Source organism: Littorina saxatilis, linkage group LG9, assembly GCF_037325665.1.
Source record: "Littorina saxatilis isolate snail1 linkage group LG9, US_GU_Lsax_2.0, whole genome shotgun sequence".
NCBI classification, from domain to species: Eukaryota; Metazoa; Mollusca; class Gastropoda; order Littorinimorpha; family Littorinidae; genus Littorina; species Littorina saxatilis.
In genome coordinates, this window is record NC_090253.1 from 48677045 (window position 1) to 48738279 (window position 61235).

Sequence of the window (61235 nt, forward strand, 5' to 3'; positions counted from 1 at the left end):
CATTGATGTTGATGTCGTCGATGTAATCAGGTTAAATTATGGTAACAGTGTTTTGCCTTTGAATCCTAAACCATGCAATGTGGTGCCGAGACAGATCATGTTTCCGTCTTTGTGTCATAATCAACAGGGGCAATACACAGTGCATTGTTTTCATCGCGTGCGCCGTCACTTGATTGCTGCAACTAACGAAAAGCCTGATCGTTGTGTGTTTGCACGTTGTCTGTTTATTACCCTGTACATTTTCCTCCGTTTTAAACCTCTCTCCGTTTTAAAACGTGATTATTTCAGATTTGTGAAGGTCTAAAACAGAAGCTCCACTGTATTCGCATGATACGCTGCGCTAACAAACACAATCTGATGTCGCACGCTGCGCTAACAAACACAATCTGATGTCGCACATTCCTCGTACCTTGTCGAAAAAGGAAAACTTCTTCTCCTTCTTTCTGTGTACGTTCTCGCCATGCTGCTGTGAAACCCAACTCCTGTGATATGAGAGGGTAAATTTACATAGTGCAATATTATATTTGATTGTGATAGTCTTACAGACGTTTGACCTTATTTACATTTTATCTGTACATTTATTCAATTTAAAGATGGCACGGAGACCCAGCTAGCAAGCTTTCGTCGGCCGACTGACGATTTCAGTCGGGTGACGTCGTCAAATGTCGTGTGTCGACGTCCGTTGTCGCGCCGATATCGTTTTGACTGTGTGTAAAACTCAGCAAATGTACGTAATAAACCCCGACATCGGCCCGACGCAATGTTGCTGTCGATAAAAATATGCAGAGTTACGGGAGATAACAACTTGAATTTATTATCATTATTTTAGCATTTGTTACGTCCCCTGTTCAAGCGTCGGGAACGGCGTGACATGACTCTGCAAATGCGAAACTAAATTATTCATATTTGTTGACTTTTTCACATAGGAGTAGGATAATTAATTGTAAGTTTTGTTTGTATATTTGCAATCAAATACAGCATGAGCTCAAACCATGAGTTTTACATTTTAAAAATACGCCATCATATATACTTGAAATACTCTAATAGCTTTCCTTACGGTACAAACAAGATTGAGTGTGAACATGGCCGGCTAGCTGCTACTTTCCCGCGTGAGCGAAGTTTATTTGTTTTCTTAGTTCAAGTTAATATCGAAAGAAGAGACATTCTTGCGAATGTTGGACAGCACATTGATGATATGTTATCCGAGACGAATGTCGCCTCGGGATCTCAATCTGAGTGCTGGTCCCAGTGCCACGTGGTGGCGGTGATAGTTGACAAGTTAAAATTGTGGAGCCAAGGACGGATGGAAACCTACAGGTGTGTTCAAGCTGTTAACGTCAACTCGAGGACAACCGACGGATCCAGCGAGTAAGTGATTTTGGTTTTTTTTTCTTTAATGTTAGTTTTGCTGTTATACAGTGGGGGGGGGGGGGGGGGGGGAGTACATACTGCTGTATCTGTAGATGTAGGTGTTTTGTCCTGTACAGTGGGGGGGGGGGGGGGGTGGAGTACATACTCATGATACTGCTGAATCTGTAGCTTTAAGTGTGGTTTGCACTGTTACACTTGGGGGGTGGGGTGTATGTATACTGATGTATCTGTAGCTGTAGGTGTGTGTATTGCATTGTAACACTTGGGGGGGGGGGGGGGGGGGGGTACATACTGATCTATCTGTAGCTGGTGGTGTGTTTTGCACTGATGCACACCAATCTTACATGGTCCAATCTTACATGGTCCAACCTTACATGGTCCAAACCTACATGGTCCAATCTTACATGGTCCAATCTTACATGGTCCAACCTTACATGGTCCAATCTTGCATGGTCCAATCTTGCATGGTCCAATCTTACATGGTCCAACCTTACATGGTCCAACCTTACATGGTCCAATCTTACATGGTCCAACCTTACATGGTCCAACCTTACATGGTCCAATCTTACATGGTCCAATCTTGCATGGTCCAATCTTGCATGGTCCAACCTTACATGGTCCAACCTTACATGGTCCAACCTTACATGGTCCAATCTTACATGGTCCAACCATACATGGTCCAACCTTACATGGTCCAATCTTACATGGTCCAATCTTACATGGTCCAACCTTGCATGGTCCAATCTTACATGGTCCAATCTTACATGGTCCAATATTACATGGTCCAACCTTACATGGGCCAATCTTACATAGTCCAATATTACATGGTCCAATCTTACATGGTCCAATCTTACATGGTCCATATATATATTATTGGACCATGTAATATTGGACCATGTAATATTGGACCATGTAAGATTGGACCATGTAAGGTTGGACCATGTAATATTGGACCATGTAAGATTGGACCATGTAAGGTTGGACCATGTAATATTGGACCATGTAAGATTGGTCCAATCTTACATGGTCCAACCTTACATGGTCCAACCATACATGGTCCAATCTTACATGGTCCAACCTTACATGGTCCAACCTTACATGGTCCAACCTTACATGGTCCAATCTTACATGGTCCAACCTTACATGGTCCAACCTTACATGGTCCAATCTTACATGGTCCATATATATATTATTGGACCATGTAATATTGGACCATGTAAGATTGGACCATGTAAGGTTGGACCATGTAAGGTTGGACCATGTAAGATTGGACCATGTAAGATTGGACCATGCGTGACCCAACATGGTTTAAAATCGTCACCAAGAGTTTTCGTCACACCCAACAATTCAAAGTGTGGTGCAACACACGAACACTATCCAATGTTTTAGCCATTGGTTTGGATGAGCACGACAAACATTTCGTCTGCTTCTAAAGGTGCTACCGCCTCAGAACCGCAGGCGCGAAGAAAAGTTCGCAGGGATTTCCCGATTGCATAACCGGAAACGAAAGGGATCGCTACGAACTAAGTTTCGTTGGTCAATCTAAAGCTCGCTAATAAGCACCATTGTACTTCCTATGTCTTGAATTAACAGCTTTGTGTTGCATGACCTTGGATGACCTTGACCTTGGGTCAAGGTCACATGTATTTTGGTAGGAAAAATGTGTAAAGCAGTTCTTAGTGTATGATGTCATTGCTAGGTTTAGTTATTTGACCTTGACCCTGAAGGCCAAGGTCATGTAAAGGTCAAGGTCAAGCATGTGAGTCGTATGGGCTTTGCCCTTCTTGTTTATACTGCTGTAGCTGTACGGGGAGGGGGGGTATACTGCTGTAGCTGTTAGTGATTTTTGCACTGTTACACGGGGGGGGGGGGGGGGGGGGTGGAGTACATACTGCTGAATCTGTAGCTGTAAGTGTGGTTTGCACTGTTACACTTGGGGGGTGGGGTGTACATACTGATGTATCTGTAGCTGTAGGTATTGCATTGTAACACTTGGGGGGGGGGGGGGTGTACATACTGATCTATCTGTAGCTGTAGGCGTGTTTTGTACTGTTACACTTGGGGGGGGGGGGGGGCGGTTTGTACATACTGATGTAGCTGTAGGTGTGTTATGTACTGTTACAGTAGGCGGGGAGGGGGGGGGGTTGAACATACTGCTGTATATGTAGCTGTAGGTGTGTTTTGCACACAGGGGGTGGGGGGGGGGTGGGGGGGGGGGGGTTGTACATACTGCTGTATCTGTAGGTCTAGGTGTGTTTTGCACTCTACACGGGGGAAGGAGGTTGAGTGTTGTACATACTGCTGTATCTGAAGCTGTAGGTATGTTTGGTACTGTAACAGTGGTGGCAGCGGGGGGAGGGGGATGTACATAATTCTGAATCTGTAGCTGTAAATGAGTTTTGTACTGTTACAGTGGTGGGGGGGGGGGGGGGGGTTGGGGGTTGTACATACTGCTTTAGCTGTAGGTGTGTTTTGCACTGTTACTAAGGGGGTGGTGTACGTACTGCTGTAGCTGTAGCTGTAATTTGTGCACTGTTACACTTGGGGGGTTGTATATACTGCTGAATCTGTTGCTGTAGGTGTGTTTTATACTGTAATACTGAGGGGGGGGGGTTGTACACACTGCTGTATCTGTAGGTTTGTTTTCCACTGTAACACTGGGGGGAGGGGGGGTTATACTGCTGTAGCTGTAGCTGTAAGTGAAATTTGCACTGTTACACTTGGGGGGGGGGGGGGGGGGGTGGTGGTGGTACATACTGCTGTATCTGTAGCTGCACCCAGCCAGCAAGACATTAGCGGCCGATAGTCGGCCGAACACCCTTCAAAAAGTAGGGCAGGTGACGTCAAAAGATACGACGCGGGTGTTGGCCCGACTAACTTTTGCAAAGAGGCAACGAGGCGGCCGACAGGCGGCCGAACACCTGTACTATGGCGGCACGCATCCGGTCCGATGTTAATCGGCCCGATGGCTTGTTGGACCTGCGGCCCGACACCTTATGCCGACATCGTCCCGATGTCTTCCCGCTGAAATCGATATCTTCCCGATGTCGGCATAAGGTGTCGGACCGCAGGTCAAACAAGTCATCGGGCCGATTAACATCGGACCGGATGCGTGCCGCCATAGTGCAGGTGTTCGGCCGCCTATCGGCCGCATCGTTGCCTCTTTGCAAAAGTTAGTCGGGCCAACACCCGCGTCGTATGTTTTGACGTCACCGGCCCGACTTTTTGAAGGGTGTTCGGCCGATTATCGGCCGTTAATGTCTTGCTGGCTGGGGAGCACTCTAGGTCAGTGTTATTGGAAGTATGATAGGTGTGCTTTTTACATTTAGTCAAGTTTTGACTAAATGTTTTAACGTAGAGGGGGGAATCGAGACGAGGGTCGTGGTGTATGTGCGTGTGTGTGTGTGTGTGTGTGTGTCTGTCTGTGTGTGTGTGTGTGTGTGTGTGTGTGTGTGTGTGTGTGTGTAGAGCGATTCAGACTAAACTACTGGACCGATCTTTATGAAATTTGACATGAGAGTTCCTGGGTATGAAATCCCCGAACGTTTTTTTCGTTTTTTTGATAAATGTCTTTGATGACGTCATATCCGGCTTTTCGTGAAAGTTGAGGCGGCACTGTCACGCCCTCATTTTTCAACCAAAATAGTTGAAATTTTGGTCAAGTAATCTCCGACGAAGCCCGGACTTCGGTATTGCATTTCAGTTTGGTGGCTTAACAATTAATTGATGACTTTGGTCATTAAAAATCTGAAAATTGTAAAAATAAATAAAAATTTATAAAACGATCCAAATTTAAGTTCATCTTATTCTCCATCATTTGCTGATTCCAAAAACATATAAATATGTTATATTTGGATTAAAAACAAGCTCTGAAAATTGAATATATAAAAATTATTATCAAAATTAAATTGTCGAAATCAATTTAAAAACACTTTCATCTTATTTCTTGTCGGTTCCTGATTCCAAAAACATATAGATATGATATGTTTGGATTAAAAACACGCTCAGAAAGTTAAAACAAAGAGAGGTACAGAAAAGCGTGCTATCCTTCTTAGCGCAACTACTACCCCGCTCTTCTTGTCAATTTCACTGCCTTTGCCATGAGCGGTGGACTGACGATGCTACGAGTATACGGTCTTGCTGAAAAATGGCATTGCGTTCAGTTTCATTCTGTGAGTTCGACAGCTACTTGACTGAATGTTGTATTTTCGCCTTACGCGACTTGTTATTACATACGTGAACCTGTTTTATGTTTTATGTGTGTTGTCCTTTTGTCCGATTATTGTTATAATTGTTTACAGGCAGGCAGGGTGTGCCAAAAAACATTTTAATGGACAATAAAGTGTTGTTATTGTTATTGTTGATGAGATGAAGTTGTGAAGCCATGTTCATCTGTGGAGTGTGTTGATTTATAGTAAGGGAGGGAACTCAGTGTGGACAAATGCTGAAACTCAGTTTGAATGGCTGCTTCCCTTTGAGGCAGCACCGGAGAACGCCTGTCTGTCTTTCTTTGTCTCTCCCTATATGTCACTGTCTGTCTATCTGTCTGCCTGTCTCTGTATCTGTCTGTCTGTCTGTCTGGCTATCTCCCTCCCTCTCCCTCTCTCTCTGCCTGTCTGGCTCTGTCACTGTCTCTGTCTTTCTGATGCCCCCCCCCCCCCCGACACACACACACACGCACACACACACACACACACACACACACACACACACACACACAACCACAGACACACACAATTGAGGCAAGGCAAAACTAATGTATTTATATATATATATATATACATTCTGGTGTTACGTGAAATAGGTAAATTACAACAACAAACACAACTAAAACAGTAATAGCAATACACAGCCCATCACAGTTATCAAAGATAACTAACTCAATTAAAATTAATAGTTAGTTTTAGTTATCGTTAGATTTGACTGTGATATCAACATTTATCAGTCTGAATGTCGAGAAAGCTGAAATCATATCAGATGAAGGCGGGAGCCGATATCTGATATGATTCAGACTTTCTCGACATTCAGACTGATAATTGTTGATATCACAGTCAGATCTAACGATAACGATTTTATCGCATTCGATTTCGGAACAGTAGGAACCATTAACCCGAGTCTCAAGAAGTCGGACAAACGCAAGGGAGGCTACTGCCATGTATCTAATGTTGGAAATGTTGGATTGTCTTTTCATGCTTTCGCAACTTTGCTGCTCTTACTTTTATTTTTCAGTATCTGTTTCTTTTTCTCAGACAAAATAAGGCATTTAAAATGAAAAAAAGAACACAAATATACGGTCGAAACAGATCACAAACAAAGGCTAACAAGTTCAGTGGAGTTGTAAGGAACAGCGAAGAATGTCCCAGTTACTTCATCAGTCGTAGACTTTTTGACTGTGCGAGTTGGCAATTCTGAACAATGGCAGGAACTGAAGTGCGCCAGTCAGTAACAGTGAAGTCCTCTTGCTAATTTTCTGTGCCCAAGAAAGCTTCCAGGTATTTGTCGGTGTCGACGGACTGCATATTAATGTTGTCGAATCTCAGTCCCGCTGAGTGCAAACGACGTATCCAAAATGGCGTCCTTAGACAGCGCTGTGACTGTGTGAAAGATGCTGAGGGGTTTTCGGTTGATGTTGTATGGCTACGACTAAAAAGGGTGGACAATGGTTCATGCAGGTGCGAACTGTTTAAATCGGCTGCTCATTTCCTCCCTTTTTGTGAGTGATGTGCGCTGAAACACTGCAAGAGATCTCACAGTTGTCTGAGTACTGGTACTTTCAAGGTCAGCTTTGTTTATGGCTGTTCCACCCACCTCAGTCGGTAAGAGTGTAACATTCTTTTCTACTACTTCTCTGTTAAAGCTGTTTGTTTTTATTCATTGCACAGCTTAAACTTTCTGATGCAATTACTTTGCTTTTATAAATGTGTGATTTAAAAAAAATGGGAGACATTATTTTGTTTCCTTCAGGTGAAATGTTTTTCTTCAAAATTAAAATTGATAAACTACTTCCTGCACGATATCAAATTCACTGGGAACTTCCTGCGCGATATCAATTGTTGTCAACATTTTCACGAGTTTTCATTCACAAGCACCTGGGAAATAAATCTCATGTTCCCCATGCAATAAATCCCCGGTTACCATAGTTGCAGGAAGCAGGTTATACATGGATAATCAAAAGCAAACCCAATAGAAACGCTCGGGGATTCTTCGGCTCTTTTCATTGGCGTTTCCCCAGACCTAAACAGACGACACGACACTGCTTTGCAAAGTTCCAAAAAACGAACTGGCAAACTGGCAAAAGTAAACAAAAAACAAAACTACTTCATGAAAGGTAATAAATTCATCACAAACAAATGAAACCTACCGATATGTTTTGTCTTCTTACACAGTCATGGAGTGCGTGTATCTGTGTTTCGATACACAGACGTTCGGAGAAACACGAACGTCAAGTTCAAGTCAAACCAATTGACCCCTGACACACACATTTTGACCCGTGCACAAGACGTTGTATCGATAAACGAAGCGCAAATAAGAAATAATAATAAAAGCAAAGAAAATAGCAACAAGATATGCAAACATCTAACAAAGCCGAGCAAGCAGAATGACAGGTCTAATGAAAAACAAAGAGGCACTGAGTCGGAAACAAGATCGCGATTCTTTCCTTCGCTGCACGACGCAAATCTTCTGTGACCTTTGACTCAACGTAGCTTCCACATTCAATCACTAAGTTTAGTAAGCTGAAAGCCGAGGGGGTGGAATACCGAGATGAACCTACATAACTGTGCATCCTCAAACCTGACATATTCATCCCAACATTTTATGAACTCAAAAACACAGAAAGTTGCTTTCACACGCCAGCTTTGATTGCCAGTGGTTATCAAAACGGAACTCGTGTGGTTATCAAAACGGAACTCGTGTTTCAAAGCATGGCTCCCTGTGTTGATTGTGCACTTATTTTCTCACTACCAAAATGATGACAAAAACGATGTTTGGTGGTTTGTTGTCAGACCAGCTTTTTTGTCTCGGGGGGCATATCGACTTTTGTTTCATATTTATTGACCGCGGCCTGCGGCCTTGGTCAATAAATATGAAACAAAAGACGATATGCTCCCCCTCGGACCGACAAAAAAGCTGGTCTGTCAACAACCCATCAAACATCTTATAATATACAGTTCCTAGTTGACCAATGACAACAGCTGTTTTTGTCATGTGAACAGTAAAAATGCGATAATATACTTTTTCACAAACGTATTTACAGGACGGACACGTGTATATTAAATGTGAACAATTAATCAAAATTCAAAAACTAATTAAAATAATCAAAATTTTTTTTTTTACACACTAATTAGATTAATCAAAAATCGTTCGCAATGTACTTAATAATATACGCTCAGAGACGGATGTTCGGCTTTTGTTTAGGTAGGTATAACTAACTGTTTTTTTCAAAATCGTTGGAGGATCCTGTTCAGTCGGTATAAGTAAGCTTTTTGTTTGTGCACGTGTTTCAGTGCTCGGTGACTCCCGTAAGTATGTGCCCATTGATTTGATATCTGCGATGTATAGCCCTGACATGGCCTGCAGAGAGCTTTCGCTGACAAAACATCTTTATAAATCAGAATTCGTGGTCAGAACAACAATATGATAGCTTTTGCGTTGTTAGCATGACAATTGGGTCTGCTAGTTTGACTCAAACAAGCCTACGACTCGTCGACGTTCGACCTGTCTCGTCACAATCGCAGACCTTATCGTCACGCTGAAAACACAATAGCTTTTATGGTCTCCCATAAATTAATTTATGTTACTCAATGGTTTGTGCCAGAATCTACTACATTTAAGGGTTTGTTCACGACCTGCCGCCCCTGTCATACTCCACAAGGAATTAACCGCCTTCCATACTCATGCTATGAACAAACGCAAACACATTGATGATGACATTATTGAAAGGCACCATCTTGATGTATATCATCAGTCAAATAATATACATTTAACACATCAATTTTTGATACATAATACAACAAAGACATTTTCATAATGCACCAAAATGAATGTAAGGGCGGGCTGACTAGATAGATGGACACATGTACCCTGTTCTATCACACCCGCCCTTACACAAAACCAATGGCTGCCTTTCCACTTGTATATATGCACTATTGGAAAAATGGCAAAAGTATTTACAACAATGCACAAAACATGAAAAAGCTGTCTCGATATGCAGCGGTTGGTTAATTGTCAAACGTTCTTTCAAAATATTTACTCCAATGCAATAACAGGACAAATTGTGTTTTAACCCCAAGGGCGGTATGGTATCGATGGGACATTCGGAGTCCCGGCCATCTTTGTGCCATTTGACGTCAGAAACCGTTTGAAACTCATATGCAGGCGGCTTACCGAGATCAAAACAGAGTGCGTTCAATAGTAAAAATAAAAAGTATTTGACCAACATATGATATTTTACACAGATCTCAGTTATTTGCAACTTGAACACACTTTTGGTCTCGTACAACAATGATTGTCTAAATCAGTGTAACACGTCTTATTTGACAACATTTAAAACCAAATACCAAAAAGGTATTATATTCTAATGTATTGTAAAAACCATGTAGATTGCTTAAGAATTAACGCGCAATTATTGTGGGTAAAAAAAAATAAAAAATTCTGCTCGTATGTTTGTGATTTTGTCATAGTTAAATGAAGGGTACCCTATCTCTATTTGTTTTTAACATACGATGTTATCGAACTGATATCTCACTTCGGGCTGCTGTGTTTAGCAAACGACAATAAACGTTTGTGGTACAGTAGTATCCCTTGACCTGGCAAAGTCTATCATGCTTTTGACAAATATAAATAGAAGACACTAGTAGAGTATGTACAGTATACAAGGAGTCGATGCAGTTACCATTTTCGCAATGCCTTCTTCGCCACTGTCATTGGAAGCGCCGTCACCTGTCAAAAGGATAGTAATAACAAGCCACGTAGGAAGTTAAATGAGATTCCGTTTATATCTCCAAAAGGACTGCTCTCTGTATATGTCTTTGTCTTTATCTTTGCCAATGTCTCTGTCTCTGTATATGTGTATGTTTCTATGTCTGTCTGTCTGTCTGTCTGTCTGTCTGTCTGTCTGTCTGTCTGTATGTATGTCTGTCTGCCTGCCTGCTTGCCTGTCTACCTGCCTACCGTGTGTGAGCGCGAGTGTGGGCGCGCTTTTATGCGTATGCGTTTGTGTGTGTGGCAGAGAGAGACAGGAGGAGAGAGAGAGAGAGAGAGAGAGAGAGAGAGTGTGTGTGTGTGTGTGTGTGTGTGTGTGTGTGTGTGTGTGTGTGTGTGTGTGTGTGTGTGTGTGCTTGCAGAGATGGTTATGTTTATTTCTTCTGTAAATTGTATCCCCTTTGTCTAAAGGGCTTTTAAAGCTGAGGACAATAAACTCTCAAAGCGTCAAAAAGCGTCTCTTTTTCACCAAAAGAAATAAACATAAGGTCAGATGTTTGTCTTTAAATAAAAAGACTGGCAAAGCAAGCACACACACAAAAAACAGTAGATTTAACTTTCCTTGCCTGGCCTTGCTTTGGCTTGACAACAACAACAACAACAACAACAACAACAACAACAAGAATCAGTGGAAAACGAACAACAACAAAACAAGACAAAGAACAAGAACGAAGAAGATTAATAACCTGTTGATAGATGTGGAGAAGCTCAAAGAACACATAGCAGTCCTTGGGAACGTTGCGCGCGTAAATTCCTTGCTTCCCTCCGTCAATGTACAGATGAATACACCCGCCGGCATCGCGAACAAATCCAACACGAGTTCCTTCTTTTAGATTTCGTAGTCTGTCAGCAATACCGTGGTCTTTCTGAAAAAGTTTAAATAAATCGCACAAAGTAGATTTTCGAGACTAGAAATAAGACGTCGTCAATAAACATATCGACAGTTATCGAAAACGGAGAGTGAGGGGGAGCCTGTTAATACAACAAATGTTCGCAGCCTATACATGAATCGTGTTTGCTGGAATTGTGGACATTTTTATTGCGCTCATTAGCACGAGTCTTTTGGAAGGTCACACATTATATGGCATGGGTATGATTATAATAGAGTCATGACGTCCTCTGTCAATTTTGTGTTTTAACTGCTACTGCCTAAGAAAACAGGCACGATAAACACCAATCGGTAATGCAATACTCTCAAGGAAAGGGCTTCAACTCCACAAAACTCACGAAGACCGTGTGAGACTAGACACAATCTAAAACATAACTAGGTCGGGTCCGTATGGGTAGTAGAAGAGTGAATACCCTAGCTTGTACGGAAACAAATATAGGATGGGACAATCACTAGCGAAGGGTGTGTCTGAAACGCATGTACAGGAGCACTTGTGATTTAAATTGTCCTTGAAAAAGCAAGGATATTCACTCTTTCACACCCAATACAAACCCGACAGAGTTAATTCCGAACATCGCCTATTATGGGGTGAAAACAAGTGTTTTCTTATGCCAGGAAGTTCAAAGCCGCAGCCTTGAATTCTTGACCTTAAAAGACCCTGAGATGTGTGTAGGCGTATTGTCTTGATGAAACAACACATCCGTATGCTGGTCAGCTTTCCCTGCTGTTTAGCAACGTTCTCAATAACGTTTAGTATATCATTCTCCAGTGAGAGTCTAGCTTTTTATCCAAACAATGCAAATGTATATAGCCCTAACAATAGCCACCTGTATGCCTAGGCAACACAGTTTTAAAATAACACTGTTAATTAATCATTTCATAAAGCAAAGGTGTTTTGAGCGCCTTTACTGTACAAAAACTGTTACTAATTATTTAATTAACGTATAAATTAGATAATGTTCCGTACCTCAGAGCCAAGCTGGAAGACCGTGTAGCTAAACACAACTGCATCTGTCCATCCGTCCAGGGCGGTTATCGGTATCTTCAAAGTGTAAGGGGGCGACTTTACAACACCGCATGGAAAGAAGTCAGAAGACTTGCCCTTTGTGGTATCAATTTGAACCTGCACGAGGAATTCACACATACTCACACACACACACACACACACACACACACACACACACACACACACACACACACACACACACACACACACAAGCATAAACACATGGGCACACACACACAGACACCCACACACACACAGACACACACACAAGCACGCACACACCAACACACACACACAAGCACACACACAAGCACACACACACACACACACACACACACACACACACACACACACACACACACACACATGCACACATGTAGCAGTTGGTATCGAGACACAGGTAATCTTAAATGATATTACTGACCGAAAAAGTACTCAACAGGAAACGACGATTGCTGGTTGGTTTACGTTCCGTTTTTCGTGCAACCAAGGTTTAAACGTTTGTGATTGCCCATGTAAACTACATTTGTCAAAAAAACAAAACATGCACCTTGTTCAGTTTCGTGAACATTGGCCAGTCAGATATATAAGAAGCAGCGCGTCTTGAAGAGCATATATGGCTCTTTTCTTGTAAATCGTGTTATAAATCAGCAAAGTTCCATTCAGGCTTTTATCTGGAAAAAGGCCACTATTCCACTTGGACATATATATCACAAACAATCCAACGACTCGCCGCTTTTTTGTTAGTTAATGCAAAGTTTTGCCCAGTAGATTTGCTAAATGACACTGCTATGTAAATATGCGAAATTAATTCAGCAAAACGGAAGAAAACCAAACAAATAAGGGAACGGGTAGCTTAGTTGGTAGTGTACTGGACTTGTAATCCTGGGGGCACGGGTTCGATTTTAGGCCGAGACGGACACGTGTCAACTTTCTGTGCAGGAACAGAGACATTATCCATGTCCCATCCCCATGTCACCACAGTGGCATGTAAAAGACCTCGGTCATTCGGCTGATTACATCTAGATTTCTACTGGGAGAAAGCGACACCGAATTTCCCACCAATGGGATGATAATGTAAATGAAATGAAATGATGCACACTTCTCACCTCATAAAGCATGTTCTCTTCCATGGGTGAGCTGGACAGGACAATTGCAGTGTGTCCTCGTGCCTTCTCCGCAGTTCGGTTCTCGTTGCTGAGGACGATGTTCTCACCTTTGATAAACTGCCATGTCTTTGCCTAAATGAAATTTCAAACAAAAACTACCGGTGATATCAACATATTTAGTTAGTTAATAAGGTAGTTGGTTAGTTAGTTAGTTAGTTAGTTCGTTAGTAAGCTAGCTAGTTAGTTAGTTAGTTAGTTAGCTTCAAAAGAGCATGTCTCTTTTCTTGTAAATCGTCTTATAAATCAGCACAGTTCCAAATCGGCTTTTTACCTGGAACAAGGCCACTATTCCTCTAGGACATCCACACAAAAATCCAACCACTGGCTGCTTTTTACATTTAGTCAAGTTTTGAAAAAAATGTATTAACATAGATTGGGAATCGAAACAATAGTCGTGGTGTATGTGATTGTGTGTCTGTTTGTGTGTGTGTGTGTGTGTGTGTGCGTGTGTGTGTAGAGCGATTCAGAGAAAACTACTAGACCGATCTTCATAAAACTTTACATGAGAGTTTCTGAGTATGATATCCCCAGTCGTTTTTATATTTAGTCAAGTTTTGACTAAATATTTTAACATCGAGGGGGAATCGAAACGAGGGTCGTGGTGTATGTGCGTGTGTGTGTGTGTGTGTGTGTGTGTGTGTGTCTATGTGTGTGTGTGTGTGTGTGTGTGTGTGTGTGTAGAGCGATTCAGACTAAACTACTGGACCGATCTTTATGAAATTTGACATGAGAGTTCCTGGGTATGAAATCCCCATACGTTTTTTTCATTTTTTTGATAAATGTCTTTGATGACGTCATATCCGGCTTTTCGTGAAAGTTGAGGCGGCACTGTCACGCCCTCATTTTTCAACCAAATTGGTTGAAAGTTTGGTCAAGTAATCTTCGACGAAGCCCGGACTTCGGTATTGCATTTCACCTTGGTGACTTAAAAATTAATTAATGACTTTGGTCATTAAAAATCTGAATATTGTAAAAAAACAATAACAATTTATAAAACGATCCAAATTTACGTTTATCTTATTCTCCGTCATTTGCTGATTCCAAAAACATATAAATATGTTATATTCGGATTAAAAACAAGCTCTGAAAATTAAATATATAAAAATTATTATCAAAATTAAATTGTCCAAATCAATTTAAAAACACTTTCATCTTATTCCTTGTCGGTTCCTGATTCCAAAAACATATAGATATGATATGTTTGGATTAAAAACACGCTCAGAAAGTTAAAACAAAGAGAGGTACAGAAACGCGTGCTATCCTTCTTAGCGCAACTACTACCCCGCTCTTCTTGTCAATTTCACTGCCTTTGCCATGAGTGGTGGACTGACGATGCTACGAGTATACGGTCTTGCTGAAAAAATGGCATTGCGTTCAGTTTCATTCTGTGAGTTCGACAGCTACTTGACTAAATATTGTATTTTCGCCTTACGCGACTTGTTTTAATTTTATTTCAATAAATGGTTTTGGCTGATGACATCTTAACACGTACGCACCTTGGTGCGACTCTTATTGCTTCTATCGCTTTTTTTCTGGGAGAAAGCACACCGATTTTCCCTACAATGAAATGATAAAGTAAGTGAAATCAAATGACTTGAAAACGTGAATTCCTGTTGCACACTTCTCACCTTATAAAGCATGTTTTCAATTGCAGTGTGTCCTCGTGCCTTCTCCGCAGTTTGGTTCTCGTGAGGAATAAACTGGCAAGTCTTTGCCTAAATGAGATTTCAAACAAAAGCAACAGGTAGTATCAGCATATTTAGTTAGTTAATTAGGTAGTTCGTTGGTCAGTCAGTCAGTCACTCAGTCAGTCGGTTAGTTAGTTAGTTAGTTAGTTAGTTAACAAGTTACTTAGTCTGTCAGTGAGCCAGTCAGTTACTTAGTTACACAAATAGTTTCTTAATTAGTTCCTTTGTTTTATAGTCGAATACATTATATATATATATATATTTGATAACGTAGTTAATTAGGAAGTTATAGTCAGTTAAGCAGACAGCTTGTTGGGTTGTTTGGAATGTAGGTAGGTAAAGGTAGTTTTGTAGGTAGATATATGTAGGCAGGTAGGTATAGGTATTGGTAGGTATAGGTATTATAAAGATAAAAAGATATAAAGAGGAAAAGAGGTAGGTAGTGCTTAATTGCTTTTTCAAGAGGCATGTTGCTCTGTCATTATTTGACATAATAATAATAATTGTCAGTAAGTACTGGTGTCACATGACCAATGTGAAGAAACCGATTGGCCAATGGCAATGCGCTAAAACTGTTAGCGCACTCTTGGAGTGTTATGTACCACGCCTGAATTTCTCTATGAGATAATAAAGTATTCTTATTCTTATTCTTAATACAGACAACGCAATCTTGCGCCTGTGGTTTGAGTACCAAAAAACCCCAAATAATTCAAGTAAATCTGTCTGAGTACTTGGAGAATCATAAAGTGACACTTTTAAAAACATTATCAAATTACTACTGCAACAGTAAAGTTGCAACTAAATCAGTCAAATGAAAAAAATGCAGAAACAATGTTTAGTTACAGCGGGAGTAAAATGTAACAGCCAAAAAACAAGGTAAAGGGAAAGCACTGCGCTTACTGAAGCAGACGTCAGTGGACAGTTGTTTTCCAACTATCAGATCAAACAACCAAAAGAGATGGCCAAGAGATTTGCACACCTGACTGACGGTGAAATTGATGAAAAGAGACTGAAGCTGACAGCAGAGAACACAAAGGTAAGTGCCAAGTCAAGAGTATCAATCCATTTGACTGAAATCCAAACAACATTCATGCAGTTCCTTGAAACTAGTACTAAAAACAGCATGCATCCAGTATTTACATCAAATTTATAAGGAAACATTCTTTTTTGCTGACAGAAATCACGCAACGTAATACTTAAGAATTGATAAGAGTACACCCCTACAAATCATTGATGCAAAGACTTTTAGTGCATGTATGTGTGTGAAGGTGTTTCCTGCAAGCTTAAATAGATGTTTGCCCCTGGGTGCCACTCTCTGTGTATACATTTATAAATGTAAGTTTGTATAAGTATAACTGAGTGTATGCATAATGCATGCTTTCTGTTATAATCACAAAAATGTGTAATGCTTGTTTTGTGATACATAATTTAAGTTTTTGAGACATCACAGTGCGCTAAGACTAAGACAGTAAGGGAAATTTATAGAGCAAATCGAGAAAATTCATTATTGAACGAAGCGCTGAGCGCTGAGTTCAATAATTATTTTTCGAGAATTGCTCTATAAATCTTTTAGCGTACTGTCAGAAAATTCATTATTGAATTTTGAGAATTGCTATTTAAAAGCAATAAAACATTCAATAGACATAAAACAAGACATAATTTCAATAAATCTAAGAGACAAAAGGCCATAATCTCAATAATCATTATCAAATAATAAGGAAACACTCAATTTGTATGTTACAGAGATCGAATTTGACTGCGGCAAATGCATTCAGAGACTATCTGAGAGAAAAAGATCTGAACACAACTTTCGAGGATTTTGCACCCGACGTCCTGGACAAAAACCTTGCAAAATTCTACATGGAAGCCAGACGAGCAAACGGACAACTATACCAAGGGAGCTCCCTGCATTGTTTTCGCTATGCTATTAACAGGTATATGAAGGCCCCGCCCCACAAAAAGATGTACGACATTGTCAAGGATCCCGCCTTCACCCATTCCAATGACATGTTCAAAGTTGCCATGCAAGAATTAAAAGCCGAAGGAAAGGGGGAGGTCCATCACCACCCGCCAATACCAGAGTCTGGCCGCAAAAAGCTGTACTCATCGATGCACTTCAATCCCTACACTCCCTGTGAATTGGCAAACAAAGTCCAATTTGATGTGAGACTATATTTTTTCCGACGCGGCATGGAGAATTTGGAATCCATGACAAAAGACACATTTACAGTCAAAGAAGAGCCAAACACAGGAAGGAAGTTCGTGACAAAACAAAAAGATGAACTCACCAAGAACCACCGTGCAGATGACAAAGAGGGTCTCACAGCTGTAATGATGGCGACAGGCACCGAATACTGTCCGGAGAGCAGCTTCGAATCGTATATCAGCAAGCTAAATCCCAAATGCCAGAGGTTGTGGCAGTACCCTAGTGCCGCCTTTGCCCCGGGTGAATCTTGTTGGTTTGATGGTTTGACAACAAACCGCTGAGTGCAAATGCTCTCCGGAAGTTTATGCCCAAAATGAGCAAGCTCTGCCATCTGTCTACAGGAAACACAGCATCCGAGCGACTGGTGCCACCATACTTGCTGGGGCCAACTTTTTGCCCGTGGACATCATGGCTGTTACTGGCCACAAGAGCGTGAATTCACTGGCATCATATCAGAAGACATCGACCGACAGGAAACTTGAGATGGCAGCAACGATCTCTCAGGGGATGGAACCACACACTGGCCAGCTGATTCGGTGCGCAACGGGAGCGAAGCAACAACATGGACGCCCAACTCCAAGTTCGTCGACTGTTTCTTCCCGCACAGCCACAGTCACCGCACACGTTGCGACAGAGGAGCTAAATTTGACGACTGAAGACATTGAACGGTTCTTTTCTTTGGAACTGGAGGATGCCACACGGCGAGGAGGCCCTATCTTTTCGAATTGTTCCATCGGCACAGTGAACATCTTTTTCAAGAAATGACCGCCAGGATCACGTGACATGACTGGCTCTTCCGTCAATTGTTTTCGAACTTTTCCGAACTTTTTGTTTTGTTTTGTTCGATGTGCTTCTGATATTGTTTATTTTAAGAACTGTTTGACAATTTTAATTTCAAATGTTTCTCGACTGATTAAATGTTAAAGCATAAAACACAAGTGCGTTTTTATTTTCAAGTGTGGTGGAAATGAAGCGAGAAAGAGAAATAACTCTGGTGACCGCTTCACTCAGCAGAATACAGCAGTGCCCTCCCGCAGTGCCAAAATGTACCAGACGGAGTATCATTTGCAGGCTGGTTTAACTGACAATATCGTTATTGAAACAATCCCAGTGCGCTAAGGGATTTATAGAGCAAATCTCGAAAATAATTATTGAACTCAGCGCTATGCGCTTCGTTCAATAATGAGTTTTCTCGATTTGCTCTATAAATCCCTTAGCGCACTGGGATGTCTGAATAACTTAAATTGTCAGTAAGTACTCGTGTCACATGACTGATGTGAACCAGTTGATTGGCTAATGGCGATGCGCTAAAACTGCTAGCGCACTCTTGGAGTGCGCTAACTTTTCCACAGAGCGTATTCTTCCGCCCTTTGCCTAAGCGAGACTGTGTTCTCATCCTCAGAATTAATTAATGACATCTAGCTTATATTCTCCACAATACCAAATGACCATAAATTCCCTGCTTCTCAATTAAAGCAGAAGTGGGGTTTTTTTTCTGACAGATTGCATGTGCCAGTGCCACAGATCTAAAAATAGAAGCCGCTGTGTTTCATCTCATTTTTGCCGACTTGCATAGATTCTTCTTACACGCCGTGTTAGTGGCATGTAGCTTATCATCCACATTACCAAATGATGAGTTAGTATACAATTCCCAGCGGCTAACAGAAAACACAAGTGTTATTCCAATAACGTACCAGCTAGACCAGTTTGGAAGACTGACTCGATCGACTCTGTCATACGTAGCAGACTACACTGAAATACGACTGCATCAGTTCAGTAAATGAATGGTTTCCGAATTATTATTTCAAGGAAAGAACAATCGTAATCGAAAATGTGTAGGGTTCAGAACGTTCTTACCATATATAAGACTTATTACCAGCCTGCCTCATGCGTGCAGACTCAGTGCAGACTGCAGTGGTTCGATTGCCCTAGCCTAGCAGACGACATAAACCCCGCTCAGCGAAATAACATGTTGGGCGAATGTGAACGAAAAAACGATTGGGATATAATACGTGTAGGGTTCAGAGCATTCTTACCGTTCATATAGTATCAGAGTCCCCGATGAGTGAAGATACAACACGAGAAATATGCCACATTTATTTTGAAAATGTGCTAACCGTCGAGTCCTTCGTGGGGTAGTCAATTCAAGGAGAGTCACTCCGCACAGTCAATCCGTCGAAGCTCGACTGGAGGTTTCGAATCGCAAATAACGAAGAGCACAGTCCTTTCTCCGAGTTCAAATGAGGTCTCTCTGAAAGATCATCACTGTTCAGCTTAACGCTACACTGGAATTTACCAACAGAAATTAAAATGCGTGTGACGAAAGCACGACACACAAGAATACGCTCTGTGGAAAACCCTGGAAGAATGGGCAAACACCTGGGGCATGCGCTTTAACGCAAAGAAATGCTATATATCCTTAGCATCAGAAACAAGTCCAGCTTCTTCTACAACCTGGACAACCACATTCTTGAGAAAGTCAATAGCAACCCCTACTTAGGCGTCACCTTTACTGATGACCTCAGGTGGACCACACACATTAACAAAATCGTCAAAAAGGCCAATTCCACCCTTGGCCTACTTAGAAGAAACCTCCGTTCCTGCCCCCAAAGCTGTAGACGTACTGCCTATGTGTCCCTCATCCGCTCAACCCTGGAGTACAGCTGTCTTGTCTGGGATCCGTACAAACAAGGCGATATAGACAGCCTGGAAAATGTACAGAGACGAGCAGCCAGATTTATTACCCAAAACTTCAGGGACCGAAACCCAGGATGTGTCTCAGAGATGCTCAGCAGACTACAGATTCCCCCACTCCAGGAACGCCGGATACAACAGAGACTCACATTTCTGTTCAAAGTGGTCAGAGGACTGGTCCCCGCAGTACCCCCTGAGAAATTTCTCCAGCAACAAAAATCAAAACGACAAGTGCAACAACGAGTGAACAAAGACTTTACATCATCAGCCACAGTCAGAAATATCACAAGAAACAACAGCCAGTGCTTTACTGTGGAGTGTACTAAAACACCAGTGTACAGGTACTCTTTTTTCACAAGAACAGTTATTGACTGGAACAACCTTGATGACAACACGATCCAGTCGTCAACGGTCAACGAATTCAGAGGAAAACTGCCAACCGCTGATTAAAACACCAAGTGCTGTCCCCAATTTTTCCGCCAACGAATATTCCCAAGTTTGGGACCTGTTGGCGTAACATATCAAGATCAAGATCAAGACACCCCACACAAAAGCAGATCTTACTGTACACGACCTGACCACACAGTTCTGCCTATTCAAATGCGCGTAGCAAAATGTGCGTTTGGAATCTTCTTTTTTTCTATGGCGGTATTGACAATATCGTTATTGAAACAATCCCAGTGCACTAAGGGATTTATAAAGCAAATCTCGAAAATAAATTTTGAACTCAGCGCTATGCGCTTCGTTCAATAATGAATTTTCTCGATTTGCTCTATAAATCCCTTAGTGCACTGGGATGTCTCAATAACTTAAATAGTAATAATTGTCAGTAAGTACTGGTGTCACATGACTGATGTGAACCAGTTGATTGGCTAATGGCGGTGCGCTTAAATCTATTAGCACGCTCTTGGAGTGCGCTAACTTTTCCACAGAGCGTATTCTTACGCCCTTTGCCAAAGCGAGACTGTACTCTCATCCTCAGAATTAATTAATGACATGTAGTTATATTCCCACTTTACCAAAAAAATAACCATACATTTCCTGCGGCTCAAAGCAGAAGTGGTTTTTTTCTGACAGATCGCAGGCGCCTGTGCCACAGTGAATCCCACTGATCTAAAAATAGAAGCGGCTGTGTCTCTTCCACAATGGTCTCTTCTCGTTTTGACTTGCAAAGATTCTTCTCATATGCCGTGTTAGTGGCATGTAGCTTATTAACCCCATTACCAAATGATGAGTTAGTATAAAATTCCCAGCGGCAAACACAAAACACAAGTGTTATTCCGATAACGTACCAGCTAGACCAGCATTTGGAAGTCGACTCTGTTATAGTAGACTACACTGAAATACGACTGCATCAGTTCAGTAAATGAATGGTTTCCGAATTATTATTTCAAGGCAACAACAATTGGAATCGAAAACGTGTAGGGTTAAGAACGTTCTTACCATGTATAAAACTTATTACCAGCCTGCCTCATGCGTGCAGACGAGCAATTTTTTTTTAAATGAGACTGCAGTGCAGTGGTTCGATTTCCCTAGCCGCCTAGTAGACGACATAAACCTCGCAGCAAATTAACATGTTGGGCGAATGTGAACAAACAAACGATGGGGATATAATACGTGTAGAGTTCAGAGCGTTCTTACCGTGAAGATACAACACGAGAAACTTACCACATTTACTTTGAAAATGTGCTAACCGTGGCCTTGGAGTCAATTCAAGGGGCAACACTCTGCACAGTCAATCTGTCGAAGCTCGATGAAGGTTTCGAATCGCAAATAACTTAGAGCACAGTCCTTTCTCCGAGTTTAAATTAGGTCTGTATGAAAGACCATCACTTTTTAGCTTAACGCTACTCTGGAATTTACCAACAGAAATTAAAACAAGAGTTTGCGTGTGACGAAAGCACGACACACTTGAGACAGCCCACACAAAAGTAGATCTGACACAAACCTGACCACACAGTTACGCCTATCCAAATGCGCGTAGCAAAATGTGCGTTTTGAATCATCTTTTTTCTCTGGCGGTACTGACAATATCGTTATTGAAACAATCCCAGTGCACTCAGGGATTTATAGAGCAATTCTCGAAAATAATTATTGAACTCGGCGCTATGCGCTTCGTTCAATAATGAATTTTCTCGATTTGCTCTATAAATCCCTTAGTGCACTGGGATGTCTCAATAACTTAAATAATAATAATAATAAAACATTCTTTTATAGCACTGTTCACCGTCAAATGGCAGTCTCATGGCGCTTTACATTAGACATTAAAGGCACAGTAAGCCTCCCGTAAACCATCACAGATACGGTCAGGCTTTTACACACAGTACAAACACCCTTTCATTTAAACACTCACCGATTGAGAACATCCTAGGTGCCCTCCGTAAAGAGCGAACAATTTTCAAAGAATTTATTTTTGTGTGGTTTATCTTACCCCTGAGCCATCGTGAACCCGTGTTATCCAGTTTCCCTTTTTCACAATGTAGTTTGTTTGTTTGTTTGTTTGCTTAACGCCCAGCCGACCACGAAGGGCCATATCAGGGCGGTGCTGCTTTGACATATAACGTGCGCCACACACAAGACAGAAGTCGCAGCACAGGCTTCATGTCTCACCCAGTCACATTATTCTGACACCGGACCAACCAGTCCTAGCACTAACCCCATAATGCCAGACGCCAGGCGGAGCAGCCACTAGATTGCCAATGTTAAAGTCTTAGGTATGACCCAGCCGGGGTTCGAACCCACGACCTCCCGATCACGGGGCGGACGCCTTACCACTAGGCCAACCGTGCCGGTTTCACAATGTAGTCGTCAGTTAGTCATTTGAATGCGACTCGATGTGAGCTTATTTACAATAGCACGTTTTTATGCACGAAACAAACGGCTGTGGTTCACAAGAACTCCAGCGATGGCTTTTGACTGTTGAGAGGAACGACGATATGCATAAACCGTCGTCTGCTACGACCCTTGCGTGACCAGCAGCGTCATATTCGTTCGAGATAACACGTCAAACTTTTCTGTGACGTCAAACGTAGCTTGTTGACGCTTTTCTTCCAGTCTGAATATGTACAGAGCTGCGATCATATACATGTGTGAGTTCAGTAAGTGTTGAGCATATATCTTTTCTTTTAAGTGTTTTATGACTTTTCGTTGTGGATTTTGCGATTACAGAAATAAGTTGCAAATTGACCATGAGTCGCCGCGGTAATTATCAACATTGGGTCCTTGAGAGTGAATGATTACAATCGTTGTCCTCGGAAACACGAATCCAAAGCCGCGATGGTTCCACACATCAAACAATCAGCCTGATTGGCTTTTACTTTGACAATCCACGTTTCACCTGAAAGCTCAAACCCATTCACCACCTCGATTTATTGCATGGGGAACATGAGATTCATTTCCCAGCTGGTTGTGAATTAAAAATCGTCAAAATGACGACAAAATGTCATAATCATTTTCCACAAATCTATGTTTTGACTTTTGAGAGTACCGGGACCCCTTTTTTTCTTTTTAGTTTTATTACTTTTAGAGAGTCAGCTGAAATGTATTTGGCTTCTAGACCTGAAAGAGTTTTGGAAGTTATGGGAGTTATCACAAAAGCAGTAACTCAAACTGTCATATCAGTTCGATTTAAACCTGGTGTACGTAGGTTCTTGTGCATTGTGAATGGTAACGATTACAGTCTAAATGTTTAAACAAAACCAGTCCAGTCTAAAAAAAAAAAAGTACTGACGTTACGCATAATAACTCAAATTCAGTGCGTCCTTCGACCCACTCGTATCAGCTTTAGTGTGTCTCGGGACCCTCTCCGGAACTGATGGTACGCTTTCCAGTTTCAATCTAGTGCGAATAGTATGCAGGGACACACAGTTTGAGGAGTCCTGCAAATGTGTGTGTGTGTGTGTGTGTGTGTGTGTGTGTGTATTAATATTATATTACCTCGCTTAAAGCACCTGAGGTATGTCTCTCTTCACCCAAGAAAGTAAGTTCTTTTTCCAGTCTCGCCAATGTTGTGTTATCAACCTTGATCGTTTTCATGGAAAGAATGGACGAAGGAACCGTCACTCTGAGATTCAGTCCTTGAACACGCAGTCTGACGGTAGTGGTGGCTTTCTCCAGCTTGCCAGGGGGTGACGTCACCTTCACGCGGTCAACAACACGTCGGTGTGACGTCATTCTTCCTCGACGACCCAGCATGTCAGCTCTTGTTGCTTGTACGGACTCTTCGACTTTCTCCTTGGCGACCAGCGTCAGCTCCCTAAGGCGACGTCTGCAGGCCTTGATAGATTTCTCCAGCCGATCACAGGCTTCGTCAATTTCAGCCAGGGATTTATTCGCATTCCGTTCCGCTTCCTCGAGCTGCTGATCCAACTGGCTGATGGCTTTGTCCAGGTTGTCTTCAGCAGCTTTCAGCATCTCAGACATGGCCGACAACTCTTGTTGTAGCTCGTTCAGGCGTTTCTCAAATAGCGTCACTTCCGGACATGCGCGGTGCTCGGAGCTGGCGCAGAGATGGCAAATGGCGGCGCCGTGCGTGGGGCAGTAGAGTTCCGACGGCTTGTCGCTGTGCACGCAGCACGCGGCGAACTGGTTGGTAGCGAGTCGCTCCGCTGTCATGGTGGCCAGGGTCTCCACTGTGTGCTGGCGTGTGGCCGACAGGTTGCCGTGAGCCCTCGTGCAGGACGCGCACAGCATGTCGCCGCAGTGAAGACAGATCGACACGGCTCCAGAATCTTCACATCCTACACATACGTGGTCCTGGCTCAGTACGCGTGTACTCTCCACCAGCGCTGCCATGGCGACGTCATCCGGTAAGGCGTCCACCACCTCCTCCCACCCCTTCGTCTTGCTTTTCTCTTTGGGGTTCGCAATGGCGCCCCTGCAGAGCGGACAGAGGGCCCCGGGGTTGGAGGCGAGCCAGGAGAGAAGACAGTGGCGACACAGGACGTGAGCACAGGGCAGCAGTTTGGGGTTCTTGAACAGCTCGTGGCAAACGGAGCATTCCGTGTCATTACCCTCAGAAGGTGCAGCAGCTGATGCCATAACGACAATTCTGCAACAGGAAAGGAGAAAGATGAATAGACACATTGTGCAAAAAAGCACAACAACATTATTACAACACTTTTTTTCAGATTGATCAACTAAAGCAATTTATGCGCGTATTTTTTGATTGAAAGTTATTGTTTTCTTCGATAGGTTGGAGGTAATATGTCAACGTACAAAAAGTACTTCAAGTGTTATTTCCGAGCATGTCAAGGGTTTGTTCAGATGTTAAGCAACTCACCAGAATAAAAAAAACAAATCGTAGGTTTGGGGACTTACATCTCTCAGAAGTGATGGCTTAATTTTATGCACACAGAGCAAATGATGTTACCATCTCTACTAAATGTTCATTTGAATATAATTACTTGTGTCAATTTGCTAAATAAGCAAACAATAATAGCTTGGAGCTTTTACGTGGTTCGCTAATGACAGCTACTACGGCAAACCCAACTTCCATTATGTATAACTAGGTATCGCCGTAACTCAACGACCATCAACATTTTTAGTCGTGGGCAAGGAGGCAGTAAATATATGATGGTAACTTTATTCATATAAAACTTAGATATTTGCTGTAGGAATCATTTTTCTACATGCATTCAAGGTCACGAGCTTTGTGATTTAAGTTCAAAACCTTGTGACAGGGGTGGAATTCTACATGGTATGACCAGGGATGGCGTCATTGTCACTACACTGGTACATTGTTTCGTGCTGTTCCTATCCCAACTAACCTGTAAGGGGCTGGTCACGTTGGTAAGCGATTGCCGGTTGAGAACTTTAAGGACTCAGTTCATCCAGCTTTTTTGTCGGTCCTTGGGGGGCATATCGACTTTTGTTTCATATTTATTGACCGCGGCCTGACTAGCAGGTAATATAAACTGTAGGACCCGAGAAGCACTGAAGAACAACAGCATACACAGAGCGCTGTAAATTCTCTGAAGTGAACACAGTAATCAGCAATTAATAGCAACTAACCGCCAGTTATCAGCATGCACGTCTCACCGCGTAACTAGAGCGATTTGGGTGGGACGAAAGAGCTAGGGCCTCAACAACAAAAAACACGAAGAGACTCCCTGTGTTGTTGGCAAACTTCAATCAATACTCCGTGGCCTACTTTCAGATACACCTACGCCTAAAAGACACGTTTTTGCGGTAGAATCAGGATAGTAGATTCAAGGAAGAAACACATTTGTCACTGAAACATACCTGTCTGAGTACTCACTTCTGCTGAACAGGAAAAAGATCAAATGACAATAACACTGCTGACAGAGTCACTCCGTGACGAAGTATTCAGGTCAAAAATATGGCGGACTGCGATCGTCTGCAACTGCAGTGTTACATTACTTCCTCTTTCAAACGAGCGTATCACGGACAGGCACTTGGCATTGGTATCAGTCCTATCCCGCCCGGTAAGTGTCAGGCTATAACATACTGTACACTGGAGTTCGTTATGGTACAAGTAGTAGAAACAAATTGTTACATACACGTGCGGGTGGCGCGCGCACACACACACACACACACACACACGCGCGCGCGCACACACACACACACAAAAGCGTGCGCACACTTGCGTGTACAAACACATAATGTATAGTATTTTCTTGCGACTCTGTTTATTTTATTTGTGCTGTGACCTTGCAAACAATGTCAAGCACGAATTCACTGATAGGAGTGAATAACGCGAGGATTTGAATAATGGGGTGTCAGAAGCACTTTATAATCATGTCTGTACAGGATACAACACGAGCGTGTGTGGTTTTTTTAATTTATTTTTTATTGTTATGGCTTGTTTTTCAGTCAAGACCCAACGGATCAAGGCACACACGAGCCTTTTAAAAGTGTTTCCTTTTGATATCTCCGCTGGGTCTTGACTGAATTACAAGCCATATAAAAAACACAGGAGTGTTGTAACTTGTAGAGCACCTGCGGACACCGTGTGTGTGTGTGTGTGTGTGTGTGTGTGTGTGTGTGTGTCTGTGTCCGTGTATGTATGCCTGTATGTGTGTGTGTGTGTGTGTGTATGCGTGCGTGCGTGCGTGCGTGTGTGTGTGTGTGTCTGTGTAATTATAGCTCTATGTATGAGTGTGTGTGTGTATGCGTGCGTGTGTGTGAGTGTGTGTGTGTGTGTGTGTGTGAATGTGTGTGCGTGTGTTTGTGAACGACACGCGATTGTGTGTGTGTATGTGCGTGTGTGTGTGTGTGTGTGTGTGTGTGTGTGTGTGTGTGTGTGTGTGTGTGTGGTGTAATAGTGGGCGTGTTGATATTCTTAAAAATTGACGTTTGTTTAAATAATATCTTTTGTTATTTCATTTTATGAAATTCAATGTAAACGCTGTGATCATGCAGCAGCGCCTGTAACTGATATTAGACTGATAATTTCACATTGATGTTGATGTCGTCGATGTAATCAGGTTAAATTATGGTATGTAACAGTGTTTTGCCTTTGAATCCTAAACCATGCAATGTGGTGCCGAGACAGATCATGTTTCCGTCTTTGTGTCATAATCAACAGGGGCAATACACAGTGCATTGTTTTCATCGCGTGCACCGTCACTTAATTGCTGCAACTAACGAAAAGCCTGATTGTTGTTTGTTTGCACGTTGTCTGTTTATTACCCTGTACATTTTCCTCCGTTTTAAAACTCTCTCCGTTTAAAGACATGATTATTTCAGATTTGTGGTCTAAACAAGAAGCTCAACTGTATTCGCATGATACGCTGCACTAACAAACACAATCTGATGTCGCACTTTGTCGCACATTTCACCTACCTTGTCGAAAAAGGAAAACTTCTTCTCCTTCTTTCTGTTTACGTTCTCGCCATGCTACGTAGACTATAGGTTGTTGATGAGATGAAGTCGCGGGGCCATGTTCATCTGTGGAGTGTGTTGATTTATAGTAAGGGAGGGAATTCAGTGTGGACAAATGCTGATACTCAGTTTGAATGACTGCTTCCCTTTGAGGCAACGCCAGCACAAGGAGAACGCCTGTCTGTCCTCTCCCTGAATGTCACTGTGTGTCTGTCTTTCTGCGTGTCTCTGTCTCTCTCTCTGTCTGTCTGTCTGTCTATCTGTCTGCCTGTCTGTTTGTCTGTCTCTGTCTCTCTCTTTCTGATCCCCACACACACACACACACACTTACACACAACAACACACACACACACACACACACACACACACACACACACACACACACACACAACCACACAACCCCAGACGCACACAATTGAGGCAAGGCAAAATGTATTTATATAAATTCTGGTGTTACGTGAAATAGGTAAATGACAACAAGAAGCAAAACTACAACAGTAATAGCAAAACACAGCCCATCACAATTATCAAAGATAACTAACTCAATTAAAATTAATAGTTAATATACTTTTTCACAAACGTATTTACAGAACGGACACGTGTATATTGAATGTGACCAATTAATCAAAATTCAAAAACTAATTAAAATAATCAATTCTTTAAAAAAAAAACATTAATTAGATTAATCAAAATTCGTTCGCAATGTACTTAATAATATACGCTCAGAGACTGATGTTCGGCTTTTCTTTAGGTAGGTATAACCAACCGTTTATTTCAAATTCTTCATACATTGAGTTTCGTTGTTGCTCTCTAAAACAATGTTTTTGAAGTTGAAATAAAGATAAAATTATCGCAGCTGTGTATTTTTTTCATTTTTGTTTTTGTTTAACACAGGTAGTGCACCACGGAAGAAAACAGTGTTCGCTCAAAACAGGGGACACGACTATTGCCAGAAAAATATCGTACACTTCATGAAAGAAATTGAATAAGAAAGTGTTACACCTTTATGCGTGATCAGCAAAACTGTTAGGTAGTGAGGTCGGTGTGTTTGATCTGCATGCTGGTGTCGTTCGCATAGTCTGGTGCTACTTTAAATGATCAGGACGGTAGGGTTAACGATGGAACCACCAAGAAATCGTATTTTCAGCAGACTGCAGTCTATTTTGCAAGTCTTAATGATCGTGATTAATATTTGCAGATAAAATAGTCAATGAAAAAAGGCAACGAATTCTTCAAAATTGATGTGCAAGTTCGAGGCCGATGTCTGCTCTTTACTTTATTCATAGGTCAGTTTTTAACAACAAAAACGAAGCAAAAGAAACGTTCGAACTGCGTATCGTCTCAGGGAGAACGCGTGATATTTTGTCTCCCTGTTTTCGGGATTTCCGATTTTCCGCAAGAGTGACCTTTTCTTAGCTTGGTTATGCCTAATTTAGGGTAACTTCGTAAACCATTTAGCGGTGTCGCCCCTACGAATTTCAATCGGTGTGTTCATAGTGATGAGATTGACCCTTTTGCCATACAGTTTTATAAGGATGATGCCGAGACTGGACTGGTCAAAACGATGGCAGGCACCTGTCCGCCGAGGCAATTTATTTCCTGGACATCCGCGCTTCCTAGCAGGATCCTGCACGTAAATGGAAATTAACACCAAACGTAATGATAACAATGATATCAAGATATTTAGTGATAATTACAATGATATCAAAATAATTTAAGTTATTGAGACATCACAGTGCGCAAAGAGAGTTACAGAGCAGTTCGAGAAAATGAATTATTGAACGAAGCGTGTAGCGCAGAGTTCAGTAATTATTTTCAAGATTTGCTCAATAAATCTCATAGCGCACTCTCATTGTTTCAATAACGATATTGTCAGTAACAAAAAGACATTAGAACGTTTGACAAGGCACATTTTTCTGCGGGCGTTTGGATAAATTGAGAACAGGTCGAGTTAGATCTTCTTTTGAGTGTGTGTCGGATTTGCCATGCCTTCCAAGCGTCTCGCCACATATGCGAATTTCGGGGGTATTGACGGTTTAATTGCCGACCATGCATTTTACGATATGATGACCCTCTGTACCGTTTTATCGATTAGAAACTAACAGTATGAGTTACAGTTATGCTAAATGTTACTGTCTTTATGTACCTGTAAGCATACAGTTTCAATCTAATATTCAGTGAACTGTTGGTATAAAAACATGTACCAGAACTGTCTATGCTCCCAAAAAATGAACACCCTCCAGCCAACTGACTGACGTCCCCTGATGTCAAAGTGACACGATGGTTTGCTCATTCGCAAAAAATAAACTTGGCATGATATTTCTCGCAATGTAGCTGCATTCATCTGGGAGGTTGCAGGTGCTATGATTGCATGGTAAGAATGTTTTGAAGCCTTCACGTTTTCTATTTACATCATTGTTGTCCTGAAATATGCTAAAACCGTTTATTTAAGTACTGAACTGACGCTGTCGTCTGCTACATGTGCGCGGGACAGTCAATCGAATCAGTCGACTTCCAAAATTATTGCTGCAAGGTCTAGCTTGAAATCTCTGAGAAAAACACTTCTGCTTTTAACCGCGGGACAATTTTAGGTTCAAGCATCATGTAATTGGTACTGTGGAGAAGATAAGCTACATGTTACTGTGACAGGGGAGGCTACCGCTCCTTTCACAGCAGACTCTGCACCCGAGTTGTTGGCCTTTAGGTCAACACCCGTGGTTTGTAGAATTCTGTTTGTGATGGGGTCTGGTGGCTTCCGATTGTCTGTAAAAGTTCTATATTTTTATCAGAACTTTTAAAAATACCATTTTATATGCAAGTATCTCTTAACACCATTTTTAATTAGATGAGCGAGAGTGTGCGGGGGGCGGGAGGGTGGTGAACCACTGCACATAAAGGGAAAGTTTGTGTGCGTGCCTGTGTGTGTTCTTAATCTAAGACAAATGTCGCCAATGTTTTTACAGAGTGACGTCAAATAAACGATTTTATCATCATAATTGTCTGTATGTTCATGGAAACCTTCGGGTTTGCATAACAGTTTTTATAGGGCTAAAAAATTAGCCCTAATATTTTCAATCTTGTTTGATTGCACTTCGCTTCCCGAGGTGATCGTAGTGTTTCGGCACACGGTTACATCTGGCGCTTGCGAGCAGGAATGGGACTCGGCATGATATGTTCAGGTAATGGCATAATATGACCACTGAACATTTTCGTGCTGTTCCCATTCTGCGAACTTGGGATGGACAGTGGTCCCCCGGTTCGGAACTTCGGGACGAAGTTCATTTCAAACGGGGGCGATTGTGACAGGGGAGGCTACCGCTCCTTTCACAGCAGACTCTGCACCCGAGTTGTTGGCCTTTAGGTCAACACCCGTGGTTTGTAGAATTATGTTTGTGATGGGGTCTGGTGGCTTCCGATTGTCTGCATGTTCATGGAAACCTTCGGGTTTGCATAACAGTTTTTATAGGGCTAATAATCCTGTTTGATTGCACTTCGCTTCCGAGGTGATCGTAGTGTTTCGGCACACGGTTACATTACTAACACGGCGGATGAGAAGAATCTTCTCAAATCGAAAGAAGGAGCATGCAGGCGCATGAATACACTCTCTGGAACTATCCGCACACTCCAAGAGTGTGCTAACAGTTTTCAACGCATTGCCATTAGCCAATCAACTGTTTCACATCAGTCATGTGACACCCGTACTAACTCACAATTAGTGAAGATGACGACGTAATCGAGATTAATTATTGATGTTTGCAATGATATCAAGGTAATTAGTGATGATAATAATGACAATGATATCAAGATTATTATTGATGATAACAATGATATAAAGATTATCAGTGATAATGACGATGATATCGAGATTATCAGTGATAATTACATATCAAGATATTTAGTCATAAAGAAGAGTCAAACATAGGGGCGTGGCTTGACGGGAAGGGGGGCGGGGATGTAAACGTGTAAACGTAGGCTTAATCACATTGTTGTCTTTCTTTTATCTCGGGAGTGGAATGTGTGTGTGTGTGTGTGTGTGTGTGTGTGTGTGTGTGTGTGTGTGTGTGCGTGTGTGTGGGTGTGGGTGTGTGTGTGGTTGTGTGTGTGTGTGTGTGTGTGTGTGTGTGTGTGATTGCGACGGAATAGATCAGTTGGTAAAACGCCCGGCTCAGTGATGTCTCTAACTTTTGGGGTCCCGGGTTCGTCCCCTTCGACGGCAACATCATACCTGCAGACACATCATACCTGCAGACACATCATACCTGGAGACACATCATACCTGGAGACACATCATACCAGCAGACACATCATACCTGCAGACACATCATACCTTCAGACACATCATACCTGCAGACACATCATACCTTCAGACACATCATACCTGCAGACACATCATAGCTGCAGACACAGCATAGCTGCAGACACATCATACCTGCAGACACATCATACCTGCAGACACATCATACCTGCAGACACATCATACCTGGAGACACATCATACCTGGATACACATCATACCTGGAGACACATCATACCTGGAGACACATCATACCAGCAGACACATCATACCTGGAGACACATCATACCTGCAGACACATCATACCAGCAGACACATCATACCTGGAGACACATCATACCTGCAGACACATCATACCTGCAGACACATCATACCTGCAGACACATCATACCTGCAGACACATCATACCTGCAGACACATCATACCTGGAGACACATCATACCAGCAGACACATCATAGCTGCAGACACATCATACCTGCAGACACATCATACCTGCAGACACATCATACCTGGAGACACATCATACCAGCAGACACATCATAGCTGCAGACACATCATACCTGCAGACACATCATACCTGGAGACACATCATACCTGCAGACACATCATACCTGGAGACACATCATACCAGCAGACACATCATAGCTGCAGACACATCATACCTGCAGACACATCATACCTGCAGACACATCATACCTGGAGACACATCATACCTGGAGACACATCATACCAGCAGACACATCATACCTGGAGACACATCATACCTGGAGACACATCATACCTGGAGACACATCATACCAGCAGACACATCATACCTGCAGACACATCATACCTGCAGACACATCATACCTGCAGACACATGCACCGACGGGTGAAGGCACAGGACACCCAGGGGTCGAGAACAGCATAGCGCACAAAAGGCTCGTTGTGATACACACCGAATCCTGCCTGCACCTCACCATAGGCGTCGTACTGGCACGACTGGTCGTCATAGAAACGAAAAGTTTCGTGATCTGTGCGTATGGCCACGCTGCCGCCTGTGTTGAACCACACCTGTAGTCCCCGCTCCTTGCATCGTCGAAAAAGACTGAAAAACAACAAAGATAGAAAGTAAAGAGTAACAAACAAAATAAATAAACAAACAATGGCAGACATTTGAAAACATTCAAGAATTCAAAAATGTAAGGAAGCAATTGTCATCAATTTTAAAGAGAAAAACAACAAAGGGAATCAGACAAACTTACTAACAAACAGACAAAGAAACAAGTCGCGTAAGGCGAAAATACAATATTTAGTCAAGTAGCTGTCGAACTCACAGAATGAAACTGAACGCAACGCAACGCAGCAAGACCGTATACTCGTAGCATCGTCACTCCACCGCCCGTGGCAAAGGCAGTGCCCGTGGAATTGACAAGAAGAGCGGGATATTCGTTGCGCTGAGAAGGATAGCACGCTTTTCTGTACCTCTCTTCGTTTTAACTTTCTGAGCGTGTTTTTAATCCAAACATATCATATCTATATATTTTTGGAATCAGGAACCGACAAGGAATAAGATGAAAGTGTTTTTAAATTGATTTCGAAAAAAAAATTTTGATAATAATTTTTATATATTTAATTTTCAGAGCTTGTTTTTAATCCAAATATAACATATTTATATGTTTTTGGAATCAGCAAATGATGGAGAATAAGATAAACGTAAATTTGGATCGTTTTATAAATTTTTATTTTTTTTTACAATTTTCAGATTTTTAATGACCAAAGTCATTAATTAATTTTTAAGCCACCAAGCTGAAATGCAATACCAAAGTCCGGGCTTCGTCGAAGATTACTTGACCAAAATTTCAACCAATTTGGTTGAAAAATGAGGGCGTGACAGTGCCGCCTCAACTTTCACGAAAAGCCGGATATGACGTCATCAAAGACATTTATAAAAAAAATGAAAAGAACGTTCGGGGATTTCATACCCAGGAACTCTCATGCCAAATTTCATAAAGATCGGTCCAGTAGTTTAGTCTGAATCGCTCTACACACACACACACACACACACACACACACAGACAGACAGACAGACAGACACACGCACATACACCACGACCCTCGTTTCGATTCCCCCTCGATGTTAAAATATTTAGTCAAAACTTGACTAAATATAAAAATGACAGAAATTTGAGAAAACAAATTACAATGTTCACTTATATTGGGAAGCAATGTTCTAAAAGTGAATTAATATGCAGAACACATTCGCAGTGGTCTAGATAAGGGAATATGTGTGTGTGTGTGTGTGTGTGTGTGTGTGTGTGTGTCTGTGTGTGTGTGTGTGTGAGTGTGTGTGTGTGTGTGTGTGTGTGTGTGTGTGTGTGTGAGTGTGTGTGTGTGTATGTGTGTGAGTGAGTGTGTGTGTGTGTGTATGAGTGTATGTGTGTGAGTGAGTGTATGTGTGTGTATGTGTGTGTGTGTGTGTGTGTGTGTGTGTGTGTTTTGCTTTTTCCCTCACGCGATTTTTCTTTACCTGTCCAACGATTTTGCAACGCGGTTCCACCTTACAGACGTATCCATCCAGACCAGAAATTCAGTCTTCTCTATTAGGGACTGTACACACACAGAATATAGTTCATCCTCAACAAAGTGTGTAAACTTCAAGCCCACTTCCTGATCACCCACACCCCAAGCAGTATTCTGTAAAAACAACAAAATAATAAAGTTCAAAAACAAAAGAAATAATGACGTTAGATACATACAATTGCTTACGCTCATTTACTTTAAAACACAGTGTAAAAGTGTATATAATGTTTTAAAGAAAACAGTGCTTAGCTTTTGAAATTGAGTTTATTGATCAAATGACTCACCCTTATGATCATAGGTTTCCACGTGTAACAATTGAGGATGCTGAAGAAAGCTGGAAGTTTGTCAAATGGAAAGTCCAGCACAGTGCAGCCACAATTTGTCTCCGTCTGGAACGTCAAAATACACAATTAGAGAAAACATGACGTCATCAAAGACATTATTGTGTGTTTTCTAAAGGAAATAAACGTTCTGTACATACAATAGTCTGATAGTTTCTCAGAATCGCTCTACACACACACACACACACACACACACACACACACACACACACACACACACACACGCATGCATATACAAACACACATACACACACACACACACACTCACACACACACACACACACACACACACACACACACACACACACACACACACACACACACACACCCTCACTTCCCTCTTATCTCCGAGTCTGCCGGAATGCATTCAGTCAAATAAGTAACTGTAAAAAGAAGCATCACCAAGTGTCTTTGCATCACCAAGTGTCTTTGCATCACCAAGTGTCTTTGCATCACCAAGTGTCTTTGCATTACCAAGTGTCTTTGCATTACCAAGTTTCTTTGCAGTGGCGTCAGACCCAGATCGAAGATGATGAAGGTGAAGTTTGTCAGACGAGGGAGGAGATGCGTGTGAACGTCCTTCACCATTGTCTGCATCTCATTGTAGTGGTTGGCCGAGACGGCATTGACCAACACGTACTTATTGGACGCAGGGACACCTCGCGTCACTTCCGCCATGGCTGATTTGAAAGAGTGCAACGACTCGTTCCTTGTGGAAAGGATTTGCTTCAGTCTTGTTTCTGGTGACGAGGAGAACGCGGCCGGACAGGTTGTGTCGACGCATATTTGTGCTGAAAAGCGTGAAGCAGGTGATAATTAAAGTTATGTTAATTTAATCATTAATTAATTCATTCATTCATTCATTCATTCATTCATTCGCCATTAATTTAATTTAATCTAATTTAATATAATTTTTTATTTTTTTTTTAAGTTATGTTAGTTTTGCGCAGCGTCTCATTGTTGTGGCAGCCATCCTCAGGAAGCTAGAACGGATGTGTGGAATGGAGGTATAAGCATGTAAGGAAAGGGGCCTTATCTGTGCATATTGATCCACCAAGTGTAAAAATTTACATTAATTTGTGATTTAATTCTAATTTCATTCCAGAAAGGAGGCTGGGTGATACTCATGAATGTAAGCGTTGTAAACCCAGCATAATTATAGGTAGTGAAATTTGTATTCGTGAAACATCGGTGTGTAAACTTGTTTTACCAGAAGTTGTGTTATACTTTTCAGCTGTTATCAGATATATTTATATTCGCAGACTTATGGATATATTGCCAATGGTCAAACGTTTACTCGATCACACACACACACACACACACACACACACACACACACACACACACACACACACACACACACAAACACACACACACACACACACACAAACACACACACACAGCGGCACGTTATCATACCCATTCAGCGGGCCAACCTGCTAGCCTCCCCTCCTGTGTTCGTAACCCCAATATCGCCCTCCCCCTAGTCCCGACAATAGAACATTACAATCTGCACGGAAGAGTACACATCTTCGTTTATTTCCAGCTCTCTTCCGGCCGACTCCCCCTCTCTGCCACCTGTTACTCCAGCCACAGGCTATGGGCAGAGAGGTGAAGTGATCGAGACTAAAGAGCTGTTCACATATACTGAACGGCAAAAGTTAGGGATCGCCCTTGACAAAACCAGGCCGTCCTGACCTGGGCCTCTCCAGAACGCTGTTGGTGGCCTGGAACTTCTGATGCAGCCTGACCACGACAGAATGGGACACTCCAAGTCGTCTGCCCACGTATCGCTTGCTTACGCCGTCTTGCAGCCATGCGATGGCCCGGGCTTTGTTGAAGGTGGTCCCCTTTCGTCTGAGAGGCATAGTGAGAAGATGGTGGCTAGCGGAAAATCGAGGGGTTATAAAGCCTAACTGGTGACAACAGTTCACTCTCAACACATCCCCCCTGCACGTGCATAACGAATGTTTCATCTTTCCCGCCCAGGCTTGCCCACGCGCCAGCGTAAAAATGGTCCACGTTTTGCAGTTTGGCAGTTTCTGTCTCGTGCCCTAGCCAGGCCTCCGTGGATCCCGAGCAAGTTTCCTGCTAACACAGCATTGCTCACCCACTGGCGTGTACGGCCTGACAGCCATTTGGTTTTATAAACTTAGGAACAAGGAGTTTGGCACAGATGAAGTCAGCTGGGTTTTTTAATGGCGGTCTCTAACTTTTGCCGTTCAGTATAGCATACCTTATACCAACTTTCCCCAAACTTTCAAGCGATTTTAATCGGCGCCAAGTCAAATCAAAATCGCTGCCAATGTGAACAGCTCAACGCTCAAGCGGCGATAATCGCCAGACTTGAAGGCCACTTAAGCTATCGCAGCTACCTCCTAATGCGGGAAGAGCAGTGTGTCCAGAGCTAATCAATCAGTAAGCGCGATAAGGAAATTCTGCGCAAAATGTGCGCCAAGTCACGGCCCAGTCGAGCAGCACTTTACTGAGTTTTCAAGTCGCTGCTGAACATTTCTTTTTCTTCTTTTGCGTTCCTGTTGCCATGCTAGACTGTCAAGATTGTTGACGTGACGCAGTCTGCAGTTCGCCGCAGGGACTCCGCTGAGCCCCACAGTTTCTCCTTTAGGTCGACCATCTCTGGCCAGAATTCACTTCTTTAGCGATGTTTCCATATAGCGATCGACGCGACGGCGGCACGATGGTTGCGGCGAGGTGGCAGCAGCGGCAAAACCGATCGCAACAGTAGTAACCAAGTACGCGTGTTTCCATATGCGCGACACGACGGCGGCGCGGCGGCGACGTGCCGCGCGACGGTTCAGCGTCAAGATTCTGCTGCCGCGCGGTATTCGCGTCCAAAGTAGGCGTGGTCAAAGTCTTTCAAAATATTCGAGGACCCTTCACAACCAGGTTTATGGTCTATTTTGACTGTTTTTTCGTCAAATACATGTATTCCATGAGCTGCACATAGTCCAGCAAGAATTTCTTCAAAGGTTGTCAAAGGCACCGGGTTCGCTCCGCTTTTTGAGTATTTTGCTGAAATAAAAGAGTTTTTTTCTTATATTTCTCGTCTTTTCTATTTACTAACCAACATAAGAAGCTTCAAATATAGTTTCTCCAAATTACGGCATGGTTGTGTGAGATTTTGACCGATTTATAAGAAGAAGTAAAGCCAGACAGAACAAACATCCGCCTTCCGCGCCGCTTTTAATGGAAACACTAACGGCGAAATTCGCTAGCGGCATCTCGTGTTTATCGCCGTCGTGCAGCCACCGCATCACTAATGGAAACATAGCTTTAGCCCCGCAAAAGTTGGGCATGTCTGGAGAACATGCTCTGGGGTCTGCCTGCCTGTTCCACACGAGCATTCGTCTGTGTGGTAGATTATCATTCTGTACATGAGCGCTTAATTGTGACCGGTCCGGAGCCTGAAGATTGTAACCTGTTTTGCTCTTGTGAGGTGTTCGATGTCATCATCTTCTGTGTGGATGCTCAGACGGTTCTTCCACTGGGTGTAGAGACAGCTCTTGAGGATGGTCTTCACTTCATGGTAGAAGACTGGGGGGTCTGTCTCATTCAAGGTTTTGCCTACTAAGGAGAGCCTGTCTGCCTCTAAAGTTCCATACAGTCTGCAGTGAGAGGGTATCCACTGTAGGGCTATGGTTCGTCGCGATATAACCTTCGTGGTTGAAAACGACGTTAAACACCAAATAAAGAAAGAAAGAAAGAAAGGGCTATGGTTGTTTTGGCGCTGAGTTGTTCAAGCTCTCTTCTGATGTCTCCCTGCAGCTGACTTCTGTTATCGTTATCTTGGAGGCTCTGGAGCAGAGATCTGCAGTCCGTCAGGAAGACGGTTGGCTGGAATGTCCTTTCGGATTTGTTGAGGGTGCTGGCTGCTTCGAGTAGAGCACAGGCTTCGACCCTGAAGTTGGTAGAAAGCTGCTCTAAACAGAACCTAAATCGTCGGGGCCGTTCACATGGCAGACCCTTCGCCCACTGGCCTCAACAAATCGGGAGCGATTTCAAACCAATAAAAGTTGCGGAAAAGTTGGTTAAAAGTCTGCCATGTCAACATCACTTTAACATCACTTCTGTGTTCCACTGCTGCCGTGCGTTCCTCGCGGCGATAATTGCCCAATCAACGCTACTTCCTCGCCCCACTCGCCGATATTTGCGTCTAAGAAACGGGAGACGAGTCACGTGAGAACAGCGACTTGCGATGCCCCATGTCACTGCCTCGAACAGACCATAAGAGACGGCCGCTCCTGCGGCCCTCAACAACTTTCATACAGCGCATACATTAACAGTTATATAAAGAAAACGTCTGTTTCCTTACACGCATATGTTACCGTCTTGCATTGCTTTGTCGTCAGACCACCTTTTTCGGATGGGAAATCTGCAAAAGGAAGAGAACAACACAGTATTGCACGAAAACGCCTGGGAAAAAACCCAATACGCCAAGGACATCACGTGCACTGGAACAAGAACATCATATACTTGTGTATAGAGGGTTTAAATAAGGTGAACCAATTACGTCAAAAGCCTACATGGAACGCAAGACCTGCACACTCTGAACCCAACACCGTACACACTGCACCAACGGGGAAGCAATGAAAATCGACGATTTGTATGTGTCTTTATTTCTAACGCGGCCGTGAGCGGACAACTGGGACACATTCGTCGAGGTATCTGTAAAATGAAAATATATCCCCCAGGACCCAAAGTCTGACCCCTAAAAGGAGGCTAGGACTTTATGTCCTAGAAAAAATTAGTCCGCTCAAAGTCTACGACTATTGTTCCTAGAGATGCTAGTCCGCGGAACACTTACTTATTCCCAGTGGACACTTTTGTTCTTTTACATTGGAATACGTTCAGTCGAATAGTTGCTGAATGTGAGAACACGTCAACATCTCAATTATCGCCATCATGATCGTTTCCCCCGTCGTCTTTGTCGTCATCTGCATCATCAAAACCATTACCATCATCTCCCCCCTCAACAACAAAAATACAACGACAAGCAATTGACAAAAAAAACAGCCGTTTAATAACTCAAACATATATTCATGCCAAACTCACAAAACACACCCCTCCCCAAAAAAACAAAAAGCAAAACCGCCCAGCTCCCCCCCCCCCCCCCCCTCCCCTCTAAGCCATCACGCACGGTGCGCATCCTCAACACCCAATCGAATAACATTTCAGACTTACCGGACAATTTCTTGGTTAAGATCACGGCCAGGTTTTCTATTGTGTCGTCTGTTTGCATGACCCCAGGTGCTGAGCCTGCTGAATATTCATAGACTTGCACATTGCTTGTACTGACATAGACATGGACAACTGAATTATCTCGAACGAGAAATTAATGAGCACATATATATATATATATATATATATATATATATATATATATATATATATATATATTAGTACAAACAGTCTATAGGTCGACTTTTTGTCGACCTATAGATAATTTTCATTGAACTTTGTAGTTGGGTCGACCGAAAGTCGGTCGACCTATTGTTTTGGCCTCTCTGAACCTCGTTTCTGTCCCAGGACGCTTGATCCACTGCGCTAACGAGGAAACACATCGAGACGTCACTGGTAAAGAAGATGCAGATAAATCAGAATCAAACTGAATGAGAACAGTACCATTTTGTATTGCAGTCATTAGGGTGACTACTCTGATTTTCACCTTTATGTCAACATGACATTATCTTCAAATATATTTGGTTATGGGAGTGTTCTTTCCGTGAAATCCGAGCTGTTGTCTACTTTCAACAGTTTTAACACAAAACCACCAAAGTTGACTTTCTAACGTCTGCATGCATTTAGAATCAGTTGAAGCACCATGCGACAACGCTGAAAAGTTATATCTTGGCCTATTTTAAGAATGACGTCATTGACCTCACAATGAGGCGCACCCCAGCGCGGCGAAACTGAAAAATGGCGAAGCTGCATGATGACTCGATTGATGTGTTTCTGGGAGAGTGAGAGAAAGAAAGGTGAGTTGCAATGTGACACGAATGCTGAACTTGTTGTATGTGTTTGTTTACCACTTTCTTTTTTGTTTTACATGCCACTCAATGGGAAAATGCTTCCGCTTGGACATGAAAAGTAACTTTTGTTATGCTATTTCGACCACGCAGTGTTCGCCATCTTAGAAAATCTCGTCATCATGTTCATGAATGGCCTGTGCTGAGGCCTTCAATCTTTACCAAATCATTCTAAGCTTGACCGTGATAAGGACACATATTGTTAGATTTCGTACAGTCGACGGGCGAACGAATGTTCTTTTGAAGCGGAGATATGATTATGAACGTTCGGACATTTTCAAACTGAAGTCATTCAGTGATTCAATTTGCTGCTGTTTTGGGTTCCACACACGCCAGTTGTGGATAGTTTTATGTGCAAACAATCAGAGGCTCGTATATTGTTCATTTGAGAATAAATTCATATGATAACGATCATAATATATAATATTATTATATATGGTAATACAAAACAAATCTGTTGAATTTACCTAGCCTCGTGTACACATTTTTTTTTACTTATCTGGAAGGAATACTGTTTGTGTTTCTTGCTTGTTAGAACTTAGAGGCACGCGTTAATTGAGGTCTAACGAATGACGTCTCACAACGTGCGTGGTCGTCCTTGGCGGTCAAGAAAGCCGCCGCGATCATTGCGCAGACAACACTTCTAAACCGACAATATTTTTTGTGCGCATCACGTGCTCCACATAAATTGGCCGGAAACGTGCGTGGTCGTCCTTGGCGGTCAAGAAAGCTGGCTCGCTGGGGTGTTCAGTTCTTTTTGGCTCACCTGAGTAATCAGTTAGTCTATGCATGGATTTAATGTACATCCATGGGCATGCAGTGTTACTGTTAGACTGTCCGGCATATCAAAAAACTTTAACGTTGGGTTTTTTTTTGACATAATTTGATTTTGTCTTCGATAATGAGTGTAACGACAGAAAACGTTCATTAAATATGCTCATCAGAGCTCTGTTTTCAATAACCATCCAGCGCTATTTGTTCTAACCGTCACCTCTGGTTTAATCAACTTAAAATACATTTCAGAGCTTATACTAATACTAAGCATAATGTTGGGCTCAAAGTTAGCGGTGTGCTTTTACGTGGTAGTTAGTGATATTTGATATCTTTCGCTGTTATATAGTGTGAAGTACAAAGAAGTTAGGCATACAGTGACACTTTCAATCAGTTGTGCCACACATTGATAAAGATACATGCAACCTTATGAAAGAAACTATGCGCACCATAACAAATATGCCCAGGTTTATTGCTGTTACTGTATTAGTGTTAATGTGTTAAAGCATTCCCTGACTTGGCCAGCTATACCTAACATTTCCACCAAGCTGTTAAAGAACTGACTCAGGATATAAAAAGGGCAAAGCTCCACTTTTGATCAGCTTTAACTAAGCTTTGAGTTTGACAATCAAAATTATAATATTTACAATGGTTGCCCTTGAATGATGACTTTATAAATGATTTTTCTAGAGATTGACTGTCAACAGTTTTCCAATATGATAAAAAATGGTTTTCACTCAATGTTCACACAATGTTGACAGGTTGATATGTGTAGGTGTTACCTAAGTATTACATGCAGAAATATGTTCAATGATGTGTGTTTATCATTGTGAGTATGTGGAAAAGAACTTAACCTGTAATTTTGGATGACATGATGTGATGTGTTATGTTTGTGTTTAAGATTAATTCATTATAATATTTGAAATTATCCATCAGGCTAATTTGAAGCTGAGGAATATGGCGTTGGATCCTGGATACTTTGCTCACTATACCAGAGGGCAGTTCATGTTGCAGCTCTCTTTGTCAAACTTAAAGAAACATGGAAGCCTGACAACAAGCACAAGTTCTGGTAAGAAATTTACTCAGTTGATGTTCAGGGGATTTATTTTGAATACATGTATTTAGTTTTACTAGTACCAGCCATATATATACAGGTTTGCAAGCTTAACTAAAGTCAAAGACCAGATCAGTGAATAGGATTCTTGTCGGTCATCGGTCACTTGACGCATAGAATTGTGAAATGACCGATTGATTTTTCAGTGAGCTGGTCATTGACTTTTCAATCAATCTGTCATCGAAATAAGCGATGACCAAAACAATTTTCTAAATGATCTAGATGTTGAATTTATGCTCAGTCGGTCAATGACCGATACAGTACTAAAATCAACCTAATTATTGCCAGATGTTTTGAATCATTTGCAAACCAGGAAGATATATAATATGTATTCAAATCAATAGATGAGCGTTTTCAATCCTAGCTTTATTACACAACATTAACAGATCACACATTAAAATCCTTGAAACTCGACATGTGAAGATTCATGAAAAATAACGAACGATCATGTATAGTAACAACTAACATTAACAATATTTAGAGTATGTATCCGGCACGGTTGGCCTAGTGGTAAGGCGTCCGCCCCGTGATCGGGAGGTCGTGGGATCGAACCCCGGCCGGGTCATACCTAAGACTTTAAAATTGGCAATCTAGTGGCTGCTCCGCCTGGCGTCTGGCATTGTGGGGTTAGTGCTAGGACTGGTTGGTCCGGTGTCAGAATAATGTGACTGGGTGAGACATGGAGCAGGGGCTCACATCCACGTCGGACATCGGACATACACGGATATTTTTTCCAAATGTCCTATACATTTTTCATGCAAGAGGACATATGTCCTATTGTTTTTGTCACAAAGGGGTTATTGTCCGATTATGCTTTCATTTGATCTGGAAACTGTCACTACTTTCCAATTTACAGTAGTTTGATTTGCTACGATGTGTCTCTCCAAGCAGACAAAACCATGCTGTTAGTGTCCGTTTTGTTGCGAGACAAAAAAGGTCCTATTAATTTTTTTCCGGGACAAATGTCCTATCGCTTTTACATTGTCCAGGACATTTGTCCTCTAGATGCTATCTCTCATGGATGTGAGCCCCTGATGGAGCCTGTGCTGCGACTTTTGTCTTGTGTGTGGCGCACGTTATATGTCAAAGCAGCACCGCCCTGATATGGCTCTTCGTGGTCGGCTGGGCGTTAAGCAAACAAACAAACAAACAAAAAAGAGTATGTATATGAGCGCTCAAACTCGAAAGAGCTTTACCCAACAAAACAATTCAGTCAGGGCGTTTTCTTCAAAAAGCATGAATGGATTACAAGGGCATCCTTATATTAGATACATAATATGGTCACTTGAAATCTACCAGATTAACTGAGAATTGTTTTTCTTCTCTGCTTGTTTACAAAGTTTAAACTTTTAAAAGTTGTTTTTAAATCACCATTGTAACCAGTTCAGTGTGCATTTTCTCTGTACAGATAAGTCCAGTATCTCCAGAATACTCACCACTCCTCAGACATTAGAGGTATGTCAGTGCTCTTTTCTTTTTGTCATTTTGTATTACTATTAGTGTCTACTTCCTTCTTCTTGTAGAATTGATTTGCTACTGACTATAGACAAATATGGTACATTACATTCCTTATTCTTCAATCAATCCTCAATATAGACATTGATAGGTGGTCTGTGGTTTAAAGCCAGCTATGTTGATACCCCAGAGAAGTCTGTTACACCACCATTGCGCTTGTGTGCTTCAAGCTTGCGATATTAGTACATCCGTTTTTGGCTCCACGTAAGTGTAGCCTATGCGATGATAAACTTTGTCTGTCTGTGCGTGCGTGCGTATGTATGTATGTATGTGTGTATGTCTGTGGTAGAAACTTTAACATTTCCGAGTCTATGGATTACGTCAGTCTCGGTCAAAAGTGTTCGACGTGTGTGATAGAAACTATTTGAAGACGTCACATTATGACGTAAGAGGGTTAGACGCCACGCAAAGGAATTACTGAAAGTCTCGGTCATTGTTATTGTGAGCGGGCCGAGACTTCTTGGCAGATCCAGGGTCTCGCTTTCTTGCATAGTTTCACCTATGCTTACTGTGTGTGTGTGTGTGTGTGTGTGTGTGTGTGTGTGTGTGTGTGTGTGTGTGTGTGTGTGTGTGTGTGTGTGTGTGTGACGGAGTGATTGAGTTTGTGTTACTGTTTGTCGATTTCTTACGTGAGCCTTGAAGGCTTCGCCTCTTGTTGTGTGTGTTGTGAAGGCTCTGTGGTTTACACCTATCAACATCGTTTACTGTTACTGTTAGTGGGTATTACAAAGAGGTTAGGCAGACAGGGACACTTGCAATCAGTTGTGCCACTTATTGATAAAGATGCATGCAGCCTTATGAAAGAAACTATGCGCACCATAACAAATATGCCCAGGTTTATTGTTCATTTGCTGTTATAGTTTTTATGGCCAGCTACCTAACATTTCGACAAAGCTTTTAAAGAACAAACTCAGGATATGATTATAACAAGGGCAAAGCTCCACCTTTGATCAGCTTTTAGCTTTGTTTGACAAACAAGATTTTTATATTTACAATGGTTGCCCTAATGATGACTTTACAATTGATTTTTGTAGAGATTGACTGTCAAAAGTTTTCCAATATGTTGTAAAATGGTTTCCACTCAATGTTGACAAGTGGACATGTGTAGGTGTTACTGTTACATGCAGAAATCTGTTCAATGATGTGTGTTTATGAGTGTGTGGAAAAGAACATAACCTGTAATTTTTGTTTCAGAATGAAAACTACTGCCCGGAGAATGAGACAGGAGCTTCTTCAATCTCAGTGGACTACCCTCTCCTTCAACCAAGCAACCAGAAGACTTTATATGATCAAGGTACATGATTTTCCTCCGCTCCTACTTGAAGTTGAACATTTCTGTTTTTGTTAGTTCTGCCTCTGATCTCTACAATATGCATGTCATGAGCAATGAACTGTTGTGTTGCTTGTTATCAGTAATATCACTCTTCTTCTTCTTGGTTTAAACAAAACTTTATTCAATTTTAATCATGACAAGAACAATGCATGGATGATTACATACTCGAGCATATAATGCTTATTTTAAGCAATCATAGTAATTACAAAACAAAGGTTAGCATGATGGCGGAATAAGTACATTAGCTCCTTTCAGGAAACGAAAAACAAAACAAAAGACAAAACAGATACACAAACAAGCAGAAAATGGGAAGGGGTTGGTGATACAGGAGGTGGGGAAAGGGCAGCTAGCTAGTAGCTAGCTTAAGGGAAAAAGAAGAAGAAGACTTAGAGCGCCAATATTTGAGGGGATTTTTTCAATTGTAATAAGTGCACATAAGACACTCGCACAAAGTTAATGCGTATTGTGATCAGAGGAAAAGTCACTACATTGCGCATAAATCGAGACATAATTGATAAGTCGGAAAACAACAAAAGAACATGAGAGAGGTTATGGGGAAAAATTTGTCAGGCAGCATGTTGCATGACAGTGTCTAATAAATGTAATGAGTGAAGTATAGAGGCTCATTTACGGAACCTGCCCGTCTGTCTAATATAGTCCTTCCGGATAAGTAGCCAGTGAAAATCTTCAAGTGTAGCAACCTCTGTTTGCTTTTTCAAATGGCTTTTATAAGTACTTCAAATCTGTGTTATATGTTATTGGGATATCACACACCCTGAGGCGCCAAACGTGGCCGAGTGAAGTGGAGCTCCGCGAAAAGCTGTGGGGGACAGCGGCATCACTGCGGCTGACTGCGGGATTTGCACTCAACACTGGACTGGACATCTAGACGTATGGCCGGGAACGTAGAAGAAGAAGATTGGGATATCATAATTATAAGCTTTCCAGCCCTGTTTGTCTCATTGCTAGTTTTCATTTAATTTGTTAACAGAGACCTACAGACCAGTCTTGAACCCAGCAGCAGAAAGCAGGTCAGAGGTATCATCGACTGCGATAGCAGACAGGTCCTCAGCAACATCAGCAGAAAGCAGATCAAATGTTGACAGCCTGCCCTTAGTAAGTGTTGATTTTGTTACTGATATACTGTAGTACCTGCAAAGTATACGGGTCTCGATGAACCCACTTTTTGTGCTGTTTTTCAAACAAACTTTGCAGGTAGGATTAGGTGCATATCAGCATATTGTGTGCCAAGCTTGGTTGACAAATATTTAGCGATTCATGATTTATTAGCGATTTTTCAGTACACAATCAGGGATGTTGCCACAAATTCATACCTATAGGACAAATGCCCTGAGCTCTTCGGCATCAATAGGACATTTGACTGCTTTCAGACATTTCAATAGGACATTATAATTGTGTACAAAACACAAAATTATCATGTGCAAACACACATATCAGTACATGCACCAACATTGTGTGCAGGACACACACAAAAGAGAAACAAACTAAAAAACGACCAAAAACTTCAGCACTATCACGGAAAGAATATCAAATATCGTGCTGTCCGAAGGAATGGAGTTTTTATCGGACCATGACCGCGCTCAGTTGAAAACGATAGGACATCTGACCGCAATGCGTTTATGTGAATCGGACATTTGAGCCTTGTAATCGGTCTATGTCCGATGTCCGACGCCTAACCACATCCCTGCACAATATGCTGATATGCACCTAAACCTACCTGCAAAGTTTGGTCGAAATATACCGGTTTCGATGAACCCACTTTTTGTGCTGTTTTTCAACCAAACTTTGCAGGTAGGGTTAGGTGCATACAGGCATGAGCAAGATCGGTCGCCCACTTGCCACAGGCGACCAGAAATGAGTGTGGGCGAGTAGAAAGTTTTATAATGATCGCCCGCTTGGCGAGTGTAAATTTTGGGTCTGTGGTATCAATTTCCAAGCGACGATTGTCTGTTGTGAAGCACGTTGTCGTCTACGATTGCTAAAATTAGATGTGATCGGAGCTCCAGTTCCAGGAAATTCTCTTTAGTGACCAATCAGAATGACCTTATGATTTCAGGGTTATCAGGACTTTTTGTTGACACGATTTTAACCAATCAGTATTGTCGACGCAGCATGTGTGTCTCAGAAGCCTAGGCAGATCTGAAGCTGTAAACATGTAGAAATACTTGGACAACTAGCCAAACCAGAGGGAACGGAGTCCGAGAGATTAAAAAGTATGACTCCGGACAGAGGAAGCGTTCCTTCCAGGCAGACTACACAAAAATGTCATGTTGTGTACAGTACTGCTTGCAAAAAGCATGCCGCTTCTGAGAAGGAAAGAAAGGGGCCATTCGTTGTTGGTACGGACAAATTAAGCTAGAAAACATACGTGCACACGAAACATCAAAGTCTCACCAACAAAACACCAAAAAATGGGTAAACTCAAACAAAAAGGTTGAAGACACCGAGGGGGGGACACGCTATGCACCAGCTAACGCAAGACTAGCGTGCTCATGTCGCTCAACTAATGCGATCTGTACAGGCGCTTGCAAAGACCTGCTCGCCTTTCACCACGTTTGAATGGATAGAATCGTTTTGTTGTTTGGAAACTCATTTTTGTGGGCAAGTGAAATTGTTTGTGGGCTAGTCAATTTTGAATTTCACTAGCCCACAAGGCGAGTGAAAATTCTGGAACTTGCTCATGCCTGTGCATATCAGCAGATTGTGTGCCAAGTTTGGTTGACAAATATTTAGCGATTCATGATTTATTAGCGATTTCTCGGTTTCAATTCCCCTCATTTTGGTTGTATACACCATGCGTGGTTTCACAAAATGCCGTCTGTGTCTATCACTGTGTGCAGCTGGCTGCTATACGTTAAGCGGAGCTAACGTCCAATTACCAGCGGATGGCTTTAAACTGTCCTGGCGTTGCGTTGCTGACTTGTTCTAGTCTGCTGTTGTTCTTGGGAAGAAGGAGAATTCATACTCATTTCTCTCTCATTTCTCATTACTTTATTGTCCCATCGCTGGGAAATTCGGGTCGCTTCCTCCCAGTGGAAAGCTAGCAGCAACGGAGTCCAATTACCAGCGGATGGCTTTAAACTGTCCTGGCGTTGCGTTGCTGACTTGTTCTAGTCTGCTGTTGTTCTTGGGAAGAAGGAGAATTCATACTCATTTCTCTCTCATTTCTCATTACTTTATTGTCCCAGTGGAAAGCTAGCAGCAACGGAGTCGCGCTACCCAGGTGTCTGCGTGTTTGGGTGTATTCAGCCACCTGCACTTATGGCAGAATGACCAAGGTCTTTTACGTGCCATTGTGATGACACGGGGGTGGGACATGGCTTCTGTCTCTGGGTCTGCACATAAAGTTGACCCGTGTCCGTCCCGGCCCGAATTCGAACCTGCGACCTTTCGATCACAAGTCCAGTGCTCTACCAACTGAGCTACCAACCGAGCTACTGGGCGGTTTGAGCTGTTGTTAGTTGCGGCTGGCTGCTATACGTTAAGCTCGGCTAACATCCAATTACGAGCAGACCGTGCTATACACGGTGACGCCGTGTCCCCTCGGACATCCTTGTCTAGGTTTTTAAAAACATTTTTTAAAGCACCTTACAACAAAGTGTCATGAAATCTTATGTCCATGCAAAAGTTAGGCTGAAACCTGTACAATGATATTGTTTATGAGTATGTAAAAAGAACAAAACCTGGATATTTTGTTTCAGGACGAAGACTACTGTCCTGACACTGAGAGTGAGACGGGAGCTTCTTCAATCTCTGGATTATCCTCTCCTTAAACCAAGGACACGGAGGACTTTATATGATCAAAGTACATGATTTTCCTCTGCTCTTACTTGAACCTTTCTGTTTTTGTTATTTTACCGTCAAATGTTTTGCTTTATGTGGTCTGAATGCCACTTTTCTGTTACATAGTGAACTAGAAAATACAGGGAAACCTTGAGGCTAAGAGACTAAAGTGCATCTGTAAGACTAAGACGAGTATATTATGGTTGAACAAGTGGGAGAGCCTCTTAAAGATAAGAAATAGACAAATTTCAAAGCCTGAGTTACAGAATCTTTTTGATGGTTGTATTCAAAAGGTTTGACTGTACCTAACTGACTCTGCACTTGGATCTCTTGAGGTTAAGTTTCTTTAAATTCGAATCAATGTTAAATTCAAAATAAGCAGGGGAAAAGTTCTTGTGAGCAGAAATGTTGTTTCAATATCAGGCGTGCACAAGATCGGTCACCCTTGTTGCCCTAGGCAAATAAAAATTAGTGTGGGCGAACAAAATTGAGAATGTGATCGCCCGCAGGGCGGGTGTAAAATTTGCGCTCAAGAAACTTCTTCTTCTTCTTCTTCTTCTTCTTCTTCTTCTTCTTCTTCTTCTTCTTGTGCTTGAGCTCCCTGGGCCATCCCTTTTTGCGAATGAGAATTTTGCGTTTATGGCCGTTTGTTTATTATACCCTGCCACATGGGCAGCCATACTTCGAGAGATTAAGAGAATGGTATTTAATGTGGAGTTACGAGATAAGAAAAGCCGAATGCGAAAGTTTGTGTCAGTCGGCAACTGAGTTCAGGACTACAGCCCACGAGCGGAACCGCGCGGTATAGGACGTTAAGAGTTAATTCAGTAGCCCACATTGTGACATGTATACAATTTAGAAACTTCCTCATGCCTGAATATAGCCAAAATTTCAATACATGTATAGCCTTTATTTTTTTTATCAAATACTAAGAAGAGCTTTTGTTAGGGCCTAGCGGTGATTTGAATATAGTCGGGAATTCATTCAATATAACGTTGTGTCAATACAACAGTGCTTCTCTATGTTAAATTACAATGCAATAAACTGCTGCTTCTGATTTTATTGCTAATAAACAGGCTGAATTTTTACCTAATATGAAGAAAGTTTCTAAGTTTACAAGATGGGTGTCATGAGCAATGCACTGCTTTTATAAGTACTCCAAATCTGTGTTATATTTTATTGGAAAAACAAGCTTTCCAGCCCTCTTTATCTTATTGCTAAAGTTCTCATTTAATTTGTTAACAGTGACCCACAGACCAGCTTCGTACCCAGCAGCAGAAAAAAGGTCAGAAGGACTGAAATAGGAGACAGGTCCTCATCAACAGCAGCAGAAAGCAGTTCATCATTGTCAGCAGTTTTAGTCAAGCAGTATGTAAGACATGTTGAGTCCTTTGTACTGGAAACTTGCATTTTCCCAGTAAGGTTATATATTGTACTGCGTTGCAGGCCCCTGGGGCAATTTTTGATTAGTGCTTTTGTGAACAAGAAACAGTTAACAAGTGGCTCTATCCCATCCCCCCCTCCCGCAGTGGGGCACTGCGGTTATGAAATTAAAAGCCCCTCCTGTTTTTGGAACCGCAGGAGCTTTCTAGTTTGCTGTTAGGTAGATTTTTGGTTCCTCTTTCCTGTCATGCTCTCTTTTTCTTCATGAATTCTTTTCTTTTTTCTGCCTTCTTGCTCATTCACCTGTATTTTTTCCAAAAATCTCTTCTCTTGCCGCTTGTCTCGTGATTCATGTATAGTTTAATCTGTTAGTGTTCTGATGTAAGTCCAGCAGTAGATAGGTTAAGCCTATTTTAACATACTGGAAACTGGTAATCTTCCAGTAGGTATTAATTTAGTTTTACTAAAGCCTGCTGGGACACAAGTAATGGGTTAGTGCATTTGTAAACAGGAATCGCTTGACAAGTGGCCCCCTTCATCCCCCCCTTCCTCGTCCTGATATGGCTCTGCGTAGTCGGCTGGACGTTAAGCAACAAACAAACAAACCATCCCCCCCCCCCCCCTTCCCTGTCGCGATATAACCTTGAACGGTTGAAAACGACGTTAAACACAACATAAATAAAGAAAGAAAGATTGTCAGCAGCTGGGAAAAGATCGCCATCAACACCAAAAAACAGCAGATTATCATCAAGAGCAAAACGCGAGTCGTCATCTACAGCAGAAGGCAGATCATCATCAACAGCAACAAATAGCAGATCATCATCAACAGCAACAAATAGCAGATCATCATGACCGGCACAGTTGGCCTAGTGGTAAGGCGTCCGCCCCGTGATCGGGAGGTCGTGGGTTCGAACCCCGACCGGGTCATACCTAAGACTTTAAAATTGGCAATCTAGTGGCTGCTCCGCCTGGCGTCTGGCATTATGGGGTTAGTGCTAGGACTGGTTGGTCCGGTGTCAGAATAATGTGACTGGGTGAGACATGAAGCCTGTGCTGCGACTTCTGTCTTGTGTGTGGCGCACGTTAAATGTCAAAGCAGCACCTCCCTGATATGGCCCTTCGTGGTCGGCTGGGCGTTAAGCAAAAACAAACAGCAGATCATCATCAACAGCAACAAACAGCAGATCATCATCAACAGCAACAAACAGCAGATCATCATCAACAGCAACAAACAGCAGATCATCATCAACAGCAACAAACAGCAGATCAGCAACAAACAGCAGATCATCATCAACAGCAACAAACAGCAGATCATCATCAACAGCAACAAACAGCAGATCATCATCAACAGCAACAAACAGCAGATCAGGAACAGCAACAAACAGCAGAACAGCAACAAACAGCAGATCATCATCAACAGCAACAAACAGCAGATCATCATCAACAGCAACAAACAGCAGATCATCATCAACAGCAGATTGCAGATCATCATCAACAGCAGAAAGCGGATCATCATCACAAGCAAAAAGTAAGCCATCATCAACAGCAGAAAGCAGATCATCATCGACACTAGAAAGCAGACCATCATTAACACTAATAACAGCAGAAAGCGGAGCAGCAGCAGCAGAAAGCAGATCGATCATCAACAGCACAAAACAAATCACCATCAACAGCAGAAAGTTTGTCAGAGACAACAGCAGAAAGCAGGTCAGAGACAACAGCAGTTACAACGGAATCAACATCAGGTAGCCAACCCCAGAAACAAGCTATACCAAAACAAAAGAAAAAAAGACCGAAGCGGCCATGTGTGTACTGTGGAGAATTTCAGGCTGTGCTTCCGCGACACCTACGTCGAAAACACAAAGATGAAGAGGCAGTTAAAGCAGCATTAGCACTCCCAAAGACGGAACAAGATTGTGTATCTGATGCCTTGAAGAAAGAAGGAATCTATGCCAAAAATGTTCTCTTGCAAGCAGAACAAGGAGTAGGAGTCACTTTGATTAGAGAAAGGTCCCAGGGCACCCAGAAAACAGTGATGTGCAGTTCATGTAAAGGCTTTTACAGTAAATCAAGGATTTGTCAACACAAGAAGATGTGTTCCAGTGCAGCTTCATCAACAACAGGCGCTAGAACAGTTGATTTTTCTTCCTTAAGATCAGATGTTTCTACTCGGTTTCAGACAGAGGTTTTAGACCGCTTCAGACATGATGATATCGGAGAAATATGCCGCAAGGATAAAGTGGTTTTGCTTCTTGGTCAGAAATTATGGGCAAAAGCTGTACAAAAAGATAAACGTGGGGTCATGTCAGACATGCGTGCATTTGCCAGCCTATTTAAGAAAATGAACGATGTTGCTTAAGTCAATAATCTCACAAAGTTAAAAAACAAAGGATTACTGTACACACAGGTGAAGATCTGTTTCAGAGAAAGAATTTTGATTACTTGACACAGGCAATCCAAGAGCTTTCACATGATGAAAACGGTACAGAAAAGTCAGGCCAGAAAGTCACCATCGGCTTTGTGATTAAGAAAGCTGTTAAGGTGATGCGTGGCTACTATGCTCAACACAACCTTTACCCCCCGCGGGTTAGGGGGAGTCCCATATTGGTTGGGACTAGAAAGAATTTACCCGATGCTAACCAGCATGTCGTAAGAGGCGACTGACGGTTCTGTTTCTTCTCTTCTTTTGTCTTATTTCTGCCTTACCAGTCCTTTCACCTATATTTCCTTCCAAGAAAACTCTCCCTACTATTCCCTGCAGTTTTCCAATTCTTTTCTTGTTGTCTTATTTCTACCTGACTGGATCCATCACCTTTATTTCACTTACCAAAAGTCTTCTTTTCCACATCCTTATTTCTCTGCACCCCGCATGTCGTATGAGGCGACTAACGGATTCTGTTTCTCCTTTAACCCTTGTTAAGTGGTTCTTGTATAGAATATAGTCAATGTTTGTAAAGATTTTAGTCAAGCAGTATGTAAGAAATGTTTAGTCCTTTGTACTGGAAACTTGCATTCTCCCAGTAAGGTCATGTGTTGTGCTGCGTTGCGGGCCCCTGGGGCGGTTTTTTGATTGGTGCTTTTGTGAACAAGAAACACTTAACAAGTGGCTCTATCCCATCTCCCCCCTTTCCCCTATCCCATCTCCCCCCTTTCCCTCGTCGCGATATAACCTTCGTGGTTGAAAACGACGTTAAACACCAAATAAAGAAAGAAAGAAACACAACCTTTTGGACCAGGGCGATGAACTGCAGACATTTTATGATGTCCTGAATTTGAACTGGGACTTCATTTTTTACTCTGCATAGCTGCACTGTGAACAAAGGAGAAACAGTTTTGAGACAGCCGGAAGATCAACCTGTGGAAATAGACATCGCAACTTAGAAAGAACATGTTGGGAACTCAAAGTCAATGATGAATGATAATTACAAACTATGGGATGTACACCAGTTCATCATTCTAAGAAATCTGATAGTTACGAGACTCACAATGTAAAATGCGTGTCGTGGTGGAGAACCCGCTAGACTGACAACAACAGAATGGAAAGACGCAGAAGATGGAAAATGGATTGATGAAGATCTGGTTCAAAACGTGTCGGATCCTCTTGAAAAGTCCCTCATGACAAATCACAAACTTGCCTATCAGGCAGGGAAGGGAAGTCGTCGCTTCGTTCCAGTGTTGATTCCCAATGATACTCTGGAACCCCTGCGGAAACTGATGGAGGAAAGAAGCACTGTTGGAATTCACAAAGACAATGTGTTCCTGTTTCCAAACACTGGACAGTCAATGAATCATGTTACAGGCTGGAATTGCATTAGCTCTGTCACAAAAGAAATGGGCGACAAACTGAAAAAGCCTCATCTGTTGATAGCGGATAAGTTCAGACACCGAGCGTCGACTGTATTTGCCTTGCAAGATGTTCCAGAGAGTGAAAGAGAGCTGTTCTATCGGCACATGGGTCACAGTGGTTCTGTCAACAAAAATGTGTACCAGTACCCGTTGGCTGTAATGGAGGTGACCAGGGTGAGTGGATTTTTACAGTCACTGGACATGCACGGCAAAACTTGTGGCAAATCAGTGTTAGTGACTGCCACTTCTTGCACTGCCAGTTCTTCAAGAACTTCAGATGCACATTCTACGACTGCTGCTGTCACTTCTTCGAGTACTTCAGATGAGCATTCTACGACTGCCACTGCCAGTTCTTCAAGTACTTAAGATGAGTATTCTACGACGGCCACTGCCAGTTCAAGTACTTCAGATGAGCATTCTACGACTGTCACTGCCAGTTCGTCTAGTATTTCAGATGAGCATTCTACGACTGCCACTGCCAGTTCAAGTATTAATGGTGATTCTTCTGTTGCTGCAGCGGAAAGTGAGTCTCGAAAAAGATCATACTAGCTACCAATGGGAAGCTGTGGACACAAAAAAGGTTGAGGCATATTTCAAAAGTGACATACAGAAGACTGGGAGAGGTGTGACAGGGTCATTGCCTGGCATCAAAGAAATTCAAGCTTTCTTGACAGTGCACAATGTTTTTTGTGGTATTCCACTTGAAAAGAAACAAAAAGTCAGCTTGGTATGGAGCAAAAAATTCAACGAGAGAAAGAAGTTCAGGAGCAAAGTCGCTTTTGACACTGTGTAAATTTCATCTTATCTCATGACTTCCTACACAGTTCTGATAGAGTTCCAATTTCCCAAAGATTAGGACTATCATTGTCAGTAGTTATGGAGTGAAAATGATGCAACAACCACTTTTCATTCTCTTTTTCATCCTTTCCTCATGATCTGGAGTTGTGTTTGAAAGTGTGTAGATCCTTCACGTCCTGATAGGAAAGTTTCATGGAACATTGGTGGGGTTTTTTTTTTTTTTTTTTCAAAGCAAGGTTAGCGTGTCCTATTGTTGCATCACGCAGTGGGGCACTGCGGTTATGAAATTAAAGGCCCCTCCTGTTTTTGGAACCGCAGGAGCTTTCTAGTTTGATGTTAGGTAGATTTTTGGTTCCTCTTTCCTGTCATGCTCTCTTTTTTCTTCATGAATTCTTTTCCTTTTTCTGCCTTCTTGCTCATTCACCTGTATTTTTTCCAAAAATCTCTTCTCTTGCCGCTTGTCTCGCGATTCATGTATAGTTTAATCTGTTAGTGTTCTGATGTAAGTCCAGCAGTAGATAGGTTAAGCCTATTTTAACACACTGGAAACTGGTAATCTTCCAGTAGGTATTAATTTAGTTTTACTAAAGCCTGCTGGGACACAAGTAATGGGTTAGTGCATTTGTAAACAGGAATCGCTTGACAAGTGGCCCCCTTCATCCCCCCCTTCCTCGTCCTGATATGGCTCTGCGTAGTCGGCTGGACGTTAAGCAACAAATAAACAAACAAACAAACCTATTGTTGCATCCAGTTGAGAAAGACTATTGACCAAGTGGCTGTTAGTTTGCTCTGTTTTAAACAAGGTTAGTGTGTCCTATTGTTGCATCCAGTTGAGAAAGACTATTGACCAGTGGCTGTTAGTTTGCTCTGTTTTAAACAAGGTTAGTGTGTCCTATTGTTGCATCCAGTTGAGACAGACTATTGACCAAGTGTTAGTGTGTCCTATTGTTGCATCCAGTTGAGAAAGACTATTGACCAAGTGGCTGTTAGTTTGCTCTGTTAAACAAGGTTAGTGTGTCCTATTGTTGCATCCAGTTGAGAAAGACTATTGACCAAGTGGCTGTTAGTTTGCTCTGTTTTAAACAAGGTTAGTGTGTCCTATTGTTGCATCCAGTTGAGAAAGACTATTGACCAAGTGGCTGTTAGTTTGCTCTGTTTTAAACAAGGTTAGTGTGTCCTATTGTTGCATCCAGTTGAGAAAGACTATTGACCAAGTGGCTGTTAGTTTGCTCTGTTTTAACAAGGTTAGTGTGTCCTATTGTTGCATCCAGTTGAGAAAGACTATTGACCAAGTGGCTGTTAGTTTGCTCTGTTAAACGAGTTAGTGTGTCCTATTGTTGCATCCAGTTGAGAAGACTATTGACCAAGTGGTTAGTGTGTCCTATTGTTGCATCCAGTTGAGAAAGACTATTGACCAAGTGGCTGTTAGTTTGCTCTGTTTAAACAATGTTAGTGTGTCCTATTGTTGCATCAGTTGAGACAGACTATTGACCAAGTGGTTAGTGTGTCCTATTGTTGCATCCAGTTGAGAAAGACTATTGACCAAGTGGCTGTTAGTTTGCTCTGTTTTAAAGGTGCATGTCAAAAAAATTCTGAAATTTCTATTTCATCATTGCATTGTTTTCTTAATTTAAAAAAAAACCACTTTTCAAACAATAACCATCTTTCTATCTGAAACAACACGGCCATGACAGTCTTTTAAAACAATCTTGTATTATCCCATAGGCTAGGCTACCTAAGTTCCTCTGCGACATGTTTAGTTTTAAGCCGGCAGAGCCCGTTATTTAAAGGATTTGGGCACGCTGAATTCATAAATATAATTGATGTTGTCATCACAACAGGAAAATGCCTATTATGCAAGTTAGACTGCTTTTCAAACGCCATTTTGAATATTTAATTTTACAACTCGAACGAGAGGCATATGTAAGATAAGCAGATAACAGAAATGGAACCAGCATGGTCAAATCACCTAAGAGCAACCAAATTAGTAGAAAATATAATTAATTACGAGGCTTTTTGACTGAAAGCTACTTTCCCTAGGTTAAACTCTCTCCTATCACCCCCAGACCAGTCCCCCCCCCCCCCCCAGGCCAGTTGTTAAGTGTTTCTTGTATAGAATATAGTCCATGATTGAAAAGATTTTAGTCAAGCAGTATGTAAGACATGTTAAGTCCTTTGTAGTGGAAACTTGCATTCTCCCAGTAAGGTCATATATTGTACTACGTTGCAAGCCCCTGGAGCAATTTTTTGATTGGTGCTTTAGTGAACAAGAAACAATTAACAAGTGGCTCTATCCCATCTCCCCCACTTTCCCCATCGCGATATAACCTTCGTGGTTGAAAACGACGTTAAACACCAAATAAAGTAAAGATTGAAGGATCATGAACATGCTGCTACTGATGTGATGATGTGATGATGTGGGGTAGATTAATTTGATTTTTTCTTTATTGAATAACTATGCAAGTAATTGTGTACATGTTATCATAATTTCATTGCATTGTTTGCAGTGCAGGTATTCCTTACTGATTTTGTTCTTTTCTCATAACATTGTTTACTGTTGATACCTTAAAACGAAGTGAGTTAATTTTCATTTTTCCATGATCAAGGCTTTTATGAACAAAGGCGTTATGATGTCGTGCTATCAGTTAAGGTGGCAGACCAGGGCAGAAAAACCTGGTGCTGATATGTGTCAGCCAGGATCTACAATGGTTTGGTCCATACTCATTGAGGTTTCCTTTCAAAAATTTTAACATGGAATTTGTTTCCAAAGTAACTTAATGTAAATTATTTTATATATGGTGCCAAGAAAATCAGTCGGATAATGGAGGTGGTTGTTATTGGGAGGGGTCGTTATGGGAGGTTTCACTGTATTCAACTCGGTGATCTGATCACGAGAGTAATCACAATCAACAGTATGCAGATATGTGGTGGAAAGGGTGGATTAAGAATAAGGTTTTGTTACCACACATGAGGTAAACTTGAAGGACATGACAAAGTTTAAAATCACAGTACAGTAGTGTTGTCATAAAATGTGAAAATTTTCAGATACATGTATTTGAACCCTCAAATGCTTTTGCAAGTCGTCCGGTATCAAAGCAGCGGCCTCTTCTGTCGACAAAAAAGCGTTGCGACTGGACACCGCCATCTTGGCAACTCAGAAACGAGATCGGCAGTTTTGCTTACGTAACCGTGGCAATGGTCTTTGGTGGTCTGAGAATGTGTACTCTCTACTACATGATAGATACCCTTTCACTTTCAGTAGCTTCCCCTGTAGAATCACTGCAGAAATGTCTTACCCTAAGTTTGGTCTTTTTCTTATGAGTGCGACATTTATGTTAAAATGTCTTGCACTTCTTTGGTTTGAAGAATGTCAGCCAGGTATGGTTTCCCTAATGTTCTCTTTCCAAATGATGTGGTTAGGTTGTGATAAAGAAATCAGAATTTTAAATCTTGACATGCAAACTTATTCGGACTCATTTCGTATCAAAAAGGTTAGTCACTTGCGCTGTTGCTCTGTTTGCTGAGTGTGTGCAAGGGCTCTCTGTTACTGTTAGATGCAAAGTCATGTAAATGATGCTGTTGATCATTTTGCCAAGGTCACAAAAAAGACTAACATGGTCCCAGATACGCATCAAAATTAGTTTGAAACTATTTTATTTTCAAGAGAAAGGGTCTTGTTTGATTAATATATGATTTGTATTATTCAAATGAATTATGTCACCTTGGAAAAACTATACACAATAGAAAGCAATGATTCCTGAAAATGGCTTTTCTGTTTTCCTTAGATTCCTGAATTCAAAACCAATTAAGAGTATGAAAACACTTTTTAGACCGATTAATTGCTCTGTACCTCTTGCTTTTTGACATTTGTAGGGGACCTGTGTTTCTGGTTTACTATATGTCAAGGTTCCAACAGGGTCCCTTGATCCCTAAATGAATAATTGGGTGTCTTCAGTTCAAAGGCAACTATGTGTTTGCCTTTTGATGTCTTGTTTTATTTTCATCATTATTGATCTCATGTGCCATATGATTCTTATAAGGTGAGAAGTTGAGCTAAATTGGCTTTTCATCACCCCCCCCCCCCCCCCCCCATTTTTGAGTCACTTGAGAAAAAGTGACTCTATGTAATCGGTCAGTGTTAGTCTGTCCGGCCGGCCGTCCGTAGACACCACCTTAACGTTGGACTTTTCTCGGAAACTATCAAAGCGATCGGGCTCATATTTTGTTTAGTCGTGACCTCCAATGACCTCTACACTTTAACGATGGTTTCGTTGACCTTTGACCTTTTTCAAGGTCACAGGTCAGCGTCAAAGGAAAAATTAGACATTTTATATCTTTGACAAAGTTCATCGGATGTGATTGAAACTTTGTAGGATTATTCTTTACATCAAAGTATTTACATCTGTAGCCTTTTACGAACGTTATCAGAAAAACAAGGGAGATAACTAGCCTTTTCTGTTCGGCAACACACAACTTAACGTTGGGCTTTTCTCGGAAACTATAAAAGTGACCGGGCTCAAATTTTATGTGAACGTGACTCATTGTGTTGTGAATAGCAATTTCTTCCTGTCCATCTGATGCCTCATATAATATTCAGAACTGCGAAAGTGACTCGATCGAGCGTTTGCTCTTCTTGTTGTTAACCATACAATAACGCAGAATGTTTTTTGCCATGTACAGGTGCTAATAAGATACAGGGATTTTACATTTTGTTTTTGTTTCATCAGAATATCAAGAAGGTGCAAATTTATGGACTTGATTATGTATGATTTAAACTTGACTCTGGTGTATCATACGTTAAACCTTTTGAAACTATTCTTCTTTCTTCTTGTTCTCAGTTTTCTTATCAGCATTTGCTTGTTTCTTATCTTTTGAAACTGGTCTTTAGTGTTTCATGAATAAAGTTCTAAAACATTTTCAAGGATTCTTGGTGTTTCTTTCAATAAAGATACTTTTCATTTTTGTGTGGATGTGACACAGGTAAAAATTAATTAGTTTATGACTGAGTTATCTTTAATATTCAATTTATACATTACATGTAATTGTTTTCATTTGATAATGCTTTTGTGCTCATTTTGATGCAGTCAACAACTTCATACCATCATTTTTTCTTTGTCACATCCTTATCAACCGATTTGACCATTGCAAATCTATGTCTGTAAAAAACCGGCACGGTTGGCCTAGTAGTAAGGCGTCCGCCCCGTGATCGGGAGGTCGTGGGTTCGAACCCCGGCCGGGTCATACCTAAGACTTTAAAATTGGCAATGTAGTGGCTGCTCCGCCTAGCGTCTGGCATTATGGGTTAGTGCTAGGACTGGTTGGTCCGGTGTCAGAATAATGTGACTGGGTGAGACATGAAGTCTAGTGTGCTGCGACTTCTGTCTTGTGTGTGGCGCACGTTATATGTCGAAGCAGCACCGCCCTGATATGGCCCTTCGTGATTGGCTGGGCGTTAAGCAAACAAACAAACAAAATGTCTGCACAACAAAATGTTGCAATGACACATTGTTTGTTTTCTGCAGCGTAAGAAAACGCTTCATAGGTACATCACTTGTCGCTGGAGGGGAAAACATCTTG

The 61235-nt window shown here is 41.9% G+C and overlaps 3 protein-coding genes across 3 annotated transcripts; 1 reads left to right on the plus strand and 2 right to left on the minus strand.

The window, feature by feature from the left end:
- Positions 1-6145: 6145 nt before the first annotated feature.
- Positions 6146-26365, minus strand: LOC138976316 (E3 ubiquitin/ISG15 ligase TRIM25-like). Its single transcript, XM_070349166.1, has 7 exons — positions 26249-26365; positions 23942-25055; positions 15046-15132; positions 13358-13489; positions 12210-12365; positions 11040-11219; positions 6146-10311 (listed from the first exon to the last, which is right to left on the minus strand). The coding sequence occupies exons 2-7, from the start codon at positions 25043-25045 to the stop codon at positions 10261-10263; spliced, it is 1710 nt and encodes a 569-aa protein (XP_070205267.1). The 5' UTR covers positions 25046-25055; positions 26249-26365; the 3' UTR covers positions 6146-10260.
- A 1911-nt stretch (positions 26366-28276) lies between these two features.
- On the minus strand, positions 28277-40324 carry LOC138976301 (uncharacterized). The gene is made up of 7 exons (XM_070349151.1): positions 40250-40324; positions 39381-39440; positions 35540-35838; positions 34991-35095; positions 34654-34733; positions 32994-33231; positions 28277-29477 (listed from the first exon to the last, which is right to left on the minus strand). The coding sequence occupies exons 1-7, from the start codon at positions 40305-40307 to the stop codon at positions 29283-29285; spliced, it is 1035 nt and encodes a 344-aa protein (XP_070205252.1). The 5' UTR covers positions 40308-40324; the 3' UTR covers positions 28277-29282.
- A 560-nt stretch (positions 40325-40884) lies between these two features.
- On the plus strand, positions 40885-60574 carry LOC138976340 (uncharacterized). The gene is made up of 8 exons (XM_070349209.1): positions 40885-41043; positions 42802-42934; positions 44388-44434; positions 45689-45788; positions 46819-46943; positions 49550-49653; positions 50877-50999; positions 58704-60574. The coding sequence occupies exons 2-6, from the start codon at positions 42823-42825 to the stop codon at positions 49619-49621; spliced, it is 456 nt and encodes a 151-aa protein (XP_070205310.1). The 5' UTR covers positions 40885-41043; positions 42802-42822; the 3' UTR covers positions 49622-49653; positions 50877-50999; positions 58704-60574.
- Positions 60575-61235: the final 661 nt, after the last annotated feature.

What these genes read in the sequence shown, in the direction of transcription:
- LOC138976316 (XM_070349166.1), bottom strand. Translation starts at nt 25,045, where the DNA reads ATGGCATCAGCTGCTGCACCTTCTGAGGGTAATGACACGGAATGCTCC. An exon ending in CCTCAGGTGCTTTAAGCGAG is followed by an intron (nt 15,133 to 23,941) that starts GTAATATAATAT and finishes AATCTCATTTAG; the next exon opens with GCAAAGACTTGCCAGTTTAT. An exon ending in AAGAGAACATGCTTTATGAG is followed by an intron (nt 12,366 to 13,357) that starts GTGAGAAGTGTG and finishes TTCCTCGTGCAG; the next exon opens with GTTCAAATTGATACCACAAA.
- LOC138976340 (XM_070349209.1), top strand. Translation starts at nt 42,823, where the DNA reads ATGGCGTTGGATCCTGGATACTTTGCTCACTATACCAGAGGGCAGTTC. An exon ending in CCACTCCTCAGACATTAGAG is followed by an intron (nt 44,435 to 45,688) that starts GTATGTCAGTGC and finishes TTTTTGTTTCAG; the next exon opens with AATGAAAACTACTGCCCGGA. An exon ending in ATGTTGACAGCCTGCCCTTA is followed by an intron (nt 46,944 to 49,549) that starts GTAAGTGTTGAT and finishes ATTTTGTTTCAG; the next exon opens with GACGAAGACTACTGTCCTGA.
- LOC138976301 (XM_070349151.1), bottom strand. Translation starts at nt 40,307, where the DNA reads ATGCAAACAGACGACACAATAGAAAACCTGGCCGTGATCTTAACCAAG. An exon ending in CTTAACCAAGAAATTGTCCG is followed by an intron (nt 39,441 to 40,249) that starts GTAAGTCTGAAA and finishes TTCCTTTTGCAG; the next exon opens with ATTTCCCATCCGAAAAAGGT. An exon ending in GGAAACCTATGATCATAAGG is followed by an intron (nt 34,734 to 34,990) that starts GTGAGTCATTTG and finishes GTGTGTGTACAG; the next exon opens with TCCCTAATAGAGAAGACTGA.